Below are 72,089 nucleotides of genomic sequence, written 5' to 3'. Positions count from 1 at the left end.
CTGACACCAGAGTTAGCTTCACCCTTTGCTTCCTTCTTTGATTCTTCAACCTTCGGCTCCTCTTTCACCTTTTCAGAGCTGTAGCTTCCCTGCCAATTTCGATTCTTGTTGGTAGGGAACTTCTTGTTAATGAACCTTCTGGGATTTGATACCATCATAGCATAGTCTTCAGCTGTTAAATCATAATCTCCTAGATTCAAATCTTCTTCTTCTTCTTCTGCTGCATTCTTACCTTTGGATAAAAGCGCCAAAGACCCCAAGTTTGAGACCACGCTTTTCTCTTGCAACACAATCTTTTCTTGGGATTTCAGAATCCCCACCAGTTTTGCCAAGGAATACGATTTGAACTGCTCATGTGCTTTAACCGTAGACACGACTGCCCTCCATTCGAGTCTTAGACCATTTAAGAAGGTGACCTTCTGTTCGATGAGCTTTCTTTCAATGTCATGCTTGATCATCTTGCTGAGAAGATGATTGAACCGATCAAATGTTTGTGTAACTACCTCATCCGGCATCTGCTTGAATTCTCCAAATTCAGAGAGAAGTAGGGTCTGAATTGAATGCTCTAGATCTTCATCTGTGGAGTACAGCTCTCGCAGCCGATCCCAGATTTCTTTTGCTGTACCACAAGAACTTACCAATCGAAACGTGTCGGATTGAAGAGCGAATCGAATTAGTCTCAATGCCTTAATGTTGCATTGGAACTTCTCCTTTTCGTCCTGAGTAACATCTTTCACATCTTTTAATAGATCATTATACTCCTTTTGAGTTTTAATGATTCTAGACGTGCTTGAATGAGCGAAAGGGCCAGATGTGATAGCTTCCCATATCAGATACCCGTTATCTTCAGATCTAATAACGTAATCTTCAAAGTGGTGCCTCCATACTTCATAGTCTTGAGTATAGAGAATTGGAATCTTGGTGGTTGATCCGATGCTATTAGAGATGTTGATGGGATTGGATTGAGAATCATCCATGCTTGATCTTGTAACCTGTTATAAGATCAGACTTTGTAATACGTAATATTAGGGCAAGATGAATAATTAATGAGATACATCAATTATGGAGTGACGGCTCAATAAATATCAATGAATGCAGAATAAACCCTAATCACTTCTTTCACAGAAGAGATGTGTATGAATTACACAGTCTCCTGCTCTGATACCAATTGATGAGTTGAAGAACTCTTTGATCGTTTAGATCTTTAAACAGGTTAATCACAGAAATAAGAACAGAAAAATCAAACAATGGAATGAATCAAAATATGCTGAATGATTCAATAGATTCACGCCTCAGCAGAGCTCGACTAAGAACTTCCGCTGTAGAGGCTGTTTAGGGTTACAATCAAAATCAAAGTCTACACTGTGAATGATTGACTCCAAATCTTATGTACTAAGATGCATGCAAGCATCTATAAATACTAAACCCTAGAAAATTAAATCACAGATCGACAGGCCTAATCCGGATACAAAATTGGACTAAAGAACGAGCCCAATACGCAACACATAACGGACCCTACAAAATCATTGAAAAAGACGTTTTGATTGAAAATCTCGACATCCAAGTTTTCGAGCTTAAAGCATAAAATACTCTAAAGTCAAAACAAATCTTTGATTTTTCATACTCACCTTGGAGCTTTGACTACTTGGTACTTCGACCTTAAGAACAAACTAGCTAAAGAATTTGGCAACAAATGTAAATCATCTGTCGGAGAACCAGGCGGAGCTGAGACCTCTACCATTTACCCTGCCCAGACACATCAACAAGATCCTATTATCGATTCTACTTCAGTCAGAACCACTACAATCGTTGACCGTTTTGAAAAAGAACCAGAGCAAGCCCATCCAAGAATTACAATCAAAAGAGCTGGGAAACAGGTCACTTCACAGAAGAGGGAAAGGTTACTTTTCATGAAGAACTCTGATCAACATCTCCGTGGAGACCAGCCTAAACTATCAGTGACTGAGCTCGACAAGAAGAGGTTCAAACACAAATACGATGACCGGTCAGGGATTCGTATGTGGGGCTTTCATGATAAACTCAATTGCTAGCTAGTGAAATGAAAAAGAGATAATGTGGAATATTACAAAGAGAAGAACGATTTTTCTTCCTTCACCAAGGTGGACCTCGTTAAGCTGTCTGAAGCTCCATTCTCTAACCCTTCCAATGATCCTCGTGCAACTGATTTTAAACTCTTCTTAGAGAGACAAGTGAGGAGAGGATTTCATGGGATGAAGACCGTCGAATCTTTCTTGAAGACAGCCAAAGATGTGTTTGACCCGATCACCAACAAGTCCTTCAAGTATGTAATGTGGCCTCCAACGAAGCATATGACAAAGATTCCCATCGTCAAGAACTTTTGTGATGGTTCGCTACACGACATGTAGTATTGGGTTTACGATGAAGCCACAGCGACTGTTGTAATCAAGTTCAAATATGGTTGCTTCCGTCTCGTTGATAAGAAGGACCTGCTTCAGTTTGGTGAAAGGGACATCCACACCTTGGTTGCACATCAGATTTTATGTGATCAGGAGATCATGGATGTTGCTGCCAAGGACATCACAAGCATGATAGCGGAGATAATCGATAAGTAGATGTGGTTGGGTGCTTTGGGAAGATCAGACGTGTGTGTAATCTAGAAATATTGAATCTATGTTAGCTCAAACCAAGGGGGAGACTGCTAGGTCACATTTTGTGGGTTTGGGCTAGGCATCTATCTGTATAGGTCTGAATAGGGTTTTGGTCATGTTATCTGTTGTCACACCCCCGAACCAGATGGCGGAAACGTCTGGGGGCTTGGGTGACTTCATTTTTGTAGTATCATCACCGAGTATATAATTGAAACATAACATCATCACCATCACACATGTAATATTACAACTTTCATTGGTTTACATCAAATATTGTATTTCAACATTACATGCCAAAATATTCAAAGTATGATGAAACAAAACATAACAATATATCCATGAGTTCTTTCTGCCCAACCTGCTCAAGGGTTTCCTGAGAATACAAGTTAATTTAAAAAGGTCAACATAAAAATTTTGGTGAGTTCATAAGCATGTTTGAGAAAATGTTTTGTATTTACTTTGTAAACACCAGAAAATCTGATATTTTCTGAAAAAAAAAAAACAATTTGATATGGTTGTGTCCGATCTTATATTAATGCATGTATGTTAATGTTTGTGAGAGTATAAAGAGAATGACCCCAGACAACCCGATGACGTCTGCCTATGAGAATGATGGAATCTCAACACCCGAGGTTGAGTACCAACGCGAGTATTTTACTGTGTTATCAATCACAAGAATGGTTTCCCATAAATTTTATAACGTTAATTCATCTAAGTGAGTCGTTATAACCATACTAGATAATGACAACTTCGCCTGTCATGGCATTTTTGGACACCGACGGAATAAGGTAAGGTTTTTGTCACCCTAGACTGGCCTAGTCTAACTGTAGCGAACAGCTCAGGTGTGGGGTGTCACCCCCGTATTGATCTATACACAAACTGACGATCTCCCTCCAGCAGACTCTAATTATAACTACAGGCTACTAGTATACACTCAATGGGGAGTGACAAAGTAAATTTAATGATTATTATACATATTAAAATGTCAAAATGATATGATGTTTGCATTTTTCAATATTTTTTACTTTTCTATAACCAAAAAGAAGTTTCAAATATAACTAAAGGCATATGCATCTTACATCATTTTTATGGCAGATGACTATTGCTTTTTTAGAATATTATTGTTGAAGTTGTTATAATGTGTAGAACAACATTTGACCTTCTTATGTGGTTGACTTTTCCACATACCTGCCAAAGAAGTTAGTTTTTAGTAAATAAATCAATTATAAATCAAAGGCATACTCCTGATTTTCAAATATTTTACAACATTTAATAAATGTTAAATCAGTTAGCATTTCTTAATTTTCTAATTCTTCTTTTTTGGATGATTAATCATTTTTTTTATCAATTTTATTCTATAAACATTCAAAATATGATACCAGTGTTAAGATGTATAGATGTTGGTAAAGAATCCGAATTAGTCATATTTTTTTATCAAAGTCAAAATATTTTCTAGTTTCCCCAACTTTCTCTTGTATTACAATTGTTTTCTTATGATACTTAAAAATAAATAAATAAATAAACATCAGGTTTCTTTGAGACATTTTATCAAATAGCTTTAGTGCAACTTCCTTTTACAAACCAAACCCACCAAGATAGTATACGTTTAAACATCTGGAAATAATCGTTGTTACCTTGACAAAGAAAAAAACAGCAAATGTACTCCACATACGTGATTAACTAAAACAACAACATTCAACAATCATAAATTTGTAAACGCGCCTTAAATTACATTCTCTAGTTCTGAATTGGTTCCAAAAAAAATTGATTTTAACATCTTCATTCAAATCAACACCATAAGTAAATTGAGTCAGTGTGGTTGAAGTTGCAGCGATAAGTCAGGCGGCCATCTGAATTTATTCGATGAAAACTTGAATGAAGGCTTGCAAAAAGGTTCAGGTAAGGGTTTAGGTTTCAGATATGGTTTATTAGTTGGTATTAAAGGTGAGGCCGCACCAAGAATCACTATCATTGGTGGTTTTGAGCGGCGACTATATGATGGTAAGTGAAGAGGTAGAGGAGGTGGTTTCTGAAGGACAGAGATGAAAATAAGCAAAGCTGGAGATCGGGAAACCAAATAGATTCAGAGAGAGTGAAGAAGTAGCTCGATGATTCTGATGGAATTAAGATGATTCCGGATACGTTATGGTGGTTCCGGTGGAGGTCCGTTGATGGTGACGGTGGTTCAGATTATCTTGAGAGATATGTAGAGAGAGAAAGATAAGAAATATATGTATCAAGAGAAAGTCTAAAAATTGTCTCAATATAAGAAATGTTCTCATTTTAACATATATCTACATATATATATATATATATATATATATATATATATATATATATATATATATATGTGTGTGTGTGTGTGTGTGTGTATTAATGAAATTTAATTTCCTTCCGTATTCGTAATATTTTGTATCATTGTATTCATTCCGTATTCATATGTGGCTAGTCCGCGTTTACGGTGCCCTACTTAAAAACTAAAAAAACACATGTCTTCGTATTTAGATACTCACGAATCACGAACGAAAACACATCCACTTTGTATGAATGCTTTCATTTTTCAATTTACTTGGTTGTTAATGACTTTATGAATTTATGTTGAAAACCTCTTTCTTGATGTTAATTACTTTAATCCTTTTATGACTATATGTTGAAAAAATATCATTTTTTTTAAAATGTGTTGCTTATTTATGAAACAGGTTATATGGGTTAGGTTCGACCAACTAACTTGTGAACCCGTAAACTCATATATTTAAAAGAGTTATATGGGTTGGGTTAGGTTGAAATTTCCAACCCACCAACCCGCGACCTGTCAACCCGCCAACCCATATATTGTATGGGTTGGGTTGAATTATGTTTTCTGACCCGTTAATCCGTCAACTCGTGACCCGCCAACCCGAACTCAACCCGATTATATATATATATATATATATATATATATATATATATATATATATATATATATATATATATATATATATATATATATATATATATATATACCTTAAAAAGCATTACTAGATTTTGCTGAATTTTAAGAGGTACAAGCTTTTAAGCATCATATACAATAATTTTATGCATCGGAGAATATTAGATCTTATCCGGTCAAAGACAGATTTTGAATAGGTCTTCTAAGCTTATCTTCAAATTGAATGGGTTAAGTATGAAAAAGTCAAATAAGATGATGATGATAAGATTTTGAATGGGTCAAAGTTTGATCAAGTGTTCCTCATATTGAATTGAATCGGTAAATACTAAATCTTATCCGGTCAATATTTATGAAAAAGTCAAATAAGATGATGATGATAAGATTTTGAATGGGTCAAAGTTTGACCAAGTGTTCCTCATATCCAATTGAATCGGTAAATATTAAATCTTATCCGGTCAACATTTATGAAAAAGTCAAATAAGATGATGATGATAAGATTTTGAATGGGTCAAACTTTGACCAAGTGTTCCTCATATCCAATCGAATCGCTAAATACTGAATATGTCAATAATAATGAAAAAGTCAAATAAGATGATGATAAGACTTTGAATGGGTCAAGGTTTGACCAAGTGTTCTTCATATCCATTTGAATCGGTCTAATACGATGTACATGTTATAAAGCATTTCATATAAACTGGAAGAGGCACATTGATCTAGCATTCGTCTATCATGAATGTCTTGCCATTGACCACAAAACTTTGGCTCTCTCATGCTCGCTACCTCCTCCTTTGTTTTTCTTTCTATTAAAATTGAATAAGCCCAAAAATATTTTACGTTTAATCCTAGCCCAGGTAGGGTTAGGATCAAATATGAACTACAAATATTTTATGAATGTATGACCAATTCTTGTCCTTTGGATTAAACGAATGAAGGGTTGAGATATGAGGGTACATGTTATTAACATGTGATAACATTTACTATATAATTACATCTAATTAATTATAAGCACAAAATCATAACAACCGTTACAAAATATATATGGAATGTGAGATTGTCATGTGATATTAATTTCAATTTCAATTTCAATTTTAATTATGTGCTAATATATTTTTTTCTAGAGTACCTAACCAAAAACAAGAAACATATTTCATTCTTAAAGAATTAGTTTTCTTTTTTTTTACAACCTATAAATTTGATTTTTTCGTGTTCATAGGAATAATGAAAAATTAACTGGATTGACTTATTTTATATTATTCTTATGCTTAAGAATATTATCTATTAAACATTCTTAGGTTGGTGATAAGAATGACTAAGAATGAAATTATGGTAAGACATTCTTGTAGAATAGGAAATTAATTAGATGATTATAATTGCATTATGTATTGAAATTCTTGAAGAAGAGTTTAAAATTATTAAAAAATAAAGCATTAATTCCAGGTATATAACAAACATTCTTGAAGAGTAATTCAATTTTATTGAAATAATAAAAAAAACATTTTTGAAGAATAAGACAATAATAAACGAATATTCTTGAAGAATAAGATAAAAAAACTAATCTGATTCCGTAAATGAATTCAAATATATAAATTAATGACAAAAAATTACACTACTAATTTATATTGGGAGATAAAGAAGAATAAAAACAATTAGCAAAAAGTTATATGATTATTATTAAAAGAATAAATAATTGATATAAACTTCTTGTATGAATTAAGATTATTAAAGCAAAAATTAAATTGATGGAGATCATCGGTTATGTCAATATTCAAAACAGAATATGGCATATATAAAGGAAATTGACTATATGTTATTTATATTTAGTTTTTTTTCTTAATTATAAGTTATTAAATATCATTAAATATAAAAAGTCAAATTACCATCTTTCCTTATCTAGATATGTAAAATCAATGTACGATATTTTGTTATACGCTCGCACAATAGATAGAGTCTATACATGAACTAATATATATATATATATATATATATATATATATATATATATATATATATATATATATATATATATATATATATATATATAGGACTACTTAAATACTGTTCCCTGACGTGTGCATGGAATAATAAATTTTCAAAAGACTAATATTGTGTCTTTGTATGCTCCATCTGCTACACAAACATGTTGTCTATATTTTATTCCATGCAAGGTACTCACCTTTTAATGATGGAGACTGACACACCACTGCCTTCCTTTTTAATGGCATCTGTTTTGTGGGGTATTTTATTAATCCATCTGCTGCCCAATGCATTCATTGACACAGACACCTCTCCTCTACGAAGATTTCTTCTTCTCATTCTCTTAATCTCTTCTTAAAATGATTTTAGTAAGATGATCAATATGATAATGGCAAATTCATATGTCGCGATTCATGAAACTTACATTTTAAAAAATGAATAAAATTCAAACTGAATCGGGAAAAACTAGTAACAAAATCCCTAACAACAATTGCCCATTGAAATTTGCTAAGTTGATACTTGTAGTGGTAGTGAGGTATGTAACTTTTGTTACATCGATCCAAAATTATTTGTATCTGTTGTTGGCACGTTTTCCATTGTTTTGTGTCATGCTTTCCATAAATGAATTGAGTATTGACTGGTTGTTTTTACAGTTACACATCCTCCTCTAAACATAAACGTTAGAGTACGTACTCATTACGTATTAGCATCTTCATTAATATCCATCTCTACCATGCTCGTCGCTTCCTACGTTTGTATCCCACTGATCTTCTCCAGCCTTGTTCTCTCTCTTGCGAGACAGAGATTCAAAAGGTGCAGGGCTGTAGTATATGTGTCAGAGCAGGCATGGAAAAAAAAGCATATTGGCAGCGTAAAGTGCATGCAGGCTCAATAAACTTAGGTGCTTAACTCCCATTGGGGACCAGATTGTGACCCCCCAAATCCCATATTTTACTACCCTATTACCTTTTTAACCTATTCTCACCAGTCATCACACAGCCAGTACCTGTGTCTATTTGTCTCACCCTTTGGATTGTATGTCCCATTAGTTGTCGTATAAATACACAGCTTTCTTGCATGGAAATGATTCACAAATCACAGCATCACCTTAATTATATCCAAGCTACAAATAGGTTAAACATAGCTAGCTTGTGAAAGGTAGATATTGTTAACCAAGAAGAGGGTCGATCAAATGGAGTGGAGTAGCAGCAACCCCGTTCCCTTTATTCCTCGGAATGCACAAAGTCCGTTTTCCTTTCTGTATAACACTGTCGACCCCTATCTATACCCACCTGGTAATTCACCTTCTTTTTTTTGCTTCATTTTGTGCCTTTCCTTTCAAGTTATAATTTGCACGTTATCAGCTTAAGTAACTTTGTTATAATCTATTCGACAATTAGAGCAGGCTCAAGGCACTATGGTCTAGTGGTCGATGTGTAAAGCTTCCTTGATTTAAATTTAGTCATATAATGTAGTTTTGTGTGTATTTTTAGCTTATGTCAACCAGTTTTGAATAAAAAAAACCTCTCATTGCGATTGTATTTGCGTTGATCTTGGCACCATTGACACAAATCTTTCATTGGCACCATTGGCACCATTGTGATTCCACTTATTAACTTTTGAAACAATGACAACAGGGGGGTCAGATATGAAGTATCAGATGTTGCAGCAGGCATCTTTACCAATGATGGATCTAAGCCAAATTGATTACGATAGCAACAATCAGGACAAGAAGAAAAGATTGACAAGTGAACAGCTAGAGGCATTGGAAAACAGCTTTCAGGAGGAGATTAAACTGGATCCAGAAAGAAAGATGAAGCTGGCACAAGAACTTGGACTACAGCCCAGACAAATTGCAGTTTGGTTTCAAAATAGACGGGCTCGTTGGAAGGCTAAGCAGCTCGAACGTTTGTACGATGCTCTTAAACAAGAGTTCGATGCTGTCTTCCGAGAGAAGCAACAGCTTCAAGAGGAGGTACGTATATATGTGCATGCCATGGTCTATCGATCTCCGATTCAAATTCTTTTGGTTTTATTAGATGATATCGATGGGCGAATAACTATACTAGCTAAAATATGTAATTTCTCCTTGATTAAGGTATTAGCATTGAGAGCTATACTCAAAGAACATGGCAATAAGAGACAAGCACAAGTTTCCGCAACAGGGTACTCAGACATGACCGGAGAAGATACTACTGTTGAGAGTACTTCGGTGAACGCCATTCGCAGCTCCAACAATGTTTCATATCAAGCTGTTGCTACCCCATCGTCTGCGGTGGCTGCTGGTGAATGCAACTATATGATTAACTATGATGGAGCTTCGGTTCCCACTCAATCGTACTACAACTGGGCTGGTCTCCCTTCATATCCATGAAATATGTAGTCTATATGTTACTTATATATCTAGTTTTAGATGTTCTAGGTAGATTAGCTTAAAGAATGTTGCGGTAGCTTTTCAATATACATTGATTAGCTCTTTAAAAGGTGTCATACTAGCTTTAACATAACGTTTTCTTAAAATCGAATGCTATATATTGAAGATATATGCATCGTTTATTGTTGAAAATTGGATGAAATTTTATTCAACAAAAAGGATGCAATAGAATACTTACAGTTGTATGAATTACTAGTGTTCGGTCAGAAACAATTATGATTTCTCTACTTCTTATCCCTTTCTGATCATAAATATAAGTAATGGTCCGAACTACCATTGCCATTTATTCTGGTATCTAAATCACCTTCAGCAGTTTAAGTAGCTAGGCTAAGAGCATTACCCAAGCATGTTATGGAATTATGGACCCCGGCAAAAACAAGAAAAAGGTATATATTCCGACAAAATTTCACAAATGATCTTTATGGTTTAAATTTTTTCCTCAAAACAGTCTTTATATGAAACACTTTTCTCACAAATGATATTTTGGAGAAAACTTAGCACGTAAATGATCTGCATGACTAACTCTATTAAACTTTTTTTTGTTAAGTCGAGTGAAAATACATTTTTACCGTTCATTTATCTTACCATTAAAAAAAAACTTTCTCTTTTTCTGTTCCATCATTTCTTCACCTTGAGCAAATTCTACACAAACATACAAATCGTGCCATCATTTTTTAACCTGTACTATGTTACATCCTCCCCCCATCTCCATCACTTTCTTCCTTTCGGTACCTATTCTACTTGAAGATAATAAAAACAGATAACTAAATCTTATAAACCCATCTTCCCCATAACCACCACAACCAAAAATCAACTTCATGATCATGTGTTTCTCATATCTCCTGTTTTTCAGTTTCTTTCCACGCAAAAATCTCGTTTGTGCACCGATATTAAAACTTAAGAAACCCCTACACTTAAAATCCACCACAAAAAGGATTTGTACATCAATCGAGTTTGGGTTACAAACAGGTGGTAGTGACAGATGATTTGAAATGATTTTTTAGTTATGGGTTTTGAGTTTGCATGTGTATTTATTTGGGTATTCTTGATGCACAAGGAATGCTCAATAAATTAATGAACAAATGGGGGTTTTATTTCTTTTACTGTGTATGTGTGTATGTTTCTCTACCTCCCCATCCCCCTTCAAAATGGAAACCTTAATCGAACTAGACATCCAAATCAAAGATGACACACCCTTTCTTTCTCACCTCCCTACTGACGCCTTACTTTGTCTTATTCGGTGATAGTATCATCCCTTGTTGGAATATTGTATATTGTAGATCACCATTGGTTTCATCGCGGGGAGTTGTGTGACATCCCCTATCTTTTGAGAACCAATTAAAACATTTTTCTTTACACTTTACAAATTGAGATGCGGAATTTCCCACTTAAGTAAAACACTTTTAAGATAATGAAAGTTAGTTTATTAAAACCTTGAAGATGTCATTCGTTCATATCCAAACATACATTACAGCGTAAATTATAAAAGGTTTTGAAAGTACATATTACAGGAACAACTCTTTTATTTCACCTAGCATCCTAACTAAACTACAACAACTTTGGTTCCACTACCTGTGATTCATCAAAATGAGTGGGTCAGGTTTGGGAAAACTTGGCAAGATACGTAGGGTCTTCAATCCCATAATAATTTAATGATAGTAAATAATATCATTCCTGCAACCAGTGATGTCAAAATTATGTATATGAAATCTTGACCTAAGACCAACTACCCAACCCAACCGATCCTCATAGATCCTAGTTCAACAATCATCTGGAAGAACTACCTTACCTAATGAATTGTCTGAGTATCTGATTGACTACACAACTAGGGGTGTCCTTGGCCAATGTAAGTCATATAAGGCAACCAATGTTAGAGATTTGATAAATATGGTATCCCATTTTATCTACGTCCATGGATTATAAATTCATGCTAGCAACGTAATTCGCTAGACTACATAGAATAATCAAGTGTTTGCATCTACTCTAGTCGATGACCCAGACATATTTGCCATTTGTCTAATTTGGGCCCACTATTTCTTGTCATCCAATAAAAATGAGGACTTCACTCCATTCTAATCTCACATTCCATCCCAATTATGAGACCTAAGCAACCTTCACAAATCTTATTCTTAAACCTAAAGCAAGACTTATAACTAAAGATAATCAATTCCCAATACAGTTTCTAATCCAAGTATAATATTTATACAAATAGCACATAGCACATATAATACATGTAAACATTTAATGTCACTTAATAATAATACTTCTTAAATTAATATTTTGTTCTTGATAATAGCTATACATGCACTCACCTGACAAGGTATCTGGTGATTGGTGAATCAGGCAGAGCTTCGCCTTACACCTTTTCCAAAAGAACTACATGTATATAATGCTAAGTCTTAGTCTACTTTCATACTTCATGGAAATATTATCCTAAGGGTTTAGATTCCTCAAAATTTCCAAGGTCTACTTCAAAATTTATCAAGTAACGATCAGCTAGGCAGGAAAGTCGGGAGGCAGGACCATTTCGACATATAGTCTTTTTGAAATCCAACAACCAAGTCAACATGACCATTCAAGGCACATCTCCCGTAAGTTGATCAATCAGTATAACAACTTGGGATCTTTGATAAACCTTAATTATAAGTTCTTAGTAATGACATATAATTATGATCGTAATTTACAAAAAGGCAGAGTTAGCTCACTAACAGAGTACTATATAAATGAGAACCAGGGTCTAATCGGGCAAAACACTGACTTGGGATCTCCTACTCGAAGGCTATTGCTCAGATGAGTACTCAGGGGTGTCTTAGGGTTTCTCCGTAGGCTAAAAATGAAGGAAAAGGGCTAAAACCGAAGAATTATCAAGAGAGAAGGGTTGTAGGGGTGTGGGAATGAAATGCTATATGAAGCCGACTATTTGTAGACTAGAAAATAAATGTATGCCGCCATGCCATTTATTTTCTAGTAGGGTGGCGATGTGTGGCGTTGTCATGCGCGTTGCGCTCCTAATGTGCGCGTACTATTTTTTCAGATTTTCAAAATTATGTATCTTCTTCATACAAGCTCTGTTTTAGATGTTTTTTATATCCCCGAAAAGCTCTCGACGAAGTCTACAACTTCCATTTAGAATCCATCAGCTAATTTTGATTTATTTTTTTCACACAGGCTTAAACTGTTAAAGCCCGTATAAAATGCATAACTCTCTCATCGGTGTCCGTTTTCGACAGAATTTATATTGTTGGTATCCTATTAACGAGATCTTCAACTCTTGTTTAGATTGTTTTGGCTAAAAATTGACCAATCTAAAATTTGATTTCTCAGTTGAATACTATTATGCTGAATCTTAGAAAAATCATAACTTCCTCTTACGAAGTCGGATTTTGATGTTCTGTATATGCACGCTCTCGGTTTAACGACTACTATGATTTTCGTTTAGATCACTTAGGCTAGAAAGTAATTTATCAAAATTTTACTTTTTACGATACGCAGAGTCGTACTGATTTAATCGCGAGACTTCGAAGAAGCATAACTTCTTCATATGAAGTCAGATTTGAACGATCCTTATATCTTCAATATCCTTATTACGTATACTACAACTAAGTTAAGATTATTTGTCCTAAGTAATGTTTTATCTTCGACCTGTATTTTAATTTTATTTATTTTATTATTAAATACTTATATAACTGATACATAATATCCTATAAAACACGTAAGCATATAAATATATAAATAATCATTTCTTATTCATTCATATGAAGATCACAAGAGTTGACCAAAGTGATTATAGATTAGGACACATCCAGCAGGAAAAGCAGGCATTACAACTATCTCCCCCTTAGGATGATTTCCTCACCAGAATCATGCAGCAGCAAACAGATGAGGATAGTGAATTTTCATTTCGCTTTTTGCTTCCCAGGTGAGGTTTGGGCCTGTCATGTGTTTCCATTGCACTAGCACCAATTCAATCATCTTATGTCTTAATTTTTTCTTCTTACAGTTAATGATTGCTTCGGGCTCTTCAACCAGCCTTCTATCTTCATCAATCCTTAACTCTGAAAGTGGGAGCATATCAACTTCTTCTCCCGAATACTTCCTCGGATAGAAAACCTGAAAGGTATTATCGATACCTTGCAATTCGTTGGACAATTCAAGCTTATATGTTTGATTCCCTATCCTTTGAAGTACTTTAAATGGTCCTATAACATGAGGACTCAACTTCCCACGCTTTCTGAATCTAACAAGTCCCTTCCATGGTGAGACTTTAAGCAACACTTGACCACCCACAACAAATGTTATCGGTCGTCGCTTTTTGTCTGCATAGCTCTTCTGACGACTTTGAGAAGCTAGCATCCTTTCCCTAATGACTTTTAGCTTCTCAACGGTCTGATGTACTAACTCAAGACCTGCAAAGTGTTTCTTTCTTGCTTCCAACCAACACGATGGCGTTCGGAACTTCCTTCCATGCATTGTTTCATAAGGAGGCATCTTGATGCTGGAGTGATAACTATTGTTGTAGGCAAATTTAGTCAATGATAGGTGGTCATCCTAACTACCAGGAAACTCTAAGGAACATGCCCACAACATATCTTCCAAGGTTTGGATAGTTATCTCACTTTTTTCGTCCGTTTGTGGATAATAGGCAGTACTTAAGCACAACTTTGTGCCCATTTCTTCCTACAAACTTTTCTAGAATCTGGAAGTGAATCAACTGTCCCTATCTAACATGATAGATAATGGTACTCCATGTATCCTAACAACTTCCTCTACATAGGTCTCAGTCAAATTTTCCATAGACCAATTCTCTCGTGCGTCTATGAAATATGCACTCTTCGTAAGTCGGTTTACTACAACCCATATCATGTCGTCACCTCTCTTTTTCTTTGGAAACTTTGTTACAAATTCCATGGTAACATCATCCCACTTCCCTACGGATTCTAGTAAGGGTTCCAAATGCATGTATGACTTATAATCTTATGCCTTTACTCTTTCACAAGTTATGCATTCTGCTACATAAGTTGCCATATCGACCTTCATTATTGGCCACCAGTAATAGGTTTTTAAGTCCAAGTACATTTTGGTGCTACCTAGGTGCATAGAATACTTGGTCTTATAAGATTCTTCCATGAGAAGATCTCGTATACCACCCAACTTAGTGTGGTTCTTATACATCTTCAACCCTTTCTTATTCTCTTCAAACACAAATGTCTTGCCTAGACGTTCTTCCTTCTTATCACCTTCTGCCAGAGCCTTTGTCTGAGCTTCCTTCATCTTTCTACAGGCATTGAGATCACTTCAATATTCAACAATCTAGCTCTTTTCCCTTCTAGAATCTCCTTTCTACTTAAGGCATCGGCTACGATATTCACTTTACCTGGGTAGTAAAGTATTTCCCAATCGTAGTCCTTGAGTAGCTCCATCCATTGCCTTTGTCTCATGTTCAATTCTTTCTAAGCAAAGAGATATTGAAGGATTTTATGATTCGTATATAGTTTGCATTTGGTTATGTAAAGATAGTGTCATCAAATTTTTAGTAAAAAAAACCACTATTACAAGCTCTAGATCATGAGTCGGATAATTTTGCTCGTGGGGCTTCAATTGTCTCAAGGCGTAAGCTACTACTTTGTCTCTTTAGGTAAGGACGCATACCAATCCAATCTTAGAAGCGTCACTGAAGACTACAAAGTCATCAGTTCCTTCTAGTAGGACAAGGATTGGTGCTTCACACAACCTCTTCTTCAGTTCACCTAAAGCTCTTCCTTGCTTCTCGCTCCAAGTATAGGCAACTCCCTTTTTTGTTAGAGATATCAATGGATCCACGATAGAAGAGAAATTATGGATGAATCTTCGATAGTAACTTGCCAATCCCAGAAAACTACGAATTTCAGTGGGATTCTTTGGTGTCTGCCATTTCATCACAGCTTTTATCTTTGTTAGGTCATCCATAATGTCTTACTGGTTGACTATATGACCCAGTAATTGAATTTACCATATCTAAAAGTCACACTTTGAGACCTTTTCATAAAGTTTCTCCCTCTTAAGGACTTCCAGTACTTCTTGGAGATGTTTACCATGATCTTGATTTTTTTAGATTAAATCAAGATATCATCCGTGAACACTATTATTGATTTATCAAGAAAGGGATTACAAACTCAGTGCATCTGATCCATAAACGATGTTAGAGCATTTTCTAGTCCGAACGACATAACGAGGAATTGATAGTGTCCATACCTTGTTCTAAAGCTTGCCTTCTCAATATCTTGCTCTCTAATCTTCAACTGGTGATAGCCTAACCTGTGATGAATCTTGGAGAAAATGCTTGCCCCCTGCAATTGATCAAATAAGTCATTTATCCTAGGTAAAGGATACATATTTTTTTATCGTAGCTTTGTTTAACTCTCTATAGTCAATTCATATTCTCATTGTATCGTCCTTCTTCTTTATGAACAGTAATGGAGCTCCCTAGGGTGATGAACTAGGTCTTATAAAACCATTTTCCAACCACTCCTGGAGTTGTGTCATTAACTCTTTCATTTTTATAGGCACTAAATGATACGGTGCTTTCACAATTAGCGTCATGTTGGGCAATAAGTCGATTCTAAATTCTATTTGTCTCTTTGGTGGTAATACTGGTAATTCATCTGGAAATACCTCCAGAAAATCTCACACCATAGGTATATCAGTCATTTCCTTTTTCTCCTTCTTCGCATCTATCACGTATGCCAAGAATGTTGAATATCCCTTGGATAGACATCTTCTGGCTTTCATCATTGTTATGATTCCAGATGTCACTCTACTATTATCACCTTAAACCACAAATGGCTCTCTCATAGGGGGATTAATACGCACCATCTTCCTCCCACATAGGATGTATGTTAGGTTTTCTCCCAACCAATCCATGTCGAGAATTACGTCGAACTCACTCAACTCAAAAGTTAAAAGCTCTCGACAAAATTTGTTTCCGTTCAAGTTGATAGCTACGGCCTCTAACTTATTGCTAACAGATATATTCCTACCACCAGCTACTTCTACTAAGATAGGGGCACTTAGCTTAAGTGGTGATAACTTAAGTTTCCTACCAAGTTCATGTGATATAAATGAATGATCTGCTCCAGAATCAAATAATATCTTTGTAGGAATCTGATTAACTAAGAATGTACCTAAAGGAACATCAGTTTCTTCCTTTGTTTCATTGAGTGTTATCTGATAGCTTCGAACCCTAGGCTTTGGTGGCATGATCCTTGGGGTGGGTTTCTCAACCTTTGGGCACTCTGTCTTCATCTTCCCCTCATCCCCATAATTAAAAAAAAACTTTTCCTTTGACTAGGCAATTAGTAGAATTATGTCTCGGCTTCTTGCACCTGAAGCAAACTACACAATCGTCGGAATGCTTCTTCTTGTACTAATCACACCACATCCCTTCATGGTTGCTTCCATTTTTGTTTCTTGAATTTGAGAACTTCTTCTTTTTCTTGTTGTTATTGTTTTTGCTCTTATCTTTTCTCTTTTCACTGACCTCAGTCATGTCGGTAGCTCTCTTCTTCATCATACCTTCCATTGATTTTTGCAGCATAGAAGGCCACCTCAAAATTATGTGTCTGCTTCACCGAAACAGTGTACTCCCATTGCAATCCCTTTGCATACCGATCAATCTTGGTCAGTTCATCTAGAGTAATTCGCAGTGTGAAATCGTTTGTAACAGTGAAAGCATTGATGTACTCGTCCACTAACATTTTTCCCTTTGTCAAAGCCAAGAATTGATTCTCCAAATCCAGCATTTTCTCAGTCGGATAGAACTTCCTCATGAAATTGATCAAGAATTTGTCCCATGTCAGCTGCAATGGCTTGTTGGGGCTCACAATCTTCCCTAAGTGTTCCACTAACAAATCATTATGCCCTTGAACTGCCTCATAGCATAGGTGGTTTGTAGCTTCCCTGTGCAACCACATGCTATGAAAGCTGACTCCATATCCGATATCCAATCCATGACTCCAACTGGAACATCTTTTCCATGGAAGGATGGTGGCTTGAAAGTCGTAAAATCCTTATGCTTACAAATTCCCCTTGGCTCATCATTCCTCTGGATCTTCAAGTCTTCTGGGGTAGTAAGCGGTCCTTGATGATTTTTCGTAGTCATCATTTCCTTCGTGGACCGTTTCTGGATGAGAAGGAATCGGTTTGTTGTTGACTTGTTTAATAAGTACCGACTCGTTGATTACTGACTCTCCTCTTTTAGCATTAGCTAGTTCTTGAGCCAAGAGCTCCCTAAATGCACATCATTGATGATCGAGCGTTTCCTGCATCATTGCTCTCGCTTTGTTTATTGGGATTTGAACAACAGCTGCTTCGATGTTCTGAGGTGTTGGACCTCCTTCATTGTTGATGACTCTTCCGCTCCTAGTGATTGTCATGACGTTCTATAGTCATTGAGGCGAGTAATCTATCATACACCTCAGCGATCATACCTAGTTTCTAAGTTTAAGTCTAGAATTTTACCTAAATTCCTAGTTTGCTTAAACTAATGCTTTGATAACTGTTAGGGTTTGGAATTAGATTATGTCTATTTATATGCATATGTAATGTTTAGTTCGTTTCTTAGATTCCGAATTGGGTAGTTGTAATTCTGATTTCAGAATTTATATTTAATCTTAGATTTGTAGTTCTAAATTGCTGACTTAGGATTCCTATCTATTGCTTCTCTGATACCTATATAGGAGCATTAGTTAGTAGAGAGCTATGAGTTTTTGTCACATAATAGTTCTGCACAGTATTGTAAGGAATTGTTCTCTCATACTTATATTGCAAACAGATCTTATTTACCTTGTTGTGTTCATCCAAACATTCATATCTTCATATAACGTTTTCATTCTAGAATCGATCGTTCGTACAAATTCTATCAATTGTTATCAGAGTAGGAGATTTTGTAAGCTGTTTTCAGATCCAAAATTATTCAAAGTTCGTCATGATCTTTAATTTTTCTTATTTTCATTTTTTCGATCGATTCCGCATTTTGCAACTTATAATTGCAATTTGATCTAGAATTCTCAATTCGAATCATTTAGTTTTTTATTTGAAACTTGTTTTTAGCTTAGAGATCTGATTCTAATCGATTTCTATTGAAATTCTCTTGAAGATGTGAAAAGAGGATTCTGACTTGATTTAATTTAATCTTCATGGTGTAATTCGTTCTACAAATTGTATATCAATTCTCTTTCCAGAAGACTATGAAGTTTGGGCACTTCATTTTGAGGACTATGTTCTTGGTATTGAAAATCTAGGCTCGAGCATCTGGCATGCGATTGAAGATGAACCACACAACTGCCCAGGTTTAATCATAGTGTTCAATTTCCTCCAGAAACTTTTATTAAATATCGTTAGGTTATTATCCGAATATGCGCACATAAGTGTGAATTTTTTGTTTTGTTCAGAGTTATTTTGTCCCATTGTGTTTATAGTTGCATATCATGTATGGCCAGATATGCTAGTTCACTATAAACATTGCTCTGATACCAACCTGTCACACCCCCGAACCAGATAGCGGAAACGTCCGGGGGCTCGTGTGACTAACAATTGAATTATTATCACAATGAATATACATGAAACATAACACATTCATCACCAACATTACATATAACAACCAGCATTGTTCACATCAAGTACATTGTTATAAATTACATAAATTCAAAGTATTAATAGTACGAGGAGTGATGTTACACGAAATAAATCCACACATACTTGAAAATCTCCCTGCTTAACGATTACCTGAGAATACAAGTAATTTTGAAAACAGTCAACATATATAATGTTGGTGAGTTCATAAGTATGTTTGGATAAAAGCCTTTGTATCTTTCGTAAAAACCCAGAAAATCCGATATTTTCCGTAAAAATGTCTGAAAATGATGTGAAAATCAAGTATAAATGCATGTGTGAACTTCATAGCAATAACATATTTGATTGTAGTTTAGATTTCTTTGTAAAGTAAGTGATAATTGAATAATAGTATTTCCCCAGAAAATCCGATATTTTCTGATTCATAATAATGTCGAGATTCTTGTATCATTAATTAAGTTGTTTTGTATTGACACTAACGAAGGGTTAATCTTCGAAATGTTAAATTGGTATTGGATCTCTATATGAGCCGTTATAACCATGCGTGATAATGACTAGGTTGCCCGTCTTGGCATTTTTTCAAACGCCGGTATTTGCTCAAGGTTTTGTCGCCCTAGACTGGCCTAGTCTAGCTGTAGCGAACAGGTAAGGTGTGGGGTTCACCCAGTATAGATCTATACACAAACTCCCGCTCTCCCTCCAGGAAACTCTGGTTATAAGTACAGGCTACGATTGTACACTCAGAGGTGCCAACCGACATGTCTCACTAGATTCTCAACCTTTTGTACTATGTTTAATGTTCACATGTATGTTGTATGTTTCATATTCAAAAGGTACGTATATAAGTATATGAAGTTCAATGATTATGCAAAGGTATAGTTATGATCTACTAAGCATGTGAATTTCAGTCCAAGCCCAATTAGCAAGTAAATGGACCACAAAGGCCCAATAACATGTAAAAAAGGTTCTTTGGGCCCAATAGGCATGTAAATGGACCACCCAGGCCCAACAAACATGTGACCCATAGCACAGGCCCAAATTAACATGTAAATGGGTCGCAAGGCCTAATAAACATGTCATGGAAAATATTGGGCTCAATATACACTTGAATGGACCCTTAAGGCCCATTGGCCATGTAACGTGAATATTAGGCCCAATAAAATTGTTATCGTTGTATTTCGCTGTTTGTTTTAGTTCGAGATTTACCAAATTGAATATAAAAAATCCTTTTTTGTAAAAACGATGTTTTTGGCCAGTAAGCCTCAAATTTTCAATTAAGGCCCAAAGTTTTGTAAAAATAACACTTTAGTCCATAATTTATAAAATTTTGTAATTTCGTCCCAAATGTTTAGAAATTCACAGATTTAATCCAAAAACTTATATTTTGACATTTATGGCCCAGTTATGCAGAAAATTACATTTTCAGCCCCCTTGTTTGTAAAATTGACACTTTCGGCCCAATTTTGATAAAAGTTACATTTTTGGTCCAATTTAGAAATAAATGTTATTTTCTCCCCTAAATTTGGTTTATTTACATTTATGACTCAAACTATGGTCAAATAACATTTCTAATCCCAAAAGTTCCATTTTTTCGCAAATTTGGGCCCAAAACCGTGAGGCCCGATTATTTGGCCCATTAAGCTAAAATTAACATTTTTAGCCCTTTGGAAAGCATGTTTATCATAAAAATCCATTTTTATACAAGTAGGACCTGTTTGATCCTTATAAAAACATAAATGTCACTTTTTGCCCTTATCTTTTGTTTTCTTGACAGTTTTGACCCTTAACAAGGTTTTTGTTTTAAACTTTTATCTTAGACATATAAAACTTTAAACTTGATAATATAATGTATAAAGTGTCTTAGTTCATGGATCTTTACTCAATGTTACTTAAAATGTCAAGATTTGTTAAGATCTAACACATTTTTACAAAATAAACTAAGAAATCACACAAGACATGCATATAACACATAGATCTACACATTTTACTTGCATTCTCCCCCAAAAATCATATGAAAACCGAAAACAAGGGGGTATGAACTCACCTTTGCTTTGAGGTTTCGGTTTTGAAGAAGAGGTGGAAGAAGTTGATGTGGTTTTAGCTCTAACAAGCTCCTTGAGTGGATTTCGAGCTTATGAAGTTTCAAAGAGTGATGATCTAGATGAGAACCTCTTGAAGATCCACACAAAGTCTCGAAATTATGGATGAAAGAGAGGTATTCTTGAGATGATTTTGAAAAGAAATGAAGGTGGTGAGATGTTGGTGTTGTCCAAGAATAATAAAGAGAGGAAGAGAGACTATTCTTGAAGCATGTTAAGTTATACAAGTTTACATGGAAGTATGAGAAACAATTACCTTGTTGTATGGTGAATAATATGGAGGTGGCACCACCAAATTCAACCTCCATTTCATTTCTTTTTTTCTTTTTTGTATTTTTTACGCATGGGCCAAGAATTTTGGGCTAGGAGAAGGGGTGGAATAGTTTGGGCCTTTACTTGTCTTTACTTGAAAATGAGGCCCAAATGATTACTTTTCGGCCCAATGGGCTCATTAGATGGTTCACGGCCCACAATGGCATAAAAGAATGGATTTATGGCTTACTAGGGTTAATTGGATTAGTTGTGGCCCAATAAGGCCCATTAGGGTTATAATGAATCATTATAGGCCCAAATGGTACAAAATGTTATAGATTTGTGAATTGGGTCCATTTAGAATCCAAATAGGGTTTCCAAGCCCAAAATAGTTGAATTGAATGCTTATTGGTCCATTAGGCCCAATAAGGAAATCCTAGTCCAATATGGACTCAAACTGGGATTCTTAGGGTTTTCAAACTCTTTGTTGAACATGAAAGGTGAATTTAAATGAGCACTGAGTGATATTCACTTAGAGTATATGTTTTACAATAGTTGAATGATTACATGAGAATAGAATTTCATAGCTAAAATGCTAGTTGTGACAGAAGAGTTGAGGTGTGGTCAACCGATTCCGATGATGAAGAAGTTCGGAGGCCTACTCATGGAAAGGGATTTGTTGTGAAAGAAGATATAATATGTGTTAGTGGAAAGAGTCTGATGGCCAAAAGTACTGTGTCACACCCCCAAACCAAAATGGCGGAAACTTTCGAGGGCGGAGGACGTCATGTACAGTATCACAATAATTGTATAATAGTAATCAAAGCAAACACAACCATTACATTAATAAAATTTGGTATTTACAACTGTGTGTAACATAGTTTGTATGACATCAAAAGTGTATAACAAAATGTATAAAAGACGCGACTCTATAAAGCTCCGTCTTCTCAAAATCTTGCGGGTGTACCTGTCTACTGGTTCCCTGAGAATACAAGTGATTTTGAAAGTGTAACAAAATTTTAGTTGGTGATTTTATAAGTATGTTTATGAGATGGAAATCTTATGTTGGTTCCTTGAAAATGTTATAGTGTTCTTCCAGAAAATCTATTATTTTCTTTAGTGAATAAAATGTAGTCTTAGGCATTAAGATTAAAATGTATTCTAAAATAGTGAACTATACATTAAAATAACAAGTTGTACTTTGAAGTAGTAAACCATAGTCTGTATTAGTAAAATTTAGTCTTATTAATAAATAGAACTATGTCATGAATGTTTCTTGAATTTGTATGTTATACTAGTGTACCTTGTACTTAGAGAGGTAGTGTATCGTAGTAATAATGTTTGTATGAAAAACCTTTTGTATGAATGTCTGGAATCCACCAGTTGTCGTGTAAAGTAGTGTACTGTAGTTTCATTACTTAAAATAAAACCTTTGAAGTAGTGTTAATCCCGTAAACTAATACTTTAGTTGATACTATTGTGAGCTTCATATAACCATGCTTGATATGACTAGTGGCCTCTACGACGTTCTTTAGGCGTCGGAATGTTATCAGATTTGTCACCCCAGGTCTGTCGGCCTAACTGTAGCTAGCAGTTCAGGTGCGGGATAGTTAGTCCCGTATAGATCTATAAACAAATTCACGCTCTCCCTCCAGGAGACTCTGGTTATAATATATAGGACTTGGACTTGTACTCTGATGAGTAAAATGAAGTAGTGCCTCACAATCCTGTATTAACTAGTTTACGTGTAGTGTAGTAGTGTTCTCTTGTACTTGAAATTGTATGTATTACCTTGTAGTAGTGTACTTTGTAATGTAAACAATTATACTTAAATAATTATTTAGTAGTGTATCCCTGAATTAGTGTAATAGAGTAGTGATCCATAAACTATACCTATTATAGTTTATATACTTGTTTCTATAGTGTTCTTGGATTTTTAAAATAGTTTAGTGATCCTCAAACTATACCAATTATAGTTTATTTGTATATTCTTGTATTGTCGTTTGAACTTAGCAATATAGTGTAGCGATTCACAAACTATACCGATTATAGTTTAACTGTATACTCTGTAATGAACTGAAAACCTTTGCAATTTTTCAGTATATGAAAATAGTGATAAAAGATTTGTATAAAATTTCCTTTTTCTCTACATGATACAAAAGGATAATCAATATGTTTTATACTCTCATATATTCCTAAAATATAATCAAGAGTAAAAAGGCAGTTGAATAAGTAATTCTATCTTAAACCCACAACCAAACAAGGAACAGAATCTATCTGTTTTGTTAGAAATGTAGCAGTAATTAGTCTGAAACAACTGTGCAATGATTTGAAATCATCTGAATATTATCGCAAGAGTTCTTGTGTTTTACTTGTATCCCCCCCCCCCACCCTTCGAAAACATTGAAAATAGTGAAAATGTAGGGGTATGAGCTCACGTCTAGTGTGTTCGAGCTTGGATAGTGAACTGTAGAGACGATCCTCGGGCTAGCGTATGTGGAAGGAACGGTTTCCTATTATTATTTAAACACATAATCATATTTAAATTAGCGAAATAATTAATTTAAAGTGTTTGACAACACTCATTTTATGTAAGGAATAATTACCGAGAATTATTGGAAGTGTTGATGAGGGTTTTCGGTCTAGCCTTCACTGAAATCCTGGATTTCGGTCTTAGAACCTCAACTGAGAACCAAGTTCATCCTCCTAAAGAGTTTCTGGCCAGGAGTGGGTTTTCGGTCCAAGGGTGTTTTCGGTTAGCTTGAAGATATGAAGATTGTTCTTGGTGTTCTTGGTGTTCTTGGTGAAAATCTTATGAAGATTTGAAGGATTTTTCTTGAAGCTTTGAAGATTCTTATATGATGTTTGACAGTAAAATGAGTGTATTTTTGGTTTGAAATGTGAGAAAATGACTAAGTTTTCGAGTGAAATATATTTACCGAGAGAGTTATCGGTCGGAAAGGGGTTCTCGGCCAAAATCTATTTTCGGTTCGAGGAGTTTGCGGCCGAGAAGGGTTTTCGGTGCGAGGGTTCTCGGTTCCAAAGGGAAAACGTTGATTTTTAAGTGTATTTTCTTCTAAACACTTATATAAAAACATCATTTATATAATCTAAATCATATTCTAACCCTCAAGAACTTAACGAAATGAACAAAACCTTGAATTTTATTTATAGATTTTGACTTTTATTGACTTGAAAAAAATAACGGGTTGTTACATACTGACTCCGAAAGCCATGAATACTTCATTGATGAGGTTACAAAATCAAAAGCATGTTTTGTAGCCAAAAGTGTTAAAGAGCATGTAGAAGAATGTGAAAAGGTGATAAACAAGGTACATTCTATTATCAAATCTCTTAATATTCATGTTACTCGTTATGATTCTGAACTGACTGAATTGCATGTTACATTTTCCAATTTAAGTGAATGCCTTAAGCGATCTCGTATTCAGAATTCTGATCTTGATGATAGTTTTAGCAGGGAAACTTTCAAAAGTGAAGAGAGAAGGATGAAAATAGAAGCCCTTAACATAGAAATCATTAGGCTTCAAGATGATGTTATTATTTTGAAATAGACAATAGGCTATTGACTAAGCAATGTAATATTTTTTGTTTGAAATAGACAATAGGCTTTATCTTAACTGTGAAATCGGTGATAAACTACATCAAATGATTCTTTCATTACTTGATTTTAAAGAAGATGAAATTGATGTTGATTGCTACAATTGTGAATATTTGATATCATCTGATGAATCTTTGTAAGATTCGTATAGAATTGGTCTTGAAAAAGTTTAGGAATTCATTCAATCAAAAGAAAATAAATTGATGATCAACAATATTCTAACTAAAAAGGACAAACAACAATTCAAACAAAATTTAAATGAATATAACTTGTTACGCCAAAAGTTGAAATCGGAAGAAAATCATGCTAATGAGAATACTTATGATTTTGATTAAAGCGAAACGAGTGAGATTTCTGTTGAAGACGAAATTGATTGTGCTTCTTTTGTGAAAAATATTGATGAACCAAAAATAAATCTGGTTTTTGAAGATTCTGTTGAATTTGAAAATCATGTTGTGAATAAAGGATTTGAAACTTTACTGGTAAAAGCAACTGTTTTCTGAAAGTTCAAAAAACTCCTAATCAAGTCTTTGTGAAAAGGGTCTTCACAAGAATGATACATCAGAATTGACATCAATTATTGATAACGATAATGAAAAGAGTTGCAAAGATTATTTTTGGTATGCACCGGTTGAAAATGGTGATGATACAAATGGTCTTTCTAAAAAGTCTTCTTGGAAAGTCAATGGAAAATATGCTTCAGAACCTTTCAACAAGGTGTATGTTTCACATGAGGTTGGTGAAACAAATGGCCCAAAAGATGTACCAATTTGTGTTATAAAGAAAGATGTTGTGAAAAATAATTCAAAAGCAGAATTAAATAATCAAAAATCAGTTAGAGAAATCAAAGCAAAGAAAAGAGCAATGAATGCTAGATATAAGAAAAATTTTGATTGCAAGAAAATAGTTTTGGAAGAAAAAGGGAAATGTGGTTAATGATAAGTGTGTTAATCATGATTCAAATAAATCAAATCAATAGGTTGTTAATTCGTCAAGATCTTTTAATCAAAATGTTCATTCATCTCCACATCCAAAAGCAAAATAAAAATTTTCACCAAATTCATATTATTCTAAAGGAAGAAAAATCAATGATGAAAAGTCAAATTTTGTCGAAATTTTAAAGAAAAAGGTTTTGGATCAAGATGCTAATCTTAAAGCATATGAAGCCAAATTGAAACAAGAAGAAGAAATTTTTTTTGAGAAAATGGCACAACAAAGAAAAGTTAATTCTAATAAGAAAACTTAATTTGTTGAAATTAATCTTTATGATAATAAATCTCAAGTTTTCAAAAAGGAAAAACGAATGAATAATGTTGCGATTAAGAAATCATTTTGGATCGACAAAACTAATATTTTTCCTTTCTTCAACTCAAAAGCAAAGTTCTCACTGGGACCCAAAATGGTTTGGGTTCCTAAATTACCTTAATTTTGTTGGTAATTCATGACGATCAGTTTGATTCGGAATGGTACATTGATAGTGGTTGTTCTTGGCATATGACTAAAAGGAAATCAAAGTTAAGATAGTATCGAAGTTTAACAGATGGTGGAAAAGTGAAGTTTGGTAACAATGCAACTGGTGAAATCAAAGGATATGGAATTATCACCAATGGAGACTTTACAATTTGAAAGGTAGCTTATGTTGAAGGATTGCAACACATTTTAATAAGTATTTCTCTACTTGTTGTAGGTTCTGGTCTCAAAGTATCATTTGATGAGGACAGATAGGAAATTGTTGATAAAGCTTCAGAGAAAGTTATTCTAAAATCAAAGCGAAAAGGAGAAATGTATCCTCTAAATTTGAAACCAATTCAAGAAAAACCTTAAATTTGCTTGCTCACAAAAGCATGTCCTGAAGATAGTTGGATATGGCATAGGATACTTTCACATCTCAACTTCAAAAATATCAGCAAACTTGAGATTGTTGATAATGTTTGAGGACTTCCACTTCTCAAATTTGAAAAAGAACATATGTGTGCAGCTTGATAAAATGGGAAAACAAAGCAGAAAAAGTCATTCATCAATAATAAATACTAAAATTGTTGAGCAACTTGAATTAATTCACATTGATTTATGTGGTCCTTCATCAATTGAGAGTATTGGTGGTAACAATTATATCTTGGTTATTGTTGATGATTTTCCATGGTTTAGATGGGTTTTCTTTCTTAAACATAAATATGAAACTACCAAAAGGATGATTGATTTTGTGAAGCGGATAGAGATACAATTGCTAAAACCAGTTCGGAAGATCAGAAGTGATAATGGATTGGAATTCAAAAATCAAGTATTTCAAGAATTTTTGATAAACTAAGGCATTAGTCATAACTTTTCATCTTTGTATACTCCACAACAGAATGATGTAGATGAAAGACGAAATCGTTCTTTATGTGAAGCCATGAGAACGATGTTATCCTTTGCCAATCTTCCTTTATATTTTTGGGTAAAGCGATTGGAGCTACATGTTTTACTCAAAATTGTTCATCTATCAATTAATGATATTCTATACTCCATATGAAATTTTGAATAAATGAAAACCTAACGTCAAATGCTTTCATGTTTTTGGTTCTAGGTACCTTCTCTACAACTCAAAAGAACATCGCAGCAAGTTTGACGTTAAAGTTGATGAAGGAATTTTTCTGGGATATTCATTGACGTCAAAATCTTTTCGAGTTCTAAATAAGAAATCTAAGAAGATTGAAGAAAACTATTATGTTACTTTTGATGATAAATTTTTCAAAAACTCTCAACAAAATTCAAATGTTCAATCTGATGAGATTTTTCCATCTTCTAATTCTCAAACTTGTCCACTTATGACTCTTTATGAAGATTTTTTAAATCTTTTTGATGATTCAGAAAAGGCAATTTCTTCCAAAGAGAAAGGTGAAGATAAAAAAGAAGATAAATTATTGAAGCTAGTTGATGCTGCAATTGAAAATATTGAAATTCATGATAAAATTCAAAATCATGCTTCTGAGGGGAATGTTTTAGAAAATTTTGTTCCTTGTTCAAATGAAGAAGTTATTATTTTAAATTTAAACTCCAATTCGTATTTAAACAATGATTATTTGTGTAGGGAGAGAATTTGAATAATAGTGATCAATTCCACGGGGATAATTCAAAACTAAACACAAATATCTAGAGGGAGAGTGTACTAAATGATGACATTGATGTACAATTGAAAATTGAAGAAATAATTGCTAATGTTGATCCAGATTATTATCAGAATTATCCATCTTTGACAAAATGGACAAAAGATCATCCGAAAACTCAAGTCATCGGAGATACTTTTTTTTGGGGTCTTAATTCATGCTAAAAAACAGATTGCTTTATTTTCAAAAATGGAATTTTGCATGTTTAATTCTTTTATCTAAAAAAATTAAACTATTAAAGTTGCTCTTGATCATGCAGATTGGTTCAAATCAATGCATGAATGAGTTTGAGAGACATAAAATATGGAGATTGATTCCAACTCCTAAAGATGTTATTGTTGTAGGTCTTAAATGGGTTCTTAGAAATAAGATGGATAAAGAAGGGAATATCATTCGGAATAAAGCACATATAGTCGTCAACGGATATTATCAAGAAGAAGAAATTGATTACGAAGAAACATTCACTCCTATTGCTATACTGGAATATGTTCGTATCTTTCTGGCATACACACTCATAAAAACTTTTCAAATGGATGTGAAGTATGTGTTTATGAATGGAGAGCTTGAAGAAAAAGTTATGTTGAACAACCACCTGGTTTCATAAATGAAAAATATCTAAATCATTGTTATGTTATTCATAAAGTTGTTTATTATTTGAAACAAGCTCCACGTACATGGTATGAAACTCTTACTCGATTTCTTAAAAATCCAAATTCAAACAAGGTTCTGTTGATCCTACTTTCTTTCATAAGAATGAAGGTGAGCATCTTATGATTGTTCAGATTTATGTTGATGACATCATTTTCGGATCCACTAACCCTTCGTTGACTAGTGAATTTTGAAAATTATTGGAAGCTAAATTTGAAATGAGTTTGATGGGACCAATAAATTTCTTTCTTGGGTTAAATATAAAATATAGTATGGAAGGTACTTTCATTAATTTGGAAGCTTACACAAAATCATTACTCATGAAATTTGGAATGACAGGTGATTCGAAAGTGAAAGTTCTTATGGCATTGGGAACAAAATTGACTTGATTAAACTTTTGCAGATCTTACACAATATCAACAAAAGATTGGATCGCTTTTGTATCTCACTACACGGAGATTAGACATTTTGTTTGTTGTGTGTTATTGTGCTCGTTATCAAGCTAATCCTCGAGAGCCACGTATGCTAGCAATGAAAAATATCTTTAGATATCTAAAGCGAACATCTTCTCTTAGTCTACGGTATCTGACTAACTCTGGGTTTTTCATACATGCTTTTCAAATGCTGATCTCGGAGGTTGTTGGCTTGATAAGAAGAGTACTACAGGTGGATGTCAGATTCTATATGGAAAACTCATAAGTTGGCAATCAAAGAAGCAGACATGCGTTTCACTTTCAACCATGGAAGCTGAATATATTGCAACTGCTTCATGCACATCTCAAATAATTTAGATACAGAGTCAATTAAGAGACTATGGAATTAATATCAAGCAGATTCCTCTTTATTATGACTCATAAAGTGTAATTTGTATTTGTAAAAATCCAGTTCAGCACTCTAAAATGAAACACGTCGCCTTAAGATATCATTTTATAAAATATCATGTTGAAGACGGAAACATTGAAGTTCATTTTGTTAGATCAATAGATCAACTGGCGGACATATTTAAAAAATCCTTACAGGAAGTTTCTTTTAATCGAATTCTTCAAGGGCTCGGAATGATTGAGGTTCAATCGGTTCCGAAATCTTTTACATAATTCTGAAATGTTCTGATCGTTGGAAGCCATCGGAATTCACTTCATCTGGAAATTCATATTGTTCATTCTGAAATTTTATGAACGTCAGAAGTCATCGGATTTAACTGTTCATCTCGGTTTTTGATTTTTATTTCCGAATTGTTCCGATCATCAGATGCAGTTGGAACTTACTATTCATTTCTAAATTTCTTCTTTTCTTTCTTGTAGTTACTTATTATTTACAAGAGGGTATGATCACTTGTATTCTGGTGCAAAAAATTTTAAAAATCCAAAAAGATTTTCTTTATTTTTGTCTTTAAATTTCAAAAATACAAAAATATTTTCTTTACTTTTTTCTTTAAATTTCAAAATTTTCAAAAATACAGAAAGATTTTCTTGATATTTGTCTCTAAATTTCAAATTTTCAAAAATCCAAAAATATTTTCTTTATTTTTGTTATGGAATGTCAAATCTTAACAACGATTTTTACCCTGATGTTTTGAGTCTAAACCAACTTGGAATGAGGTTTTGGAAAAATTGTTTCTATGATCATTTTCATTATTACCATGGAATTGGGAGAAACTCGATTCCAAAATACGAATTGACGGTAAATTATTTATGAATTCTAGTATACAACTAAAGGAATTGACGAATGAAACATTAATTTGTTTCGATGTACCATCTTTATTTTGTATGTTCTTTCTACCATATCTATATTCGCATTCGATGTAATCCTTTGATTATCTAGTAAAAAAAGATTGATATAGGCTTACAAAATTTTGTTTTTATGATCTTTTCGTTGTTATTACCATAGTGGAGAGTGAGATCCACAAAATAATACTCAAAAAGGAATTGACGGTATCATCACTTTATCCATTTCTTTCATCCATATCTTTATAATATTTCACATAACATCCCTGGGGTATTGAATAAAAACAATTTAAGACTTATGGTGTTATAAATTAAATGCTATGATCACCTACTATCACCGTAGGTTAATGCGATGCACCAACAACTTTTCCTATTTCCAAAACCTGATTTCTATAGCACTTTCACACACATCACTTGACATCGAATGCCTCAAATATTCTCCATTTATGAAATCTTTGTCAATGTTTGAGAAGATTCCTTTTTCTTACTTATCTGAGGCATATTTTGTTGGATTAGGTGTCTAAGACCATAACTATAATTGGTATATACTTGAATTGATAGAAGCACAAGTCCTTTTGGGTTGCCATCACTCTTGCAACTTGACAGGATGACTTTTGGAGAGAAGTTGAATTTATTACTTGGAATAATAAATTGAAGTGAATGATTTATTAATATGTTACGAGAATAGTATATTACTTAGAAATCATTTTATTTAATTAATATTTAATCAGAAATTGATTTGGAATTAATTTTGAGATTAAAGGAATTAATTAAATATACAAGGGTTGTTTTGCAATTAATTAATATTTGTGAAATTGGGCTCTTGGACCCCTTGAATAGGAGTGGTCGAAAATTATAGGAAGGCCCTATAAGTTTTCATCCAAAGGCTTCTTATTAGGGTGTCCATGGGCTGCTTAGGCCTTAAAAAGGAAATTAGGGTTTCCACATGCAAACCCTAGCTTTGGGATTAAGCAACCACAAGTATATAAGGAGAGTAACCCCTTGGATTTTCGGCCCCATGAAGTTAACCCTACTAGAGCTGAAATTGTGTGCCTCCTCCTCTCTCTCTCTCCTCTCATCCTCTTGCAAAGATCGTTTGTAAGCCATTAGAGGTGTCACATTTGAGGCACTTGCTTTCAAGAGTTCAAGAATCTACAAGGATTAATTGTTATTACTACATAACAATTGAGGTATGTATCTAAACCCTATATTTAGGTTAATTTCGTTTTTTCATAGATGCATATTAGGGTTTCTCTTTTGTATTCAAGTTTGCGCGTTCAACTAGTGAAAACCTACATCCTTATTTATAGGGTTGGATGAACACATAGGATTTATAGTTATGCTCAGAACCCATCAGTGGTATTAGAGTCTAAGATGTTTTTCAGTTGTATATAATGCAATTGTGAATTGTTCAAAGGAGAAGGGAGCAGAATCGTCATTCTGTTCATAGAACTCGACAAGTTCATATCTCGACGAGTGCATTGCCCAGACTCGAGGAGTTGCCCCGTCAGATCCCTGATTTTTCAGTTTTGATAATTGTTATCTTGGCTTGATTAGGATAATTACCTTAATTCGCTTTTTCTACCCAAAATTGAATTTTTTTTTTTTAAAGGTAATTGGATATCCTTATCAAAATTCATGATTTGGTTAAATTTTTGGATAAATATAAAATTAATTTGTTGATTTAATTATTAAAAAAATTAACCTAGTATTTTTGAAAAGTTTTAAAAATACATCCTTTGGTTTTATAATTTAAAATTTAATTAAATAGTTTAATTTTGAAATCTTAAATTTAAGAACCCTAGTATTTTAAAAGGTTTAAAGTACATCCTTATGGATGTTATTAATAATTTAATTAAGTGTTTAATTGAAAGATAATTAATAAATCCAAAAAAGGTTTAAATTTAATCAAACTAAACTTAAATTTATTAAAAGATTAAACCCCTAGTATTTTAAAAGTTTAAAATGCACTCTTATATTATATGTAACATTAATGGTTTAATATTATTATATATATAAGACGAGTCAGTCGAACCGTTAGTACGCCTCATTCACGAAGTCATGCTATAAGGGTAGTTTAAGGAAGCGGCATGTAAAATGACCGTCAGTGGGTATCCATTCTTACACATTGCTCTCTTGTATGGTGGAGGGTCATTATCCAAACGGGTTCGATAGGACAATTAATCCTCATTGAAAGTATAATGATAAAGTAACTAATCCTTTTTTCTTAAAATCTCATTCTTAGTTACTTTAGGAAAAATGTAAATTTGATGTTAACCCATGAAATTGCACATTGCAACTTATTGGTCATTAGTGGAGCATGTGTGGTTAACCGGCACACTAATATGGGACCAATATTGTTGGCAATAGGTGTCTCGTAAATTATCAATTGAGTTAATGGAGTGTATGTGGTTAACCAGCACATTAATTTCAGATGATGAATGACATCGAGAGTACCAAGCTAATTTGCATGGTTATTCACATCTCGTTTGTGATCATCGGCATCCCAGTCACAAAGTGAGAGCATAATCGAGACTAAACATGTCATTGAATAGTTCAATGAATCTCAAATGATCTAGTAGTTTCATTAGATTGAAACTGGTAAATGTTTACCTACCTAAAAAAGATTTGAATTTGATTACAGCATCCCTCTTCAAAATTCGAATCGAAAATATGGATCCTAGCCTTAATTTGAATTTTTGGGTTAATAATTAAGGATTAAAATCAACTAACTTGAATTTTCTTTTCTCCCTTTATAGATGTCGGGTCAAGACATCAATGGTTCTCCTCGTCCTTCTGGAAATGGTTTTCCTTTTGAAGATGATCATCCACGTGTTGATCAAGGTGAAAGAACGTTCCCTTCTTCGAGCATTGGTGGAACTGGAAATCATACTTCTCCAACTCTTCCTCCACCTCCTTCGGTGATTCTCCCTGACCCACATTTTCGTCAACTTGAAAAGTTCAAAGTTACTCAAGCCCTTTTGGCATGAAAACACCAAGATGGATATTCTGTGTGTGCGTATTTTTGAATATGAAGTCGCTCATTAATAGATTGGGAATGTTGGGTGTCATTTTCCCATGGGAGATGGCTGTTGACTTGGTTCTTCACTCGCTTCCTAAGTCATATAGTCAGTTCGTTAAGTACTACTATATGATTGACGATGATGTGACCCTAATTGATCTAACATATTTGCTAATTGCTACTGAAGCATAAATGCTAAAGAGCACTTGTCAAGCAAATGTGTTTGAAGGATGTGTCTCCTAAGTTTCCATGGACATTGAAGATGGCAACATTGGTAGTCCATAAAAGATTTCTCTTCCCAATGGAAAGGGATCGGCCAAGATCAAACCATCTGACCATATGGTAAAGAGAAAGGCCAGTTCTAAGATAGCTCCATGTGTCATTCCTGAAGAGTCCATATGTTTTTATTACCAATTGAAAGGACATTAGATGTGAAGTTGCCTTTTCCACCTGAAAGATCGTAGAGATAGTAAAGTCAAGTTATATGACTCTACTTCAGGTACATCCACTATCTCACTCTATTTTATTAAGTTCTTATTCATAGATTCTTATTACATGATGTGATAGTCACATTTTGATGTTTTGCAGGATCTAGGAGAAAGAAGGAAGCTTAAGAAGGGTGAGTTGAATCTGTTCGTGAGAGATGGATTTCGATCGCATGGTTCAAGGATCAGATTTTTGAGCTGCTGATTAGGAGTTATGATAGATTAATAGGTTGCTTAGGAAATGTCTAGAAACATAGTTTTTATATTTGCATTGTAAGGACAAATTTTTCCGCATTTTATCAATAAAATGAAGTTTTGTTACTTTATATTTCTTTGCAATGGCATTTATGAAAATATGTGATGATATTTCTATTATTAGCAATGTTAAATATGGATTTGATTCTTAGTTATGTCATTTGTGGAAATGTCATAATCAACCAAGTGAAAAGGAATTCTCATCACCTAAGTTTCAGTTGGATAGAAACTTGGAGTTATACAATTCAAATTGTGTGATGTATGAGAATCTTGATCAGTGGAAGATTATGACTAATTCATTCATCACATGTTTATGTGAGTTAAGTGAAGGACTAAAGGATCTAGTACACATTGATGTGGACTATTTAGATCCACCACAAAGGACATAATTATATTCGTCATTATTTACTAATGATTCAGTAAATGTAGTTATGTTTATAAGATTAAGTGTAATTCTGATTCGTTGAAAAAAAATTCAAAGAGTGGCAGGACGAATATGAAGAATCTATTAGGCGGAAAGATAAAAGTTTCTCCGATCTGAAAGGAAAGGAGAGTACTTTAGTATCATGTTATATGATCATCTTCATGATTGTGGAACCATGTCACAATTGATCCTCTAAGGACATCTTAGTGCATTTGTATGACTAAGAAGAGGAATCGGATATTGTTGAAATGGTTTAATCGAGAGATGAGTCATACTTTGTATCAAATAAAATTTTAGAGTTACACTCTAGTAACTTCGAATCGTATATTGAAGATTATTTCATACTAAGTAGGTTTATAACACCTCATGATATGTGGAGTAGAAAAAGTTTTCTTACTCTATCACATTTGAAATTGGTAGTTGTGATGTTTTGGTTAAAACAAAGATAAACTACGACTAATTAAATGAAGTGTTATCTTGACAAGAATCCACACTAACCTTTTGAATATTTGTTTTAGTTCGTCAATAAATGTTCCTTGAAGAAAGAAACTTATATGTCAAGAAGATAGTAGGAGTCTTATTGATCTTGAAGAGTTTCAAGAGTCAATTAACAATAAACCTTTTAGTAATCACTAGAACACAACCGGAGGTTTATAACCTATCGTGTTGACACATTCTTGTTTTTGTGCACCTTCCAGTTGAGTTGGCGATTCTTATGGGTTGTACCCAAAACCCTAATAACTAGAACACTTGAGGAGAGGGAAGGCTAGAGCAAATTTTCGCTCTTGAGAGTTAGAAGGAGTGGACGAAATTATGCGACCTATGGGTCCTATTTATAGCTTATAAGGAAGCCTTGGATAACCCTAATTTGGATATAATAATAATATCTTGAATGAGGTAATTATCCAACTCCTTAATTATGCAATAGGATTAATCTAGAAACCCTAAAAGGCCAAGCCAAAATTGGCCATGATTAGACGGTTGTAGAAACCCTATTTTGCTCAACTATTGAACAATTTAAAAAAATGTGTTTCATATTGATTCGTCCAATGGTGTGGATAAGGCATGTTTGTAGCATTGTCATCTTGTGCCCATAAATAAGAAACGCGTCACCCAAATCCAAAACAATGGAGTGTTGGACATTTGATCTTAGGACAGATGATGAATGTGAATCTTGTCTATTATGCAAGATGACAAAATCACCTTTCACTAGAACATGTGAAAGAGGTGAAGGATTGTTGGACCTCATCCATACAATGTGTGTGGCCTATTCAGATCCACCACAAGAGATGTTAATCGATATTACATGACGTTTATAGATGATTATAGCATATATGGTTATATCTACTTAATCAAACATAAATCAAAAACCTTTGAAAAGTTTAAAGAGTTTAAGCACGAAGTCGAGAATCATTTGGGTAGGAAGATAAAGATGCTCAGATTTGATAGAGGTAGTGAGTATCTTAGTATCGAGTTCCACGACTATCTTAAGGAATGTGGAATTGCTTCACAATTGACTCCTCCCATACCACTACAACGTAATGGTGTGGATAAGAGACGTAATCGAACCTTGCTAGATATGGTTCATACCATGATGATTCGAGCTTTTCTTCCTATTCAATTATGGGGATATGCCTTAGAGACAGTCACCCATATCGCAAATCTTGTTCCAACAAAGAAGGTTTCCAAAAAACCTCATGAGATGTGGACAAGGAAAACCCCCTCGCTTGCACATATCAGGGTTTGGGGTTGTGAATTACTCGAAAGACGAGAGACTCACGACAAAATTAAACCCAAAGTCGAGAAGTGTTATTTCATTGGCTACCCGCATAATTCATTTGGATACTTGTTCTACAGACCTAGTGAGAACGTGATCTTTGTAGCTAGAAGAGGAGTCTTTCGCGAGAGATAGATTGTATTCAAAGAGGACAGTAGGAGTGTTATTGATCTTGAAGAGATTCAAGAGTCGTCCAATGAAGGAACCTCAGACAACACTAGCACTCAACATGAAGAAGAAATTCCAGTTGAGCCAGTTGACAACTCGTTACCCCTTCATTGATCCAGTAAGGTTAGCATGACACATGAGTTCTATGCTTTCCATATAACTTCGGATGGTGATACGTGGTCAGTGATCGTACACTAGTAAATTTTGATGAACCTGCTAACTACAAGGAAGCAATGGCAGGCCCTGAGGCTGCTAAATGGAAGGAGGCACTGGAAAGTGAGATTTAGTCCATGTATGATAACCATGTGTCAAACTTGGTTGATCATGTACTTGGTCGAAAGACAGTTGGGTGCAAGTGGATCTTCAAGAAGAAGACTGACATGGATGGGAAAGCACACACTATCAAAGCTAGTTTGTTTGCTAAGGGCTTTACTCAAACCCAAGGGATTGACTGTGATGAGACATTTTCACTAGTAGCTAATATAAAGTCTATCAGGATAATGCTTGCTATAGTTGCATTTCATGACTATGAAATTTGGCAGATGGATGTTAAAACCGATTTCTACAATAGGAAGTTAACTGAGGACGTCTACATGAGTCAGCCAGAGGGTTTTGTACATGTCAGGTTTCCGGATAGAGTGTGTAAGCTTGATAAATCCATTTATGGATTGAAACAAGAATCTCGTAGCTGGAATCTTTGCTTCCATGAGAAAGACAAAGAATTTGGACTCTCTAGAAGTAAAGATGAGTCATGTGTATATGTCAGAGCTAGTGGGAGTATAGTGACCTTCCTAGTCTTGTATGTTGATGGCATACTCCTTATAGGAAACAACATTCCAACTTTGTAAGAAGTTAAATCTTGGCTTGGAAAGTGTTTCGCTATGAAGGATCTAAGGGTAGCGGCCTATATTCTTGGAAATAGGATTCATCGAGATAGAAAGAATCACCTTATTGGTCTTAGCCAGAGTACATATTTGGATAAAATATTGAAGTGTTTCAGTATGGAGAATTCAAAGAATGGAGAATTGTCCATTCATAGTACTATTAAGTTGAGTAAGACTCAAAGTCCAGTACTTATGAAGAGATAAAAAACATAAGTCGAGTCCCATATGCTTCAGCTATAGGATCGATCATGTATGCAATGACATGTACTCACCCTGATGTGTCTTATGCTTTGAGCATGCTTAGTCGATTTCAGGGAAATCCTGGCAGAGCCCATTAAATTGAGGTGAAGAATATTCTTAAGTATCTACGAATAACAAAAGACAGGTTCCTAGTTCTTGGCGGCAATGATACGTTAAGAGTTAGTGGCTAGAGTGACGTCGACTTTCAAACAGACCGAGTCAACTTTTGTCCGCAGTCTAAGCATACCGACCGAAAGTACCATTATATTTGACATCGGGTAGAAGAATGGCACTTTCTGGTGAAGTGAGTATCATCAGAGGATAATGTTGCATATCATTTTACAAAGGCTCTGAGCAGAGTCAAACATTACTAGCATGCTAGGAGTATAGGCTTAAGAGACTATCTTAGTTTTAGTAGTTAAGTGATATTTTGATACTTGTAACAATATAAATGTAATTGTTTTGGTGAATGAATAATAGAGAATTATTTATGAGTATTGTACTGCCTTATTCGATTATTTATTCTTGTGTTTCATTTTTCATGTTTTTACTTCTTGAGTAATTTGAATTATTCAAACTTCCACAGTCGTTCATACTTTTAGAAGTAAGTAGTAAATAACGACTGTCATGAATTGATTGTAGATTGTCGATTGAGGTTAAGACATTGCAATTGGAATTGCTATAATATTCATGAGTACTTTGAAAATTGAGATTTTAAGTATTGGATAAAATCACGCTTAGAGATTACTTCATGGATCTAGTCACAAGTAATTCTAAGACGATAATATCTACTATTCTTCAAACGGAGATACATAAGTTGTAATTTACAAATCGGTTGTATGTTGGTGTCGCGTAAACGCATCAGTAACTTGATGTTGCAAAACGCAGCATCATATATGATTTGGTAAGTAAAGGTTACAGTTATGTAGTCAAAGTTTATTCGTTCATTGGCCCCGCGATGATTTGATGTTGACATTAAAAAAGTTACTGATTTTATTTAAGAATTAATAAATATAAAGTTATTAGGTTCCAAAAATAACATATGAAATTGTAATTTGTTAAGGAGGACGGAATCGTAGTGGGGTGGAGTTGAGCGGGTTTGACCAGGGAGGAGGAGAAAAGAGAGAAAGAGAGAGGTGTTATTGGTTCAAGAAACCAATCGAGTTTGGAAGCAAAGAAGGAATATGGGGAAGACGGATTGGGAGGGATCTGGTGGCGGCTTCACCTGCTTCAACGGCTTCGATGGGAACGATTACGTCCTCCCTTAGACAATGCAAAACTGTAAAACAATGATTTCAAATTTGAAAGTATTTTGTTAACTAAAAAGTAAATTGCAAAATTGGTCCTTATGGTATCCCAAAAAGTTTGTCTGTAACTCAAATCTTAATATATATATATATATATATATATATATATATATATATATATATATATATATATATATATATATATATATGTACGGTCCATATAACAAAACAAGAGTACTAAAATGGATTTCACATGAATTACATACCTTACGAACAAAAATCAAATTAATTGTTAACCTAAAAATACGGCAACGTAGTTTTGCAACCAAAAACATGAAAATAATGTACCTTGGCAGTGTATTTTTAACCAAAAAAAGGCAATCTACTTTTCTAACGCAAAACATAAAACAATGACAGCATACTTTTGTTAACCTAAAAAATGGCAACGTATTTTTGTCAACTATAAATAACAGCGTTCTTTTTTAAACCAAAACATGAGAGTACTTTTAAACCCAAATATGTTTATTTCTAACCCAAATCATTAAAAAATTATTTTTAACCCCAAACAATAAAACACTTTTATTTTCAATCTGACACAACAACATACTAATTGTCAAAACAAAAGTAACCAATAAAAATTAAAAATTGTATAACGAAATATATATGATACAGCCTGCTAAAAAAATTAAAATGTCAAGTCCCAAATGGTAAAATGATAGAAATCAATCAAGATTTGACTACTAAAGAAGTCGAAAATTGTTGATAATCACAAAAAGCCATCATTATTCAAAACTCAAGAGTGCACCGCAAGTTCCTTAACACCTTTCTCATTAACAATATCATTAGGAGGATCCAAGAGTTTGAGGACTTACATCCGTTGCACTACTACAATTTACAAACAATACAAAATACTTTTCATTCAAAAATTATATTATCATTATAAATTATCTTCTTGGAATCACTTAAAACTAGCTTACTGATCCTTTATTAATCACGACCCAAATAAGTTTACTAATATATATATATATATATATATATATATACGGTCCATATAACAAAACAAGAGTACTAAAATGGATTTCACATGAATTACATACCTTACGAACAAAAATCAAATTAATTGTTAACCTAAAAATACGGCAACGTAGTTTTGCAACCCAAAACATGAAAATAATGTACCTTGGCAGTGTATCTTTAACCAAAAAAAGGCAATCTACTTTTCTAACGCAAAACATAAAACAATGACAGCATACTTTTGTTAACCTAAAAAATGGCAACGTATTTTTGTCAACTATAAATAACAGCGTTCTTTCTTAAACCAAAACATGAGAGTACTTTTAAACCCAAATATGTTTATTTCTAACCCAAATCATTAAAAAATTATTTTTAACCCCAAACAATAAAACACTTTTATTTTCAATCTGACACAACAACATACTAATTGTCAAAACAAAAGTAACCAATAAAAATTAAAAATTGTATAACGAAATATATATGATACAGCCTGCTAAAAAAATTAAAATGTCAAGTCCCAAATGGTAAAATGATAGAAATCAATCAAGATTTGACTACTAAAGAAGTCGAAAATTGTTGATAATCACAAAAAGCCATCATTATTCAAAACTCAAGAGTGCACCGCAAGTTCCTTAACACCTTTCTCATTAACAATATCATTAGGAGGATCCAAGAGTTTGAGGACTTACATCCGTTGCACTACTACAATTTACAAACAATACAAAATACTTTTCATTCAAAAATTATATTATCATTATAAATTATCTTCTTGGAATCACTTAAAACTAGCTTACTGATCCTTTATTAATCACGACCCAAATAAGTTTACTAATATATATATATATATATATATATATATATATATATATATATATATATATATATATATATATATATACGGTCCATATAACAAAACAAGAGTACTAAAATGGATTTCACATGAATTACATACCTTACGAACAAAAATCAAATTAATTGTTAACCTAAAAATACGGCAACGTAGTTTTGCAACCCAAAACATGAAAATAATGTACCTTGGCAGTGTATCTTTAACCAAAAAAAGGCAATCTACTTTTCTAACGCAAAACATAAAACAATGACAGCATACTTTTGTTAACCTAAAAAATGGCAACGTATTTTTGTCAACTATAAATAACAGCGTTCTTTCTTAAACCAAAACATGAGAGTACTTTTAAACCCAAATATGTTTATTTCTAACCCAAATCATTAAAAAATTATTTTTAACCCCAAACAATAAAACATTTTTATTTTCAATCTGACACAACAACATACTAATTGTCAAAACAAAAGTAACCAATAAAAATTAAAAATTGTATAACGAAATATATATGATACAACCTGCTAAAAAAATTAAAATGTCAAGTCCCAAATGGTAAAATGATAGAAATCAATCAAGATTTGATTACTAAAGAAGTCGAAAATTGTTGATAATCACAAAAAGCCATCATTATTCAAAACTCAAGAGTGCACCGCAAGTTCCTTAACACCTTTCTCATTAACAATATCATTAGGAGGATCCAAGAGTTTGAGGACTTACATCCGTTGTACTACTACAATTTACAAACAATACAAAATACTTTTCATTCAAAAATTATATTATCATTATAAGTTATCTTCTTGGAATCACTTAAAACTAGCTTACTGATCATTTATTAATCACGACCCAAATAAGTTTACGAATATATATATATATATATATATATATATATATATATATATATATATATATATATATATATGTGTGTGTGTGTGTGTGTGTGTGTGTGTGTGTGTGTGGGGGGGGGGGGGGGGGGGGGGAGATTTTGTGCATAATGAAAAAAAAGGGCAGAAACAACATTTAAATAGGTGGACATCATAATGATGGGCTTGGACTAATTCCAAATATGAACAAAGCTCCCTCAATACTTTGGGTTTTATTATTAATTTCACATGGATGAATCTCCCAAGTAAATCCAACAACAATAAAGAAATCCTCTGTGGAAAGATGATATATGCACGTACTATAAACAATCAACAATTCTAGACATTCCAAGTCTCCTAGCTTCTGCCTTTCTGAGGCAATTTCTCAAGTTGGTGGCATTTTAGAAGATTTAAAATTCTGAGATGTTTCAACTTACAGATGCTACTCCCAACATCTCTTATCTACTTGCAACGTGCTACATTTAGTTCCTCCAACGATTCTATATGCCAAGATCCTCAGGTAACATCTTTAGAGCTTTACAACATGTAAGAAGTAGAATTTTCAATCGTGTCAACATACAAATTTGAATAACTTAAGTCAAGATTTAAAGGGTAAATGACACAAAAAACACCCTTTTATACAGAAATTCGATTTTGACACTGTGTTTTTTTTTTTTGGCAATTTTGACACTGTGTTTTCCAATTTGTTACAATTCTGACCACTTGACCGGTTAACCAGGTTGCATGCTGACGTGGCATGATGACGTGTCAGTTTTGATGACGTGGCATGCTGACATGATATGCTGACGTGTCAAAATTGAATTTTTTTCTCACAAAAAACACTAAGTTTTCATTTTTTTCGTTTATGACACTACGTTTAATTTTTTCTTTCAACTTTGACACTGTTTTTTTGTTCCAAATCGAACATCATTTTTTCCAATTTTGTTCAATGTTGACAATTTTCTATTTGAAACCGTATAAATATTTTTTTAATACATTTAAACCGTATAAATATGTTTTTTTTTTCATTTAAAAACCATAGTTTTGTATAAATACATTTTTTTTACACTCAAACCATATTTTTATGTATAAATATGTATTAGCTATATAAAAATTATATTTTATATTAATATGCAACTTTAAAATGTGTTTGAAGGTTTATAGGCGTGTAGTTGATCAAAATTTGGATATCAAGTTTGCAACCCATCAAATTTTTACATCTTATTAGAAGCTTATGGTTAGTTTGATTCTCATGATATAACTAATGCTTTGAATGTAAGAAAAAAAACACCTTGTATTTAAATAAAAATGTGGTTTTTAAACGAAAAAAATATATTTATACGGTTTAAAATGTAATAAAAAAAAATATATTTATATGGTTTCAAATGGAAAATAGACAAAATTGAACAAAATTTGATAAATGATGTTCGATTGGAACAAAAAAAACATAGTGTCAAAATTGAAATAAAAAATTAAACTTAGTGTCAAAATCGAAAAAAAGTGAAAACTTAGTGTTTTTTGTGGAAAAAAAATCAATTTTGACACGTCAACATATCATGTCAGTATGCCACGTCATCAAAACTGACACGTCATCATGCCACGTCAGCATGTAACCTGGTTAACCGGTCAAGTGGTCAGAATTGTAACGAATTGGAAAACACAGTGTTAAAATTGACACAAAAAATAACACGGTGTCAAAATCGAATTTCTGTGTAAAAATAGTATTTTTTGTGCCATTTACCCAGATTTAAATTCTCAAGATTAGATACTAAACCATAATCAAGAGTCATCAAATTTGAATAACTTAAGTCAAGGAATCTGAGGTTTTCAAGAACCTATCATAAGCAAGAGAGTAAAAAAAAAAAAAAAAAAAAAAAAAAAAAAAAAAAAAAAAGATTAATGACTAACCAATAAGTTTATAGCAGTAAAATGCATCATGCAAAAGAAATCCGTTAAATATAAATTACTTAGATGGAGAACTAGAAGTAATTTCAACTTTTTGATAAAAAGAAATCCATTAAATATAGTTTCCTTCAGCGAGTCTTTCAAGTGCATCTTTCCATTCAAGCTCATTTTTACCATAGAAAAATGAACCCAAAACTTTAACTGTTAAGGAAAGACTAGCAGCATAATGTACAACTTCGAGTGATTAACAACTAACATATACTCTTTTCGTCCCAAAATTATTGTCCACGGACAAAAAACACACATATTAAGGAAGCATTAATTACCACTAACTTTATACAATAAAATGACAGTTTTATCTTTACTTTGTATTTAATGTTCCATTAAATGCTTAATTGATTAACTAATAATGAGGGGATATTTTGGTAAAAATGTTATTTATTTTTAGAAGTAGACTATTATTTTATGACAAATCAAAAAGAAAAGATGGACTATAATTTTGAAACGGAGAGAGTACCAATTAAGAAGCTCAAAGAGGAAAATCTTTATGAATTGAAAAGAAACTACCAATTAATAATTAACTAGCGTATATCAATTAAGAAGCTTCGGTAAATAAATTGCTATCGATTTTCTGTATAGGAAGTGATTCGTACACAACAGTTTTTTGTCATACACAGCAATTCATGTATTATATAGTTATACAATACAATATTTTAAAACATCAATTGTTATATATGGAGAAAAATTATTTTGTACAAATCAGCTCCCTCTTTATATACAACACATGTTAGAACTGTTAGGTAGTTTGGTTTTTGTTGAACCTATTATTAGAAAATCGTTCGTTTTTTTTAGGCATTTTTAAAAATAAACCACCTTGTTTTCTTTGTAAGAGCCTTTTGTTAGTTACACCTATATTTTCATTCGGGTTGAATTTTATTGTATTTTTATGAACTCTATTCTATACTCGACATTGTATTTTCATAATTCCTATGGAATTATTCCATGTTTAGAGTTTACATAGTGACCCGTATGATTTTGTCAAACACCAAACCCAAATTGCCATTTTTGCCCTTTATTGAAGTTTTATTTCATTGAAATCAAGTACAATACACTTTAAACTCTGTATAACATGTTCGGAACTATTATACATATTGTAGCCTAACATCGCATAAATCGAACACAATATAAGAAAAATTGGAAACTGAAAATGCAAATAGAGGTTTTACTTGTTTTTAATTATTACAAAAAAGAAAAATAAAAATCATTTTTATTAAAGTATAAAGAGGCCTAAATTGATACAAGGAAGTGGATTTTTCATATCATATTATGGATATAAAAAAACATGTAGTTTTCAAAAGCTGGTGGCGATATATCCAACGCCTACTTCCAAAATTTAGGACGAAAATACCCTTTTAAGAAAAACGTGGCAGGAAGATATTTATTCTACTAGTCTTCAAGCTCGATAATTTTAACAACAGAAGCATCGCCAACTTTTTGACAAACCACAACTCGGTCATGTGACTTTATTACCCCTGATGTCTTTCCATAGTCAAGTGCAACTTTTAGGACTGACTCATTTGTTGCACTTGTGGATTCCGCCTGAAAAATTAACATTATTGATTAGAATGGTGTGAGGGCATTTTCGTCTTTTCTTAAAAAGATGATGAAAAACTTACGGGATGTCGAGGATCAGCAAGCATGGGGAAAAGACCTCTCACAATAAGTGATTGCCTTGCCTGCCCATTCATTTTTACATAATAAACAAAGTGTTAAGAGTAAGAAATAGAAATAGAAATAGGGAAAACTCCATAAAAGCCCTTATGTTTTGGCCTCTTGATCGATTTAGGCCTTGTATGATTTTTTTATTCATTTAAGTCCAGAACCCGGCAATTAACAGGTCATACCACTTTCAAAAATTACACTTTTGGACCAGCTTTTAAATTTTATTACAAATTTGGTCCAAAATTTACACTTTTGACCTATATTTCAAAATTTTCTTACGATTTACATTTTTTTTTTCAAAAAACAATTTCGAATATGTTTTGTTTGTTGTGTAAAATCATATTTATACAAAAAAAAACATATTTTTATAAAAAAAAACCTTCTTTTTTTCTATATAATTTCTTAAAAAAATTTCCCATAAACTATTTTTGATATAAAGATGAGAAGGGCATTTACGTCTTTTACACAAACAATATATCAAGAGTGCATCCCTGTCCCACTTTTTGGATGTAATTTTTTGGTGGGTGGGACAAATTTGCTCATTATTTGTGAAAAAGACGTAAATGCCCTTTTCGCATCCTCTTCATTGAAAAAATAAGCTGGAAAACTTGTTCATTTGGTTTTCTATTACAATAAAATAAAATAAAATAAAAAACAGAAAATATGGGATGTGTTATAATATAATAATTAGTAAATTGTACCTCAAAAGCACCACTGAAACTCCATCGCAATTGATTAGTCTTTAGCCTTGGAATAACAACTGATATGACTGGCATTGTTGGCCTATACTTTGCAATCAATCTGCATTTTATAAAAAAAATAAAATTAAAAATATGGCTTATGAAAAATAATGGAGAATACAAAAAGTTTTAAAAAAATGTATGAATCATAATCAAAGTTATTAATAGATATAAACAAAAATAGGTTCCAAAACTAACATAATTAAATTGTAATTTGTTAGACAAAATGAATTTGCTGTTTACTCTTTAGTGAACGCAATCATTGTTTTATGACAAAATTACATAAATGGTCCCTGTGGTTCACCAAAAGTCACAAGCTCAATCCCTGCTAATTTTTTTGACGTAAATGGTCCCTGTGGTTTGCAAAACTTGCATGGAAGGTCCTTTTTACTGAATTCATGAGGGTATTTTTGTCTTTTCACTTGCATGGAAAGTCCTTTGGTAAACCAGAGGGACCATTTATGTAAATTGCAAAATTTGTCCCTGTGGTATCCCAAAAAGTTCAGTTTGACTGTTTGAGTCCATTCTTTTTCATTTGTATGATCAGTCCAAAATTGAAACTTCCATGCAGATTTTGTCCTTCAGTCAAAAAAAAAGGACTCAAACTGCATTTTTTGGGATACCACAGGGACCAATTTTGAAAATTATTCTTAACTAAATAACCATTCAGTGACAATATATACCTTGCAGCCCTTCCGGAGGATGTGAAGCAAATAATAACAGATGCTTTGACTTTAATAGCTGCACGAACCTAAAAAAATAAATCGAATATATCAATCAGGTTTTTTTTACTGAAATTAAACAAGTTAATTTGTGAAAAGTTTATGAGAAATATTTATAAAAATACCGCAGAAGAGGCAATTGATTCCAAGTGAGTCATTGGCTCTCCAACATATTTTACAGTCTTCTTGAAGTATAGGTCTTGGTTAAAAACCTTCTCTGCCTGCATAAATTATACCTTACTTTATTATAATTGATTGAGGAATGAAAATTGAAAAAATGAAAGGAATCAGATTCTTTTAAGAGTGGTCCATTCCATTCCATTCCTACTATGGAAAGAACTATTCCAATCCTTCCCTGATTCCATCATATGATGCCCTACCTTAGAACAGAATCTCTTATGACTTTATTTAATGATTAAGATGTCAACACATATATTTTTCTTTTTTTGTTTGTTTTGTGATATATATATATATATATATATATATATATATATATAAGTAATTAAACTCACAAAAAGAAAATTAAAAAACTAAATAATTAAAGGTTACCTCAGCACAAATTTTTCCAACAATAGATATTGTTTCAACAGGGTATAATCCACGCAAGGTCTCAGCACCAAGAAGAATTGCATCACTTCCTGCAAATTTGTCATATAAAATATTAAAAATATTAACAAGAGGATCCACAATTTTAACCAAAAAAAAAAAAAAAAAAAAAAAAAAAAAAAAAAAAAAAAAAAAACTAAAATGGAATGGAATTCCTTTTGTAGTTTTCTATTTGGGTTTTTATTTTTGTATCTGTCAAACGATTTTGAGTATAGATAATGAAAAATGACAGAATTCTTTTTCAATGATCTTTTTTTGTTTTTATAAATACATATTTTCAAATAAACTGTAAGGTATGTAGAAAAATATTTAAATTGCCCTTTTATAGTTTTATTAATTTCTTGTTCATGAATTTTTTTTTCAAAATGATTTTTAGGTAAAAATGTATCATATATATCAAGATGGAAATGCAAATTTTTTTAGAAACAAATTTTGAAACTAAATTTTGTTAAAAAAAATGTGTACTTAAAGGTGCGTTGGGTTGTGGTCCAGTTTTCAACAGAAATTTTGGAAAGCCGTTTGGTTGATCCATTTTTCAAAAAATTTCCAAGAAAATGAAAATTTTCTGTTATCCAAATTGTGTATGTACATTAGAAAAGTGATATTTAGTTTTTACAGTTTTCCAAAGTTTTCTAAATTTCTAAAATGGAAAATAAAAGGGTATCTGAGTAATATCTAATAAGGAAGGAAATGCGTGAAGTAGAATTCCATGGGTTTAATGTTCAAATCCATCTCTCAAACGATTTTGTGAATTCCAATTTGCAAACAAATGCCACGATGGAATGGAATTGAATTCCGATTCCGGTGTCTAATCTCCAGAATCAAGAGAGAAATGGAAATGGAAATGGAAACTCACCATCTAATACAGCATTAGCAACATCAGTTGCTTCTGCACGAGTTGGTCTTAAATTATCAGTCATACTATCCACAACACGTGTCACCACAGCTGGTTTTCCAGCCATATTGCATTTATAAAGAGCTGCTTTCTGAAATAAAAACACCTACAAAAAAGATTTATTTATTCCTTAAATTTCGTATTTTATAAAAAAAAAAATTAAGATTCACCACAGGAATATATAGCAACAATAATGGTTACTTGGTTAGAGTAAATTACACGAATTGTCCCTATCGTTTGGGGTAATTTGCACGTTTGTTCCCTAACTTATTTTTTTAACTCGGAAGGTCCCTACAGTTTGTTTTTGTTTTTTTTTTCTGAAAGTGCCCTACAGTTTGTTTTTGTTGCGGCTTGGTCCCTGTCTACCTAAAAAGACTATTTTACCCTTGATGTTTTAATTTATTTAAATAAGGTGGGGTAGGTAAGGTAAGGTGGAAGTGGGGTTGGGGTGTGCTTATTTAAATAAATTAAAAAATCAAGGGCCAAATAGTCTTTTTAGGTAAGACAGGGACCAAGCGCGCAACAAAAACCAACAGTAGTGACCTTCCGAGTTAAAAAAATAAATTAGAGACCAAACATGCAAATTACCCCAAACCATGGGGACCATTCGTGTAATTTACTCTAATGATTATGATGAAAAAGGAGTACCATAGTACAGTTTGAAATGTAGAAGTTTAACCACAATTCTTCAAATAATTTTACAGGTTAATACATATATAAGAACATGGTTCTTTATCTGATTTTTAATTTTAGGGATACAAAAATTAATTTAAGGGTTAATCTCAAAAAAGACCTTATGCTTTGTGTTTTGTCAGGATTAAACATCAAATTTATTTTTTGCCTGAAAAAGACCTTTTATTTTTTCATTTTTTCCAAAAAAGCCCTCAACTTTGTATTTTTTTCCAAATAAAAAACCCTTAGCCTTGTAAATGCTTCCAAATAAACCATCAATCTTTTTAGTTTTTTCTCGATAAAATCCTCACATTTTACAATTTTTTTGGAAAAAATTGACTAAAAGGGCCAGATCGGAAAAAATGAAAAAAAATAAAGTCTTTTTCAGGCAAAAAATAAATTTGAGGTTTAATCTGGAAAAGACATAAAATATAAGGTCTTTTTCAGATTAACCCATCAAAAAATTAATTTAATGTAATATTTAAAATACTTATTTTTCAAATTCAGATTCTCAACTTCTAATTAGAGTCTATTTTTTACCAATAGTATGATCAGCTATAAGTAACTTGTGACCATTTTAACCCTAGAAAAATAATTACCATTATACAGAATTTTGAAGTATGAACACAGGAATAACAAAATATTGCTGTACATTTTCTTCTTTTTGCTTAAATTGTATATTTAACATTCATCAGTTTATAGGCTCTATCAATTTGTCTCTTTATTTGAATCTAGATTGCAATTCAGTTTTTTTTTTAAATTGTTGTAAACAATAAACATAAAATAACTTACTTTCTCTGGTGGAAGATCAATTCCAAGATTTCCACGGGAAAGGATAATTCCATCTGCCTCTTGTAAGATCTCATCAAAATGAGTCAAACCCTGTCAAGAAAATGAAAAATAAATAAATAAAAACTCCAACCTAATCTCAAATTGTTGTTATGATAAACTATAAAGAACTTATATTTTAAAAATCATTCACCTCTACGTTTTCAATTTTTGCAAATATTTGAGTTTGACTAAGATCACCAAGCTTTGAAAGAAACTCACGTGCCTGCATTTGCAAATCAAATAATTAAAAATTATAATATAAAGAGAAAAGAAAAGTACATAATCATCAAGAAAATATAAACATTAATAAAAGTTTTAAAAAAAGAATTAAAGAAAGCAAACTTACTTCACGAACATCTTCTGCATGTCGTGTGTATGACAATGAGAGAAAGTCGATTTTGTTTCTAACTCCCCATGTACTAATATTCTGAAAATTAAAATAAAAAATAAAAAATAAAAAAAAGCATATATCTTTCATATAATATCATACTAACAATATATAAATTCACCTCTTTATCTTTATCAGTTAGAGTAGGTAGATCAATATGAATTTGAGAAGCATGCAAAGTGAACAAAGCCCCAGCCAGAGTTGCAGAATTCTTTATCTTGCAGACAACATCAACCCCTTCAACTTTATCAACCTGATCATGTCAAAGTACACCAATAAATCATACCAAAATCAGAAGTCAGAACAAATTGTTTGCTTTCAGAAACTTTTTTAATGTGTTTCTTTGTTTATTGTAGATTAGGTGAGCTACAGTAGTGGAAAAGACATGTTTGCCCTTACCTCCAGCCAAACAGAGGTTGTCTCACTTCCTGTGAACAAGTATTGACCAATGAAAATGGTGTCTCCTGTTTTCACAGCCTGTAAAGACAACATAAACAGACTCATAAGTACGGAGGGTCCTCTAGAAAGAGTCAAAATAGCTTCTAGAATTTTTTTGGTTAATTGTCAAGATTCAACATGATATTTTCAGAATTAAAGAATTTGTCATAATTACATTACTACTAATCAATTAGAGCATCTGACCTTAGCTAGCCCAGCAAAGTTGATGGGTAGTACTTGAGAAGTAGCTTCTTGGCCTTCATCAGGGGTCAAAGTGACAACATCATCTTGTTGAAGTGAAATGGCTTTCTCACTCTTATTCACAACCTGCATCTCAGCTCCAACTGTATCAAGCATCACCTGGAATTAACATAAAATGTATTATTGTAAACATTTGATGTTGTCAAATATCCATGAAAGCAAGGACAAATTTGCCTCTGATGACGTATCCAAGTACAATGATCAAAGAGAAGTAAAGAGAAAATGAATAGCAACTTTTTCTCATATCAGCAAAATGTGATTTTCATGAGATAGGGTAATAAGAATGAAGGAAAAGGAACATACAGCACAAAGCTTCTTAGTGCTTTTCACAGCAGCCTTCAGATTCTCCAAAGTCTCTTGGTGATAGTCGCAGTCTCCCCATGAAAAATCAAATCTAGCAACTGCCATAAACACAGAACAACCAAATCGCTAAAAGGAACTCATACCAAACAAATATAAAACTAATTCTCACTGAACAAATTGCTATTCTGCCTTCAAAATCGACATGGATTCTAAGGTAGAAAAATATGATAATTATTAGTTATTACATCGGACTTTGTAAAACTCCACCATATCATATTTGCTACTGCAAAGTAGGAGATGTGATTTCACAACAAAAATCAGAGTGTATGTCTTCGTATGCAAATAAGGGAGTAGGAACAAGGACACAATAAATCTCAAACCAGTAACAGAAATTCAAATTTTCAAATCAATACTTCGAAAAAACATATAAACAGTAAACGAAAACAACTCGAAGCAAAATCCATACCAGACATCCCAGCTTTAAGGCAACCAGAGATGACGTCAACAGATCGAGACCGAGGGCCCAAAGTTCCAACGATTTTGGTCATCGCAGGGAAAAAACTCTACAACAGTAATTAACATCATCAATTTTCAACAAGAAATAGATCTAAAAAAAAGCCAAAACATCATGCAAGTGACAAATTATCACATATCAATAAAACCAAAACTGATTCATTAACTGAAATTAAGAGAATTAGTATACTAACAGCTTTAGAAGGCTCGAGGATGGAAGCCATCCTGATAGGTTCTTCGAGAAGCAGATGATTTGAGTGCATTTTGTTCGATTAGCAACAGTGAATCTGAGTCGGAAGAGAAATTTTGCAGAGAGAGAGAAGAAAGTGATTTTTCAATGTAGAGAAAACCGACGGAGGGGAGAAGAAGTGCCAAGGTGGCGTGAAGGGGCCTTCGAATTTTATATTATAATAATTGTGAAAAATATATATATATATATATATAAAATAATTAAAAATGATATAAGCGATTATAACAAAACAATGAGGGGTTTGTTTCTAGATAAAAATAAACGTGGTGGTGGGGAATTGACCACTATGACAAAAAGAAAAGAACACTATTCAACTATTAAAGTTTCTAGAATAGTAAAAAAAACATTATTAATAAAGTAAATATCTTATGTCGATTTGATAATCTTTTTATTGATTTAGATATCTAGTCTTCATCAACGTATCTTCTTTTCAACTTTGTTATATATATTATTATTAGGGCTAGAATCTTTTATTTTTATAGGAAATTGTAGAAATAATATGCAAATATGGTCATGTTATCCAAGCATAAGTTTGTGTTCAAGTCGACACCAAAAGCTTAACGCAGTAGTCTTATTTCATATTGATGCATCCCTCTTCTAACATTGTTAAAATGGGTTTTTTTTTCTAGCAGCATGTACGATTGTTGCATTGAAAGATTATGAAATATCACTTTTAACGACATCGTAACACCTAGACTTTTTAAAGTAAGCCCTACACCATGTTTAGGTTATAGTCCATCAAATGATCATAAGATTGTGTATATTAACCTAATTTGGTTCATTGTATATTTAAATATTTTGTGTATTGTTGGCATTTGGAACGGTTGAAAATCAAACTAATAGACGCGCAAGGAAACCGACAAAATAATATTGAGAATTATATGGTGATTAGTTGTAAATAGAAAATCCAATTATTATTATTATTATTATTATTACCAAGTTTCGTTCAAAAACCAGATCAAACATTCTCGATTAGATTTGATTATAAGAAAGGTAGAAGAAAGTTGTCATGTTGTTGGACGAAATTAAACGCAAGACAGGAAAGTAAAACCAACATGTTGATGGCTGATCTTTAACTTGGAATAGTTGCACGGATCGGACTCATGTCCTTAAAGGTTTTTACTTCGCTTCTACTGGTTGTAAGCAACAAAGTAAAACCCTAGGATTTAATGCAGATATATCGATTTTTCAACAACACTGGAAATCGATAAACACAGACTGAATACTCGGAAACTGGAAGAAAAAATGCAGAAAGAGGGAGAGAGCTTCGATTTTCATGAGTGGTTAATACGGCTCCTAGGGAGCAAAATTTATAAGTGTTGAAACCCTAGAAGGCATGAAGCGGACCCTCATAGGTCGGCCCCTAGAAACCCTAGGACGACGACTTGCTCTCCAAGCAAGTTGTTTCCTGATCCTTCCAAAATATCCCTACTCATCCTCCTCGAAGTCAACGGCGGTCAACCATTTGACCGGATCGGTCAAACCGGCTTGACCTGAACTCGGCAAAAATAAAAGTTCCTCAGCTCCCAGCGACCGATGCGTCGTACGATTTCGTGCACTCTCGGCGTCGGCTAGTGCTAGGCTAGGCTAGGCGCACGTGTGGGCTTGGCTGATTCCTTTGATCCACTAAAACATTTGGTGGCCTATCAAGGGAATAAGCTTATAAACCCATTAAAAGTTTCTTCCCCTGCCAATATGGGACAGAGGAAACATACCAACTTGCAACCTTTCCTCTATAATTTCCAACAATCCCCCACCAAGTTGGAAAGTTTCCTTTCACTCAGACAGATGATGTCACTTGGGTGTCACGAAGATTAAACCCTAGTTTAATGAGAACAAACAGGGATAGACCAATTTGATGGTATCCTTATATGTTTAACCCATGAACCTTATGACCATTCCGGTTTACCCCTACACATCACAAGTCGTCTTTGTGTTCTCCCTGAGCGCTAATATGGACATGTGTTATAAACCCTTTTCATGACCCTTTAGAAGATAAACCATTAATCTTCACTTGAGGAGGCACCATCTCTAGATCATATAGGAAAAGTTTTACAACATCTTTGTTTCTTAGATGTCTCTAAAACTTTGTTAAGCGTCGTAACTCAACCTCGTTCTCGGAAATGACGTACTATCCTACCTCATATGGATCTATCATTAATTATAGTACCTCCTATCGTTAATGACTTATTTGTTACCCTTTAAACTTGAGAATTAGGAGCACTAATACCAAGTTGTGTTTCCATCACTAAGCGATTCTATTGTGGTTTTAGACCAATGACTCTCGTGTTAGATGTAACCAAATTTTTCGTCAGAGGTTTGGTAAACAGATCTTCCAAGTTCCTACTTCTCTTGACATAGACAACCTTGATGGTACCACTTTCAATTAGTTTTCTCACAAAATTGTGTCTCAGACCTACATGTCTCAACTTCCCATTATATACTTTAGACAGTGTGTCCTCACTGTCACAGTACATGGGTATTGAAGGCATTCAAATATCCTACAGACGGATATCCATAAGTAGATCTCGAATCCACTCGGAGAAATTTGACCATCTGTCATTTTCACCTTGATACCAAGAATTGTATCAACTTCTCCAAGATTTTTCATCTTAAAGTTCAAGGATAGGTATTTCTTCGTCTCAAGAATACCTTCTAGGTGAGTGCCAATGATCAACATATCATCAACATAAAGACATATAACTACTATGTAATCGGATGTATATTTTGAATAAATACACTTGCCAGCATTATTGTGCTGAAAACCAAAAGTAGTCACAGTGACGTCAAATATCCCATGCCACTGTTTTGGGAGCTTGCTTTAACTCGTACAAGGATTTAACAAGTCTACACACTTTGTTTTCTTGTCCAGGTATCACGAATCGTTCAGATTGCTCCAAGTAAATCTCCTCCTTGAGATAACCATTCAGAAGGGTTGTCTTCACATCCATTTGATGAATGTACAATCCTTTCAAATCTTATATTGCTATGAGAGTTCTAATAGAACTAATCCTAGCAACTGGGGCATAGCTATCAAATATAATCGGTCCCTTCTTGCTACCTATAGCGCTTAGCAACCAATCTTACTTTATAGGCGGATATGGATCCATCTGGATGATATTTTCTCTTGAATATCCATTTGGATCCTATGGGTCTTCTCCTATTGGGTAGATCAGCTAACTCCTAAGTTCCATTACCTATAATTGAATCCATTTCGTCATTGATGGCTTCCTTCCACAAAGGAGCATCTCGAGACGTCATGGCTTCAGTAAAGGTCTTAGGATCATCATCCAAGTTAATGGAAAAGATGACCTCTCTCATCACGTTCTTTTGCGTTCCTTCGACAAGATAAGAATAGAAATCATATATATCCAAAAAAATTCTCTATTCTAGCCACAGTACTTCTCCTTGGTTCCTCCACAATTGGAGGCGATGGGAGTATTTCTCAAGAAGTACTTGTATGGGATGTATGATTGGAGTTTTCTTCATCCCTAGAAAACTTGTCCTCAAAGAATTCCACATATCTGGATTCCAAAACAACACCCGAATCAATATCTAATAACCAGTAAGCCTTGCTATTGTGAGCATATCCAATAAATATACTCTTATTAGCTCGTGCTCCGAATTTGGTTCGCTTAGGATCGGGAGTTAGATAATAAGCAACACGCCCCCACACTTTCAAATAGTCTAGTTTGGGCTTTCTACCTTTCCACAACTCATAAGGGTTTGTAGGAATCACACGACTAGTGATCCTATTATGAACATAGCAAGCAGTCAATAGTGCTTCCCCTACAGATTATTTGGTTGACCCGATTGGTTCAACATACAGTTGACCATCTCAAAAAGAGTTTGGTTCTTTCTTTCAACCAAACCATTTTGTTAGGGAGTGTATGGTGAAGTTCTCTCATGTTTGATTCCATTCTCTTCGTAGAATGTGTCAAACTCTTGGTTGAAATATTCTCTGCCTCTGTCCAAGAAAAGAATTTTGATGTGTCTTTCAAGTTGATTTTCGACCTCAGCCTTATATCGTTTAAATGCATCAAAAGCTTAATCTTTTGATCTCATCAAATAAACATGTAGATATCAACTGGAGTCATCACAGAATGTGATGAAATACCCTTTTCCTCCTTGAGTAAGGATTTCATTTAATTCACATATATCAGAATGAATCAACTCAAGCAATGATATGTTTATCTTAACTGATGGAAATGGTTTCTTAGTGAACTTTAATTTCACACATGTTTCACATTTTTCAAATTTTTTGTGTCATATTTTAACATTCCTTTAGTTTGCATTTTTTTCAATGTTTTTAACATTAATGTGTGCTAAATGTTTATGGCATAAAGAGATTAGACAAACAAATAACCAGAAAAGTTCACTTCATTCACATTAGCAACCAATCCACCAATTACATCATTACTAGGAACACTACACACACTTGCAACACTAGCACCACTACTCTCAACACCAGGACCACTCACACTACCCTCATTATTAAGGCACAAATGATATATCCCTGAACAATTGTTCACCCTCCCAGCATATCTTCTGCCTTTAGTGATCGCAGTCTTGCCTTTCTCAAGCACCATCTTGAACCCATCCTTGTCGAACTTGTCCGTAGAAACCAACCCCTTCGAGATAGTAAGAACATGAAGAACATCTCGAAGGGTTACCCATTCACCACGTGTGAACTTCAAATAAACATCACCTCTTCCTTTAACTTCAGCTCTGTGGCCATCAGCATAGACGACGATCGTTCCATGTGGCATTGGACGGTAAGTGCAAAAGCTCTCTCGTTGCCCACAAACATACACAATGGCACTAGTGTCCACGAACCATCCTCAAGCACAGATTGCTCTGGTAAGGGAGGAGATCATGAAAATATATTTAAGGTTCACACTTGCCACCATGTCAGTAACCTTCTCGACTACATGTGCAACCGGTCCTAATTTGCGATCTTTGCATTCTCTCGTATAGTGCCCAATCTGTCCGTAAACGTGGAAAGGTTCGGTCCTCTTTGGCTTTGAGTTAGGATTCTGATGACTTGGTTTCTTTAAGCTTTGTTTCTTGGGTCCCAAGTTCTTCTTGTCCTATCCCCCAGACTTACCTTTGTGACTAGAACCCCCAGCTGACACGTGATGCACACTCGTTCCGACTTTACCACGTTTGTCCCTAATACGAGTTTCCTCCTCAATGCGGAGGTGTTTCATCAAATCATCCAAGGAGTAGTCCTCGGATTTATGCATCATTCTCTTAGAGAAATATTTCGACAAGGGTGGCAGTTTTACGATGATCGCACCAACCTAAAAGAGTTTTGGAATAGAGATGGAGAGTGTGTTCAACTTGTTGACCATGACTTGGAGTTCATGCACTTTCCCCATGATTGATTTGTCATCGGCCATTTGAAACTCTAGGTACTTAGACACAAGGTATTTGTTGGTACCTTACTCATGAGCCTTGTACTTACGTTCCAACGTATTCCATAACTCTCTTGGATCTTTGACCGGCGTGTAAAGATCATAGAGTCGACCAGACAGGGAGTTCTTGATGTGACCCACAAATAGTTCCTCAGACTCTCTACGCAGAGTCCTTTGCTTTTCTAGTTTTGCGATGACCGTTAGGTCCATAGTTTTCCCTTCCTCTGGAATTGGATTAGCAGGAATTGGTGCCAGATCTAGGTCCAACACAAAAGACAGGCTTCAAAACATGAAGCATGAACTTGACCTTTTCGGCCTAACATGTGTAATTCTGACCATTGAATTAGTCAAGTTTGGAAAAATCTTGGTTCATGAAGTGAAGGCTAGCAGTAAAGTCCGTTAGTATGTCGATTTATCACAATAAAAGCCTTTAAGAATGTTGAAAATCAAACTAATAGACGCGCAAGGAAACCAAAAAATAATATTGAGAATTATATGGCGATTTGTTGCGAATAAAAGATCCAATTATTATTATTATTATTATTATTATTATTATTATTATTATTATTATTATTACCAAGTTTCGTCCAGAAACCAGATCAATCCTTCTTGTCACACCCCAAAACCGGAACGGCGGAAACATTCGGGGTGGAGAACGTCATATGTAGTATCACAACAATTGAATAATAGTAATCAAAGAAACAACATTCTTTAGTATAAATGTAAAAGTGTTTACATCGAGTTCAAAACATTACATGTTATAGTATAATAGTATCAAAAGATAAGACGAGAAACTACAACTCCGTCTTCATGAACTCCAGTGTGGATACCTGTCTTAATATATTCCTGAGAATACAAGTATTTTGAAAGCGAGTATCAGCTATAAAGCCGGTGAGTGCATAAGATTTAGTTTAAAGTAAAAAAATTCTTTGACAATTGAACAAGTTTGAAAGATTGACAAGAAAACCCTATGTTTCCTTAAAGTAAAGTGATAGTGAATCCAATTCACTCTATACTCATTTAGTTTATACTAATTACATATAATCAATACGGGATGGATAGTCAATTGTGTGATTTGGTCGTACCCCACATTCAAACAAGGAAAAGGAAAGTAAAACTGAGTTCACACATTCTCCAATCTATATGGTCTTCATTATATATAACCTTACATATAAACTAAAGGATTATAGTTCTAATTTAAAAGTAATCTATGTTATACTGATTCTGACTCAGTGATGAGTTAATATCCATGAAAACTTAGCTTATACACGTTATGATATAATCAAGATTTGGCAGATAATAAATTGTGGGGTTCTACCCTAGTTTCACATCCAAACAATGAAAAGAAACTAAGTTAGAAATCTCACATTCTATTGTCTACCAGATCTTCGTTATATATAACTCAGGAATGTATAAGCTAGGAGATCATGACATTAACCTTCTTACGAATCCTTTAAAATGTACTTTAATACCTAGTAAATGTTACTAGAATACCTAGAAAATGTTACCATTGAACCTAGGAAATCCCATATTCCCTAACTGTTGTTGAACTGTGGTTTTATCCCCTAAAACCGTTATACTAAAGGTTGGCGTACTGTGATATGGAATAGTTAGATTTAACTCTCTAAAAGTACGACTTAGTACATGAAAGAATATACTACAGAATAGTATACTTAGTTTTATAACCCATAAAACCATTCATTGTATTGGATTTTATACTATGTGAATAGTAAGTTCAGTCTCAGTTCATAGAATAATAAATATACTATGAAAAGACTATAGTATGATCATTGTGTTCCTCTGAATTGTTCTCTGGATACTCTTTGAGAAGACTATCATGCGATTTACTTAGTACATACTTATTATACATAATGAGAAACGGACCGAAAATTAATTGTGCGATCGTGTCGTACCCCCACATCCAAACAAGGAAAAGGAAAGCAAAACAGAGTTAACACATTCAACCGTCTATCAGTTTCTCACTGTACATAACTTTTGTGTATATACTAAGCAATCACAGAAACTACTACCTATGTTCTTTTTATGTTTGGTTTTTGGTACTATGCGCGCGTACCCACCTATGATTGGTGTCGTGGTACTATGCTCGTATACCCATGTTAACTGAAGGTACAATACCGTGTCCGGGTACCCCTTTTATATCTGGTTTTTGGTACAATGAAGGATGTACCTTTTTGAGTTCCTTATGTTTAGTTCGTATTACTATTCGTACTTTCTGAATAGATAAGACTAACAAGTATTAGATCTCTATATATTGCTTTGACTTCAATGATCTACCAAGTGATAAGCATTGACTCTCTAAACTATACCCGTTATAGTTTACTATTAAGTTCTCTGTAATTGACTTACTGATCCTGAAATAATACACTTGCTACCCAAGGTATTGAGCTGACTTATCCTGAAAGTGTAACACCAGCCAAATTAGGGTCAAAATTAAACTTTTATAAAACCATAATTGGGATATGCCAAGTGGTAGATATCATAACAAGGTTTTCAAAAATATAAACAACACTAAAATTCGAGTTATAACGAAGAAGTTATGATCAATCGAAGATCCGCGACAATACCGGTAAGACATTGTTAAAGCGTAAAACACGAAATTCCAATAAAATGCTTTTTAACCTTAGGTATCTAAATGAAAGTTGTAGATATCCCAAAATCGTAAACATACATAAAAAGAACGCACAAATCTGACTTCATATGAGGAAGTTATGATTTTTCGAAGTTTCGGACGTAGCAGTAGACAGCTAAAAACTCGAAATAGAGATCAAGCGACTTTTTGCCAACATGACCTAAATGAGAATCGAAGATCTCATCAATGTATTACAACGGTAAAAAGTCTGACGAAAACGGACATCAGATGAAGAAGTTATGGATTTTTAACGGACTTTTCCTGTCCCGGCCTGTTAAAAATAAATAATAAAAATAAATTCAAAATTTGCCGATGGAGTCTAAACGAAAGTTGTAGAGCATAGTCTCACCTACGCGTGGATATAAAGAACGTCGAAAACGGAGTTCGTATGAGGAAGATATGAATTTTTGAAGTTTATTAAATAATTAAAATATTAAATTTAATTATAAATACCCGATATTATCCAAAGGGGAGTCACCGGTCTGATCCGGATTACGCCCAGCGTAATTCCTTGGTACGCTTAGCGTAATCCGAGGATTCAGACCCTATATAAAGGGTGAGAGGGTTCCGGGGTTATTTGCTCATTTCTTCTCTTTCTCGTGTCGAAGCTCTGCGTTTAACCCCCCGAAGCCATCCCGACATCCTGGTTTTCATATCCAAGTTCGGAAAAAAGTTTTACGCTCCCGAGATTCCCAAGAATCCCGAGAAAATCAACTTTTCCAGTCAAAGTTCTGCTCGATTCTTCTCTCGACTACTTCAAAACAACCACTTCAATCAAGTGAGTTCATACCCCTTAATTAACCTTTGAAATGCTTTTTAATGTTTTTAAATGCTTTATGGGGGGATACAAGTTGAATCGTGTTAGTTATTAGATCAATCAGAGGTGATTAATAACTAGCATACAAATGGATTTATCATACTTTAAACTGTTTTACCAAACAAATGGCTTCAAACTGTTTATCAAACTATTTTACATGCTAAACTCTTTATCAAATTCATTTTTGTATACTAAACCTTTCTTTTACAGTTTTCAAACTTATATATTGTTAAAACCATGTCTACTACATATATAGTCATATAAATAAGGTTTGAAGGACTTAGGAGAGATAACCCACTTTACTTTGTGTCCTTGTTTGGTTGTGGTATTAAAGTACCCGTTTGTTTGTCCGAGTGTCGTTGAATCCTTAGTTACATATTATGTATATATTTATAGATATAAAGACTTTTATCTCAGTTCAGTACATTCAGTCATACAAACAAGTTTACTAATAAACTATAATAGGTATAGTTTAGAGTTATACTACTTACTACTTCTAGTCCAATGAAGCATACAAGAGTCAGTTCATTCATGAGTCATTACTTATTACTATGAGAACATATACAACTATACTAGGATGAGAACATATACAACTATACTAGGATGAGAACATATACAACGATACTATGATGAGAACATATACAACGATACTATGATGAGAAACAATATATTACATATACAAGTATACTTTAACATAAATGTGATCCACTGTATCGGAGCATGCCTTCATTGTCATGGCCCGAGTTGTAACTAGAATCTCCTGGAGGGAGAACGTGAGTTTGCGTATAGATCTATACTGAATTGACTATCCTACACCTTGCTGCTAGCTACAGTGGGACCTGTAGGTCTTCGGGTGCCAAATGTCATACCTTTTGACGACTTACATTGTTGTGTTTTCTAGTCGATAGTATGGTACAATTAATCACATAATACCTTGATATAAATCCGGTTTATGGTAGATAGTACAGCAGTAGTTCCTATAATACAACACTATAGTACTACATTAATTTACCCTTTACATTTATTTGGTGATTACTTCACTTAAACATTAATGTACAAACTATATTTTGATAATGATAGTTACACTTGGGAACATTACACACTTTTACAAGAAACAAACATACAAAACGGTTGTGCTTTGGTAGAAGGCCACTTTTAGTAGAAAATATAGGATTTTCTAGGAGTTACAAACTTTTACAAACACTTACAAACATTCACATACTTTTACTACAAACGTTTACAAACTCGCACTTCAAACAACGGTTCAAACATTTTGTTACAATCATAGACACTAAATACTTATGAACTCACCAGCTTTAATGCTGATAAACTCTTTCAAAATAACTTGTATTCTCAGGTCATCAGTAGACAGGTACCGATGCCAGCTTTTGGGAAGATGGAGCGCATTCAAGACTCATGTTATATTTTGATTTATGTTTTGGTGTCTTATATACTACAGAACACACTTGTATTAAAATTATCTATTTAATGCAATGGATGATGTTGTTTACTTGTTTACTATTATACTATGTTGTGATATTGTACATGACGTCCTCCGCCCCGGAACGTTTCCGCCGTTCTTGGTTTTGGGGTGTGACAGAAAGAATACCTTTGCTACCCAAAAGTATTAAACTGACTAATAGAACTTTTATATCTACATACATATACATGATATATAACTAATATTTAAAATACATTCAGACAAACAATCGTACTCTAAGCCTGCATCCAAACAAGGAAAATGAATTAAAGCTGGTAGTCAGTCGTAAGTCCTTTAAACACAACTTATATAACTATATCTACATAGACATCAATTATACACTATATAAGTTAAAAGATTTTATAAAACATTTAAAAGCATTTTCCATATTCAAAAGAGTTTATTAACATTTAAAAGCATTTTCATTATTTAAAAGAGTTAATAACATTTAAAAGCATTTTGATGACTTGATGTCATTTATAATATTTAAAGAGTTTTATTTGTAATAAACACAATTTCTTGTGTTTAGACTTGTATCCCCCCCCCCTTAAAACAGTGAAAAGTGATAAAGTGTAGGGGTATGAACTCACCTTATGTTTGGTGATCCGAATGATTCAAGTAAGGATGAGAAGTTCTACAAATGAAGTCCCAATACACAAATGGGTCCTAATGACATATATTGGTACATATATGTGTATAATTAGTGTATAATACAACTAATCATGAAGGAAACAACCTAAGGGACTAAGGAACATGGACATGAAGTGTTGAATCACATGCGATTCATCAAAGGAAAGTGTGTGGCCACACTTAAGTGTGTTTACGGCCAACACACATGAGTTTACGGTCGTAAAGTCATGGACATTATGCATAAATGAGTGGCTTAAGGTCCTATAATCATCCCTTAAGGGTTCAAGGTCCAAGGCTTGCTTATTGGAAGAGTTTAAAGTCAAAACATGCCATTATATGGAGTTTACGGTCAAGAAGAATCTTGGGCCATAAACTCGTGGTGTTCTTGGGGAATTTCATGTTTCAAGTGTGTAAATCAAGGCTTCCTAATAGATATGAAGTATATTGAAAGGATGCTTACAATATGGAAGCTACTAGGGTTGATTTCGGGCCAAAGAACAAGTGGGTGTTCTTGGTGAAAGTTGAAGATCTAGTTAAAATATGATTTTCCATGGATGAAATCAATGGATGAAGCTAGTTAAGAAGGTGTATCAACTCATCAAGGGATAGAACACTTACATTTATGAAGATCTAGGATGAGAACTTGATGATACTTGAGAGGATTTGAAGGATTTCGGCCAAGGAAAGAAAAAGTATGAAGAAATGAAGTGCCCTTATATATATAGGGGTGAGTTTACGGCCCACTTGGAGTTTACGGCCATAAACTCTAAGTGTTGTGGCTGTGAACTCACTTTGGTGGTGGTTAAGGCCTGAATGATATACTGTGGTTCTAGCATGTACTTCCTTACACTCATTCCTGGAATGTACTAGGCTTAAAACACTCAAACAGACTCTAAAAAGTTCTAAAAGATAGCAGGAGTGAGTCTGATTTTGATTGAATTGAATGGCTTTTAAAGCAAAAATTTTCGGGTTGTCACACTTCTCGACTAGATCTGATTATAAGAAAGGTAGAAGAAGATTGTCCTGTTGTTGGATGAAATTAAATGCAAGACAGAAAAGTAAACCAACCTGTCGATGGCTGATCTTGAACTTGAAATAACTGCATGGATCAGACTCCTGTCCTTAAAGGTTTTTACTTCTCTTCTACTGGCTGTAAGTAACAGAGTAAACCCCCAGGATTTAATGCAGATCTATCGATTTTCCAACAGCACTGAAAATCGATAAACACAAACCGAATACTCGGAAATTGGAAGAAAAAAATGCAAAAAGAGGGAGAGGGCTTTGATTTTGATGAGTGGTCAATACGGATCCTAGGGAGCAAAATTTATAGGTGTTGAAACCCTATAAGGCATGAAATGGGCCCTCATAGGCCGGACCCTAGAAACCCTAAGGCGACGACTTTCTCTCCAAATAAGCTGTTTCCTGATCCTTCCAGAATGTCCCGACTCGTCCTCCTTGAAGTCAATGGCGGTCAACCATTTGACCGGATCGGTCAACCTGGCTTGACCCAAAATCGTCAAAAATAAAAGCTCCTCAGCTCCCAGTGACCAATGCGTCGTGTGAAGTGCAAAGTGCGCCTAAATTTCGCGCACTCACGACGTCGGCTAGTACTAGGCTAGGCTAGGCGCGTGCGTGGGCTTGGCCCATTCCTTTGATCCACTAAAGCCTTTGGTGACCTATCAATGAGATAAGCTTATAAACCCATTAAAAGTTTATTCCCCCACCAATGTGGGATAGAGGAAACTTACCAACTTGCAACCTTTCCTCGATAATTTCCAACAGGAACTTCCAAGAAAGCCTATATCAAGAGCGTACGTGAACTTTTTCTTGAAGTTGGCATAGATGTGCCTAATATATTCTTTAGGCTCACATTTTGGTACTCTTTCCTTAACTATCTCATCTAAACCCTTTGTGTTGGTATAAAATTTACATAGTCCCCTTCCATTTCCCATCACAATGTCTTTAAGTAGGAGGTTTAAAAACTCTTCCAAGTTTGTTTTTTTCAACTGCTGCTACAACCTAGATAAAAGGATAAATCTGGTTGTTAAAGTCCCTTCCTACTGATGGCAATAACTCGCCTCTGCAAAATGTCTTTCCAAAAACAACCATCTACACCAATAACTTTTGTACATCCTTCAATCAACCATCCTTTACACCCTTAATATATATATATATATATATATATATATATATATATATTTGAAAAATGTATTGTTGAATCAAGCTTAATATTTACATCTATCTTAAATGTTAAACCTAGATTAGACCTTAAAATATTCTTACCATAATTCCTTAATTTTTATGATGTGAATTTAAGGTCTCTTCAATCTTATTTAATGCATATTTATTTGCATTTTTGTATTGCCCAACACTAACATTGATGTTGAATATCTTTAAAACTTCATATTTTACCTTTGGTTGACTCGTATTAAGGTTTTCCAAAGTGTCATTAACAAATTGCTTTACTGTCTATGCATACATGACAATTGACTGACCCGAAATTGAAGTATCTAGCACTGCTATGTTCTATTTTTAAGGACTTAATATTGAAGGATTTTTCTTTACCCATCCATGTTGTCAATTATCTAAAAGGACATGAAGCATATTTGTCTTTTTAAAACACATAAATAATAATATAGTTACATCATTTTTGTTTTGGTCAAAAAATAATTGAACTAAAATGGACCAAAGTGTATGAGAGGCTGTGATGTTCAATGTAATGCAAATAAGTAAAATGAGTCAAAGCATCACGAATCGTTTACAAGGAACACCCTTGATCCTTGTTAGGATCTCCGACATAAAACATTGGGAGGTGATAATGATCACCTGCCGTGATGTTTTTATCAATTGAAATGAAAATTACAGAGAAAATGGAATAAGGGTGAGTACAAGTGATAGTATTCTTCCAGAGAATATTGTCTGTAGTGTGATGATTACAATTGTGTTATATAGCCCCCTTAACAACTAGAACTCTGAGATTTTAGGATCCTCCGAGATTACTTATAGTCGTTTGCTTGACTTGGTCCTCCGGGTCTTTTGCATAGTTTTGATGACTCCGTTGTGTGTATGACCGCTACAAGAAAAACACGATTTTGCTAGGGAAGGTCGCTATGGAAGTAGCATTCATAGTTATTTACCTACAGAATTGTGCTACAATATTTTATTTTCGTTGGTTGTTTTGCTATGAAAAAAAGTCCTAGCTACGTTGTGAGGAATTTTGTTACGAAATTAAATTACATAGCAAATTTGCAAATGAGTTCAAATTCATAGCTATTTAGCTATGGAAATTTGCAACGAAAATAAAACTCGTGGAAGTCTGACTATGGAGCCAATATTTGTTGCAACTTTTGTTACGAAATTTGTTAGAAATTAATATTTTGAAGCTATTTAGCAACGTATATTAGATACGAAAATCGATTTTGTAGATGATTTGCGATGGAGTAAACGTTCGATATTATTTTGTGACGATTTTTTTTACGAAATTAAATTCCCTAGCAATTTTGCTAAGGAATAATAATTCATAGTTATGTTGCTACATATCAATTTCTTAGCTGTTTTGATATAGAGCAAATTAACCGTTGATGTTTCATTACAAATATGTTAATGAAATAAATTTTGTTGGTATTTTGACAAGTTTCGTATGTTTTCGGTACATTTTTGTGCCTAGGAGTTTAGGATTGAGGTCTAGCGGTTATAAGCATTAAGGGATTGTTTGGCAGCATCTGAATTTTTAAGATCTGAATGTTTAAGAGGTTGAATTTCTAAGAGGGTCTGAATTTTTAAGAACTGAATTTTAAAATGTTGTTTGGTTAGAACCTCTGACTTGTTGTACTGAAAAGTAAAAGAGACCGTTTACCCTTTTCTTTAAAGTTATAATAAATATTAATTAAACCATGAATTTTTTAAGGAAATCACATTTACATATAAACATTTACCCACCATTTTACTCCTTTTCACCTAAATTCCAAGTTTTGGTAAATTCCATGCAAACATATATACAAACCTCCCAATCATAGTATTATTTTACATACAAAAAAGACTTATCACAAACAAATTGTAGCTATTTAATATTCACAAATGGTCCTAAACATGCATTTTTCAGCTTAAACCAAAGTATAGGTAAATATAATAATAGCAACCAACTTACGTTATATTACAGATATAGACAATTTCCAATAAAAAATATGCTTAATGGTAATCTACTTGCCTGTTTATTTATACCAATACACACATACATACGGTTGCACAATCTTTTCTCATCCAAAATTCAAAAGTAACAAGATTACAATGTTTGTTCCCTCTATGGTAAATGTTAATGGTGACATTTATAACAACAGGCCCCATAACTTCTTCAGGGTTTATCCGGTCACCACCATTGTCGAACACTATCACCAACACATGTAAATCATAACCTAACCAAAGTCTATAAAATCACAACACATTTTAGGATCAAAATTGCAAAAAGAAGCTATATTCATGAAAAAAGAAAGAGCAAACCTCGACTTCCATGGCACTGAATCTAAAAACCAAATCACCCTCAACAGTAGCCACAAGCCGATCGGGTTAAGTTGATCACGTTAAGCTACTGTTGCAACAATACAATAACCTAAACCAACATCCATTATACCCCATGTTCATGTATCTAACTGGTTCCATGGCTCCATTTGAACTAAAACGAACCGACCCACATCCATGGTGGTTAGCTACTTCTAAAACCAATATAGGAGAGCATTGATTTCATTACAAATTTCAGTAAGGAAGCATTGATTTCAGCCAGAAATCATAGAATTTCATCTTATCTCAAGAGAGAATAAAGGAAAAACTGAAGAATGGTACATACCTGAAGGCACCTCTGTTGTGCGAGAGCGGCGTAAAAGGTGTTGGAGGCTAGCACCGGAGGTATGGGAGGGTGTCACCGGAGATATGAAGGGCAGCGATGACAACAGACGTGGTGGCACCTGCTGGAGGCGAAATGTCTGGAGAAGGATTTCTGGAAGTCGGAGTGTACTGGGAGGGAAAAGGGATCGTATGGGAATCCAAGTTTAGAGAGGGTAGAGACGTCAAAGGAGGGATGAGAAACATCAACTATCATCCGCCTCGTATTCCCTAACCGGATGGAGCTCTGATTTCTTTTATGTTTTCCCAAAAAACAAACAAGGTTTTGATAGTGGGCAAAATGGGAAAATTGTTAGCAACTTAGCATGGCGGCAAAATTTGGCCCCCATATTTTCAGTTTATTTTCATATATTTTATTTTTTTTTCCCAAAATTGTGGAGTATCTAAAAATATATTAGAATTTCATACTCTTTGTTAATTTAAATTCTTGATATATGATTTTTTTTTACAATGTTAGATACATATTTATGATATTTTTATAAGATAACTTTTAGTAGCATTATTTTTTAATTAAATCCCACCTACCCCTACCTTTACCCACCCACCCCTACCCTTACGTTCATAGCCTACCCTACCCATTATCACTAATCTTAATCCTAAGGCTTAGGGTTCATGAATTATGGATCATCGCTTATGCTTATTACTTATATCTTATGGCTTTTGTCTTATGGATTATGAATTATGGCTTATAGCTTGTGGATTATAAGGCTTAAGGGTTACGGTGTATGTCATCCATGGGTATTACCATACTACCACATTGACCCATGACCCATATGTCATCCATTGGTATTACCATGACACTATAATCAACTACCACATTGACCAATGACACATATGTTGTCCACGGGTATTACCGTGACACTATAAGCAACTACCATATTGACCAACGATCCATATGTCATCCCTAGGTATTACCATGACACTAAAACCAACTACCACACTGAACCATCACCTATATGGTATCCATAGGTATAACCATACTACTACATTGACCCATGACCCAAATGTCTTCCATAGGTATTACCATGACACTATAAGCAACTACCACATTGACCAATGACCCATATGTCATCCATTGGTATTACCATGACACTAAAAGCAACTAGCACATTGACCAATGACACATATGTCATCCATGGGTATTAGTATGACACCATAACCAACTACCATATTGACCAATAACCCATACGTCATCCATGGGTATTACCATGACACTATAACCGACTACCACATTGACCCATCATCTATATGGCATCCATGGGTATTACCATACTACCACATTGACCCATGAACCATATGTCATCCATGGGTATTACCATGACACTATAAACAACTACCACATTGACCAATGACCCATATGTCATCCATGGGCATTACCATGACACAAAAAAGAAACTAACACATTGACCAATGACACACATGTCATCCATGGGTATTGGTATGACACAATATCCAACTACCACATTGACCAATGACCCAGACGTTATCCATAAGTATTATCATGACACTATAACCAACTAGCACATTGACCCATGACCCATATGTCATCCATGGGTATTACCATGACACTATAATCAACTATCACATTGATCCATGACCCATATGTCAACCATGGGTGTTACCATGACACTATAAGCAACTACCACATTGACCAATGACCCATATGTCATCCATGGGTATTACCATGACACTAAAAGCAACTAGCACATTAACTAATGACACATATGTCATCCATGGGTATTAGTATGACACTATAACCAACTACCACATTGACCAATGACCAATATCTATTCCACGGGTATTATCATGACACTATAACCAACTAGCATGTTGACCCATGACCCATATGTCATCCATCGGTATTACCATGACACTATTATAATCAATTACCACATTGATCCATGACCCATATGTCATCCATGGGTGTTACCATGTGTCACACCCCAAACCAGAACGGCAGAATCGTTCGAGGGCGAATGACTTCATGTAATATCGTAACAGTTGAATACATAGTAAAGAAAGTAAAACAACCATCATATATATAATTTAAAAGTTACATTGTTGAATGATACTTGTTTCAAAACAAATTACAATATGATGACAAAATGAGTTTGAAACTGACGCCTTAGCGTCACTTCTCCAAAAGCTAAAGTTTACCTATATTACTGAATCCCTGAGAAATACAAGTAAGTTTGAAAGAGTAGATCAGCAATTAAACTGGTGAGTTCATAAGTATTTAATGTTAATGTTTGTATAAATTTGAATGAAATTGTTTATAGATGTTTGAAAACTCCTAGAAAATCCCATGTTTCCTACTAGTATAAAAGTAGTCTCCTACTAAGACCCGACTGTTTGAATGTTTGCTTCTAGAAATCCAATATTTTCCCATAAGTGTGTGGTAGTTTAAAAGTTCCAAAACTGTAATGCAAAAGTGTTTTTCATGCCTAGGATAGTAGATTTATATATGTATAAAATCATTAAGGCATTTGATAACCTCGTGAATCAACGTGTTTTTAATACTCCATGTGAGTTTTATAACCATGCTATTGACCCAGACTGCCTGTGACAACGTTCTTAAGGCGTTGGAATGTTATGATATTTGTCACCCCAGACCTGCCGGTTTAATTGTAGCTAACAGTTTAGGTGCGGGATTGTCAATCCCGTATAGATCTATACACAAGTATCATGCTCTCCCTACAAGAGATTATAGTATATAATACAAGACTTTAACTGCATACTTGAAAGTACGTGAAGTTGAATGTCTCACAAAACTTAGTATCAAATAGATTTACGTATGAAAAGTCCACTTGTTCTTGTATATGAAAGTATTTCCTTGATATAGTACTTATAGTATGTAAAATCTCATAATTTCCTTGTAAACTATACCTATTTATAGTTTTTCCAAAAGTGTGTTTCGTTTGTATGGTAAACCCTAGCGTAGTGTCGACTTTGTATGTAAAGTATAACATTATTGAACATTTATACTCAAAATATAATTAAAGTGTTTGATAATTATATAACAACATGTTTTTATTCTGAAAAGACAGGGTGTTATCATATTATGTGTTGCATGCGAACGTTTTCATATGATAGTTAAAATAACAGTATGAAATGCATAGCAAAGGAATGATATTTTCACACGAGAAAAACCGGGTGTTTACTTGTATTCCCCCCCCCCCCTTAAAAGTATTTAAAAAGCATTTAAAACATATTTAAAGTGTGTTTGTAGGGGTATAAACTCAATTTATAGAGTGAAGATGGTGAGATGAAAACCGAGCAGAACTTCGAACGGAGAAAGCGGATTTCTCGGGATTCTCGGGAATTCTCGAGAGCGTCAGGACTTGCGTCGTGAGCTAGTGGTAATACTGGGGCTTCAAGGTAATCTTAGAGGGACTCGAGAGGTGTTCGGTGGAGGAAATGGTGAGAGAATAGCAACCAAACCCGGAGCTCTAGTCTCCCTTTTGTAGTGCTGGGGGCACTCACGAACGCAGGACGTTCCCTATGGGAACGCAGGGCGTTCCCTGGGTTGTCATGGCTTATGCACTCTTGATTCCACAGACGGATGGGACTGGCTCTGTGCCCCGAACGCAGTGCGTTCCCTGGGGGAACGCAGTGCATTCCCTCAGACCTGCCTCAGGTTTTGTGGCTCGATCTTGTAAAATGCATAACTTT

At 33.9% G+C, this 72,089-nt stretch overlaps 2 protein-coding genes across 2 annotated transcripts; one reads left to right on the top strand and one right to left on the bottom strand.

The window, feature by feature from the left end:
• The first annotated feature begins 8,525 nt into the window (after window positions 1-8,525).
• On the top strand, window positions 8,526-10,053 carry LOC145090309 (putative homeobox-leucine zipper protein ATHB-51). The gene is made up of 3 exons (XM_079028591.1): window positions 8,526-8,828; window positions 9,171-9,508; window positions 9,632-10,053. The coding sequence occupies exons 1-3, from the start codon at window positions 8,726-8,728 to the stop codon at window positions 9,905-9,907; spliced, it is 717 nt and encodes a 238-aa protein (XP_078884717.1). The 5' UTR covers window positions 8,526-8,725; the 3' UTR covers window positions 9,908-10,053.
• Window positions 10,054-45,371: 35,318 nt separating this feature from the next.
• Window positions 45,372-52,655, bottom strand: LOC145086263 (pyruvate kinase 1, cytosolic). Its single transcript, XM_079024016.1, has 16 exons — window positions 52,472-52,655; window positions 52,231-52,327; window positions 51,765-51,862; window positions 51,405-51,560; window positions 51,162-51,239; window positions 50,884-51,015; window positions 50,721-50,801; window positions 50,526-50,597; window positions 50,336-50,425; window positions 48,833-48,977; window positions 47,920-48,008; window positions 47,496-47,591; window positions 47,332-47,399; window positions 46,610-46,709; window positions 45,863-45,922; window positions 45,372-45,785 (listed from the first exon to the last, which is right to left on the bottom strand). The coding sequence occupies exons 1-16, from the start codon at window positions 52,538-52,540 to the stop codon at window positions 45,633-45,635; spliced, it is 1,584 nt and encodes a 527-aa protein (XP_078880142.1). The 5' UTR covers window positions 52,541-52,655; the 3' UTR covers window positions 45,372-45,632.
• Between the last annotated feature and the right edge of the window lie 19,434 nt (window positions 52,656-72,089).

Source organism: Lactuca serriola, chromosome 2 (assembly GCF_051521515.1).
Source record: "Lactuca serriola cultivar US96UC23 chromosome 2, Lser_US96UC23_V15, whole genome shotgun sequence".
Lineage (NCBI taxonomy): Eukaryota > Viridiplantae > Streptophyta > Magnoliopsida > Asterales > Asteraceae > Lactuca > Lactuca serriola.
Note: the sequence above shows the minus strand (reverse complement) of the source record. Positions and strands in the feature narration are given on the sequence as shown.

Bases quoted from the DNA above. Each gene is read 5' to 3' on its own strand.
- LOC145090309 (XM_079028591.1), top strand. From the start codon at position 8,726: ATGGAGTGGAGTAGCAGCAACCCCGTTCCCTTTATTCCTCGGAATGCA. The intron at 8,829-9,170 runs GTAATTCACCTT...CAATGACAACAG, and splicing joins CCCCTATCTATACCCACCTG to GGGGGTCAGATATGAAGTAT. The intron at 9,509-9,631 runs GTACGTATATAT...TCCTTGATTAAG, and splicing joins AGCAACAGCTTCAAGAGGAG to GTATTAGCATTGAGAGCTAT.
- LOC145086263 (XM_079024016.1), bottom strand. From the start codon at position 52,540: ATGCACTCAAATCATCTGCTTCTCGAAGAACCTATCAGGATGGCTTCC. The intron at 51,863-52,230 runs GTATGGATTTTG...TGTTTATGGCAG, and splicing joins CCTTAAAGCTGGGATGTCTG to TTGCTAGATTTGATTTTTCA. The intron at 45,923-46,609 runs GTACAATTTACT...ATGAATGGGCAG, and splicing joins GTTTCAGTGGTGCTTTTGAG to GCAAGGCAATCACTTATTGT.